The sequence below is a fragment of the Cherax quadricarinatus genome, chromosome 28 (assembly GCF_038502225.1).
Source record: "Cherax quadricarinatus isolate ZL_2023a chromosome 28, ASM3850222v1, whole genome shotgun sequence".
In the NCBI taxonomy this organism is placed as follows: domain Eukaryota; kingdom Metazoa; phylum Arthropoda; class Malacostraca; order Decapoda; family Parastacidae; genus Cherax; species Cherax quadricarinatus.
This window is the reverse complement of record NC_091319.1, coordinates 17,105,800-17,177,888: the sequence shown is the minus strand read 5'-3', so window position 1 is coordinate 17,177,888 and position 72,089 is coordinate 17,105,800. Positions and strand designations below refer to the sequence as shown.

The 72,089-nt window shown below is 41.2% G+C and overlaps 1 protein-coding gene across 1 annotated transcript; it reads left to right on the top strand.

The window, feature by feature from the left end:
• The first annotated feature begins 18,062 nt into the window (after positions 1–18,062).
• On the top strand, positions 18,063–49,227 carry ERp60 (disulfide-isomerase A3). The gene is made up of 9 exons (XM_070089437.1): positions 18,063–18,155; positions 34,503–34,623; positions 34,720–34,854; positions 37,808–38,015; positions 45,263–45,395; positions 45,497–45,657; positions 45,773–46,001; positions 48,178–48,306; positions 48,693–49,227. Exons 3-9 carry the CDS (start codon positions 34,737–34,739, stop codon positions 48,795–48,797), a joined length of 1,083 nt encoding a protein of 360 aa, XP_069945538.1. The 5' UTR covers positions 18,063–18,155; positions 34,503–34,623; positions 34,720–34,736; the 3' UTR covers positions 48,798–49,227.
• Positions 49,228–72,089: the final 22,862 nt, after the last annotated feature.

Below are 72,089 nucleotides of genomic sequence, written 5' to 3'. Positions count from 1 at the left end.
GGCTAGTGCTCTCACTAGTGTCTGTTGTTGTTCCTAATGTTCCAGATGGTGATAACGTCCTAGTTGACAGTGATTCCTGCAAGGTCAAGGGTTTATTTGTTGAACTTTCCTTACATGTTGTAAGAGACAGTAAGATCAATTTATTCCTTGCTAACACTCCGGGTCACAGTGTTCGTCTCAGAGCAAATACCAACCTCGTTGACCTAGTTCACTATCCTTGCCCTGTTCAAGTACAGGATGACGTGCCACCTGACCAGTGGGTCGGTGCTATTTCAACAGTGGAGACCTCATCCACTCTGCTAGATCAATCTATCCCACCAGTTGAGGAGAAAGACTTAGCTACCACTGATTTCCCAGATGACGTTTGCTTGTTGACGCTGTTGAACAAACGTCGTACAGCCATTGCCTTACCAGGTGAGAAGATGGGTATAACGAACTTATTGTCCCATCGTATTCCACTTGAACCTGGTACCAGACCTATTTATATACCTGCGTACAGAATGCCTCATTCCCAAGTTGCTGTCGCAGAGGAACTGATCAGTCAAATGCTCAATGATGTAGTTATTGCACATAGCAATTCACCCTGGAATGCGCCCTTGATTCTAGTGCCTAAGTAGGACGGCACTTGGCGCCCGGTGATTGACTTTAGGAAGTTAAATGCGAAAACCATTCCAGATCGCTTCCCACTTCCTGTACTAGGTGACCTTTTACGCAATATCGGAGATAACAAAGTCTTCTTAACCCTGGACTTGTTACAAGGGTTTTGGCAAGTCCCTCTTCACGAGGACAGCCAAGAGTTAACTGCATTCTCCACTCCCACAGGTCATTATCACTTCCTCCATATGGCGTTTGGATTACGATCGTCTCCAATCACGTTCTCTAGACTCATGACCAACATCTTTAGAGGTCTTATAGGTAAAGCACTTATGGTGTACTTAGACGACGTAATCGTCATGTCCGAAGACGTGGACACACACCTGAAAAGACTTGATATAGTACTTGGCAAGCTTGAAGAAGCCAATTTAAAGATCAAACTGTCCAAATGTCAATTTTTCAGATCAGAAATTAAGTTTCTTGGTCACGTAGTCACTCCTAGAGGGGTTACGACTGATCAAAGTAAAGTAACTGCAGTACTAAATTTTCCAACTCCCAAAATTGCTGATGCTGAAAGATCCTTTGTGGGCTTAGCAGGTTTTTATAGATCTTTCATTGTCAATTTTTCTTCCATAGCTGCTCCGCTAACTGAATTGCTTAAGAAAGATGCTCCTTTTGTTTGGACCTTCCGTCAAGAAAGAACATTCCAAACTCTAAAAGAAAAGTTAACATCTGCTCCAATTTTGAAATTCCCAGATTTTTCTAAGCCCTTCTATCTGACAACTGATGCTAGTTCAATTGGCATAGGTGCCGTACTAGCTCAGAAGACTGATGGCAAGTACAACGCAGTTGCATTTGCTAGCAGTCCTTACGAAGGCTGAACGTAATTATACAGTAACGGAGCAAGTAGCTTTAGCAATAGTATGGTCTTTAAAGCACTTCCGAGACATTATTTACCAGTACCCTGTTCATGTCTTGACAGACCATGCACCACTGATACCTTTATTCCAGAACAAACAGCCTACTGGAAGGTTAGCCAGATGGACCTTGACTATCCAAGAGTTCAATCCCACTTTTGAACATTTACCTGGCAAGTCGAATGTAGTCGCAGATGCTTTATCGCGACACATTAGTGTAGTTAATGCAGATCCTCCATTTACTGTCGAGGATGTCAAAAATGCCCAAAGAACAGATCCCATGTGGTCTGGTGTGATTCGATTCCTGCTCCAGGAAGATCTTATTCTTACTGTGAAGCCACCAGCACCCATTAGTGACTTTGTAATGAGCCAAGAATTACTGTATCGAACAGCAGAGTTGGGTACTCCAAGCAGAAGAGTTTACCAGTTAGTAATTCCACAGTCACTAGTGAACGTAGCTCTACAGCTAGTTCATGATGCACCAGGTGTTGCACACCCTGGTATGGATCGTTCTGTGAAACAAGCCAGAATGAAATACTTTTCGCCACGTATGGCAACTGACATTTCCGAGTATGTTAAGAAATGTAGTGTCTGTATGCAACATAAAGGAAATGTCAATGGTCCTAATCCAATCCAAATGTACCCAACCACTAGCGAACCGTGGGAAAGAGTTGCCCTTGACTTGTTAACCAATTTTAAATGTTCCCTCCAAGGCAACAAACATCTGTGTGTTATGGTAGACCATTTCACCAGATATTGAGAGTTAGTTCCTATTGCAGATAAGACTGCAGAGACAGTAGCTAAAGCGTTTAAAGAACGCATTATCTGCAGGCATACCACCCCAAAGTCCTTAGTAACAGATAATGGAGGTGAATTCTGTAATGAGATTCTTGAAAATTTGTGTACTTTATACAAGATCTCTAAATCCACCATTGTTCCTCATCATCCTGCCAGCAATGGGTTAGCCGAACGAACCAATAAGAAAGTACAGTGGACCCCCGGTTAACGATATTTTTTCACTCCAGAAGTATGTTCAGGTGCCAGTACTGACCGAATTTGTTCCCATAAGAAATATTGTGAAGTAGATTAGTCCATTTCAGACCCCAAACATACACGTACAAACGCACTTACATAAATACACTTACATAATTGGTCGCATTCGGAGGTAATCGTTATGCGGGGGTCCACTGTACTTGATGTCCTGAGAGCCACTCTCAACCCCAATAGTGAAACTTGGGATGAAGTCATACCAGATGTTCAGTGTGCCATAAATTCTGCTTACAATGCTTCCATAGGTGATACTCCACATTATGCATTGTATGGTGTAGACAAGCACTTACCCTATGAGTTGTTATATTCCACTCCGAAACCTAATTACAACCCTGATGATTTCATAGCAACTCGTACCAGCATAGCTCAGTGTTTTTAGAAGAATCCGTGAAACACTTCACAAATCAACAGCAGAATTTACTAGAGTAACTAATAGCCATGCTAAGCCATCAAAAGTAAAAGTAGGTTCGAGTAATGCTGACAAATTTCAACAAAACATCCGAAATGCCTAAGCTCGATCAAAAGTTTGTCGGACCTTATCGAGTTGTAGAACATATCTCTGGTAATAAGTATAAGGTTAGAGAAATTAGTACTGGTAAGTACAAAGAATCGCATTTAGATCATATGAAATTAGTATGCGATGTTGATGATATTGCTACCCAGACTAATGTGACAGATGCTGAAAATCCTCTTGACTCTGTACCCTCTACCTCAAATACTCAGTCAGATAACCAACCTGAATGTCGTTACTCCTTGCGTACTCGACAAGTAATGAGAAACCCACAAGTATCTTTTGTAGATACTCGTTCAGATCTCCCTCGGTCAAGGCATGTGTTAGCCATTGCAGAGGAATTCGATCCTCCCAGAGATGATAACCATTCTGCATACGTAAACCTCACCCTCGCAGAATTGGGTTTAAATGTACATAGTCTGTATAACTAGATGTCTGAGATGAAGTAAATTGTCAACTGTTATTAACTGATTAGTTTTTTCAGAATTTTTTTTTTTGTATTCACGTTCCCTCCGTATTCTGAGAATTGACAGTAATAGTCTGAGTGCACCAGATGCCTTTGCTGTTAATTTCACCTTGTATATATATATTTATTCTTCCTCAGAATCCGTAGAGTGCATGAATACAGATCGATCGATCAATTCCATCCATATTGTACAATGATTTGATCTTATAGTTGGTAATGCATTACGTTAAGTGATTACATTAACACCCATTATGTAAAACTCATTTTGTTAACATCCATTATGATACCATCCATTAGTTCTAAGTTATATATGAATTTATTGTATAGAATCAGCCCAGAACCGCCTGCCTGTTCAGCCTATAGATAGTAGTGTATGTCGAGACGACATACGTAACATGACCGAGCTGTCAACATAGTTGCTGATCTGTTATATAGCATAGCATATAGTATCATCCATGTGCTTTAGATAGGAGATCCCTTTTAGGCCTGTGACTGTTGTGTGATGTCACGGGATGCGCATGTGCACGTTCGTACCTCTGCCCCGGTCTCAGACGGCGTGTAGGCCTCGACGGGCGTAGACAGGCAGAGGCTGGGCTCCACGTTCATCATCACAGTCTGACAATATATATGTTACCATCCAACAAGTGTCTACCTTCAACCCTCGATATCTCCATTAAGAACCCCTACGATATATATACTCATAAATTCTAGCGGCTTCAAATCAAGCAGGAGAAAGCTGGTAGGCCCACATGTGAGAGAATGGGTCTGTGTGGTCAGTGTGCACCATATAAAAAAATCCTGGAGCACGCAGTGCATAATGAGAAAAAAAATTTTTTTTTTTTTTTAAATTAAAATGCCGACTTTGTGGTCTATTTTCGTATAGTATTTATGGTTGTATTCTCGTTTTCTTGGTCTCATTTGATAGAATGGAAAACATATTATAGAAATAGAGGTGATTTTGATTGATTTTACTATAAAAAGAACCTAGAAATAGAGCTCAAAGTAGGGGAAATGTTTGATTTTTGCCTATGTTCAAAAGTAAACAAATGATGCCATTGTCCAATAATTGTCCAACTAGCCATTCTAATATGCAGTCATGAATGGGTTGATGTTATTTATACAATTATTACAGTATTGCAGTAGTCTGCATAATAGTAAGTCTTCTATTTTTTGTTTGAATAAAAATTCAAAATAGAAAGCAAGAGTAATATCAGAGGGGCCTGGAGACATGACTGATGAGCAAAGAAAATGTTATTTTAGAGCCAGGAATGTCGGCATTGTTCATTCTGGACCTTATTTTGAAATTGTCATATTTTCTAGTTTTCGTGAAATTGGCCAAATTGCAAATTTCTGACCACATTATTAGGTAGTTGAAATTGGTAAATGGGCAGTTTCTTGTACTCAATCGATAGAAAAAATGGAGTTCTAAAGAAATAGCTCCTCTTCAAGGGGGGCTCCTTGGCGTGGTGAAGAGGCTCTTGGTCTGAGGAATTAGCCCTGTCGGTCTTCTTCCTCAGACCGAACCTAATTACCCCCCATTCTCCCCTCCCCTATCCCATCCTCCCCATCCTCCCCTTTTTCCATTCCTCCTCCTCCTCCTCACCCCTCCCTTTTGCCCTTCCTCTTTTTAGCCTTCGTGATTTCTCCCACAGGCGCGCTAGTTCCTAGGTGGGGGAAAGGACACCGGGGTCCATCCCATTCCGTTGAGGTTTCTTGGCGGTGGCGTAGTTTGCCGTGGAATCTGGATTGCCTAGGGATGTCCCGATCCCTCTCCGGTATCCCGGAGTAGCTTTGGGTGTCTTTTGGGCGACGGGTGTATCTCTGGAAGCCACCTTTCGGATTCCGGGGGTGGTGGCTGAAGGAGGTATGCTTTGTGGCGGATATCCGGCCGCCCTCTCTTTTGTCCACCGAGGTAGCTCGGCAGATGTGAGGTTGCTATCCCAGATTGCTGGTTTACTGGCATGAAGGGTAGGGTATGGCACGGGTTCCATGCTGCATCTGCGCTACTAGCGGTGTCGAGTCCTCTTGGGCGCGGAGGGAGATTTCTGGCCCTTTCATTCCTCCTAGGAACTATCCCTCCCCGGTCCCCCCTTTTTTTTTCTTTTTTTTATTTTTATTTTCTTTTCTTCTTTCTTTTTTTTTCTTAAAAACAAAAAGAAAGAAGTAACCTAACCATGGCAGCCCTAGTCCATGAACCTGGTACCCCCGGGCCCCTTCTTGATACCGCACCCCGTTCTGACCCCGCCTCGTCTTTGGACCACTCTTCAGACATTCCTCATGCCTCTGTACCTATTGCCGGTGCTGTTTCCTCACCCGCTTCAGGTACTGAGGCCTCGACTGACTCCTTCGATTTATCAGACCTTCGCTCTCCTCTGACTATGCTTCCGGCCTCTCCCTCTACGGTGCGGCAATTTTCAAATCGCCGACCCGTTCCACGTCGGACCAACTCTGGTCCCACGCCTAAACGTCAACGACAATTACCTGCTGATGATACTTCTCCACCTTCACCTTCTCGTTCTTCTCAGAAACGATCGACACGTCCTTCACTACCTTTCCACGCTCAGTTTCAGACTGAACAGTGGACTAAATTCTTCACTTTACGACCAACTTCCTCTACTGCCTATCTTTCTGACCATAGTATTGGCAAGGCACTCCTACGCCATGTTGGTAAAGATATTTCTTTTCATGCTCTTAAGAGCGGTACGCGCATCATTACCGTACAGAATGCTACCCAGGCTCGTGAGCTCTCTCGTCTTTCCCATATAGATACTGTTCCTGTCACCCTTGAAAAACATCATTCCCTCAATTCTTGTAGTGGTACCGTTATTCTGCCCCATACCATAGTTCAACAAAATTTCCAGACATGTGGCACCGACATTCTAGAACAGCTGGAACTCCAAGATCTCCCAATCCTCAAGGTAGACACTTACGTTCTTCCTGCCCGTGGGCGGAGACGATACCCTAGCAATGTGGCTCGTTTAACTTTTGACAGCCGAGAACTCCCATCCTCCGTTTATATAGCAGGACATCGGTTACAAGTTCGAAAGGTGATCCCTACACCACAACAGTGTAGAAATTGCTGGCGATTTGGCCATCCAGCGAAATATTGCAGATCTATCGCCGAATGCCCAGTCTGTGGTGCCGATGACCATTCTAATACGTCTTGCAATCGATCTCCCTCTTGCCTTAACTGTCATGAGGCTCACCCTTCGTACTCTCGCCGTTGTCAGGTCTATTTAAACGAGCGGGAAATCCGTTACCTCAAAGAGACAGAAGGTCTCCCTTATGCCATGGCAGTTTCTCATCTCCGCCTCCAAGGGAGACTCCCACGTGTTTCTTATTCCCGTGTTTCAAAACGTCCCCCCACTTCTGGTATCCCATCTTCTACACCCACCTCTGTGGTTACCTCTCCCATAATCACTCCTGTATCTAATCCTTTTGCTGTCCTCGGCTCAGACGTCCCTACTTCAACGCCTCAGTCTAATCTCGCTTCTTCGAGTTCTCTCTTACAAGCCTCAGTATCGACGAGACCTCGTACGACACCTCTTCCCAATCGTCCCTCTACTTCTCAAAAGTCAAAAAAAGGTCCGGTAACACCTCCTACCCATCTTCCACCTCCTCATTTTACCCTCCCTGTCTCTGTCCCTAGTTCTTCCCCTCTCACTGGCTCAGTTACAAGTGCAGAGGTTCACCCTCCTCCTCGTAATGTACCTTCCTCCCCTGTTCCCTCCCAAGTTTCTTCCTCTTCTGCCACCTCCCAGGTTCCTGTCTCTTCTGTCCCCTGCCACGCTTCTCCAGTTCCCTCCACCCTTTCGCCCCCCCCCTACCTTGGTACAGTCCAATACAGTTCCAATCTTTACTCATCCTCCCCCTACCATTCCCAATATTGTCTCCCATACGACATCTTTGAATTCCGAAACACTTGAAGCAATCTCTGAATATATTGCAGAGACCAAACCATCAATGGACACTGATCCACCTTCCGCTCTTTCTCTCTCCTCTGCTCCATCTGCGCAACTCCTTTCTTCACAGCGCACCGTTCCTTCGCTGCTTGAACATTTTCCACTGCCTCCGCATGTGGACTTTTCTAACCCTTCTAGTCCGTAGGAACCCTTACCTGCGGATTTCAAGTATCTTTATCATTGCCAATCATGGCCTTTTTACAGTGGAATATACGCGGCCTCAGGGGTAATCGGGGTGAGCTTCAGATGTTACTCTCCCAGTTTGCCCCTGTTGGTGTTTGCTTACAGGAACCAAAATTACACTCTGCTGTTATTTCTCACATCTCAGGCTATAATTTATTGTATTCTTCAGATCCTTTTCCTGATGGGACCTTTAATGAAAGTGCCCTTCTTCTCCGCACTGATATTCCGTACCATCAGCTATTTATTCATACTTCGCTGCATTACACAGCAGCCCGTATCCACTTACATAGGTGGTATACGCTCTGTTCTTTATATCTCTCTCCTTCTCGGGCATTATCTATTCCGGATTTTGCCTTCCTTGTTTCGTCATTACCGCCACCGATTCTGTTACTTGGTGATTTTAATGCCCACCATTTCCTCTGGGGAGGGTCTCACTGTGATTCCCGTGGAATTCAGTTAGAGGCTTTTCTTGCCACCCACCCCCTCCATGTTTTAAATACAGGTACTCACACCCATTTTGATCCTCGGACTCATACTCTCTCTTGCATAGATCTCTCAGTTTGCTCTTCCTCCGCCGCATTAGACTTTACTTGGTCTGTTCTCCCGGACTTACATGACAGTGATCATTTCCCAATCATTCTTACTTCCCCTTCATATTCGCCACCTCTTCGCACCCCACGCTGGCAATTTAATCGGGCAAATTGGAACCTTTACTCACACCTGACTGTTTTTAAAGAGGTTCCTTCTTCGTCCTCCATCGATGAGCTTTTACACCTCTTCTCGTCCTCCGTTTTCACCGCAGCTTCTCATTCTATACCCCAAACTTCGGGCAGGCATTCTCAGAAATGCGTGCCTTGGTGGTCTCCTGCTTGTGCTCGTGCAGTACGTTTGAAACGCGCTGCATGGGGCAGGTACCGGTACAATAGAACCACAGAGCGACTCCTTGATTTTAAACAGAAGCGTGCGATCGCTCGCCGTGTCATCCGTGACGCTAAACGCACTTGCTGGCGAGATTATGTCTCCACCATCACCTCTGCTTCCTCTATGAGTGCAGTCTGGAAAAAAGTACGAAAACTGAGTGGTAAATATTCTCCTGACCCAGCTCCTGTTCTGCGGGTTGCCGGTGTTGATATAGCAAACCCACTAGATGTTGCCAATGAAATTGGCAATCATCTGGTCCGTATTTCTCAGGGACTCCATCTATGCCCCTCATTTCTTTCCTCAAAGTCTGCCAGAGAGTTAGCACCTTTGGACTTTTCTTCTCTCAGAGAAGAACAGTATAATGTGCCTTTTACACTTCAAGAACTGGAGGCAACACTCTCAGCTTGTCGATCATCGGCAGCTGGGCCCGACGACATTCATATTCGTATGCTACAACATTTACATCAGTCAGCCCTTGCAGTCCTATTACGCCTTTACAATCTTATTTGGTCACAAGGAGTTCTTCCACAGCTGTGGAAATCCGCCATTGTTCTCCCTTTCCGCAAACCAGGCACTACGGGACATGAAACCTCCCACTATCGTCCCATTGCTCTTACCAGTGCAGTTTGCAAAGTAATGGAACGTCTAGTAAATAGACGTTTAGTGTGGTATTTAGAGACACACAACAGTCTCTCCACTCGTCAATATGGCTTTCGTAAGGGACGTTCTACCATAGACCCCTTACTGCGCTTGGATACGTATGTTCGTAATGCCTTTGCGAATAACCACTCAGTTATTGCCATATTTTTTGACCTTGAGAAGGCATATGACACAACTTGGAGGTATAATATTTTAGCCCAAGCCCACTCCTTAGGCCTTCGAGGCAATCTACCATCCTTCCTTAAGAACTTTTTAACTGACAGGCATTTCCGTGTTCGGGTTAATAATGTGCTCTCCCCGGACTTTGTCCAAGCTGAAGGTGTCCCCCAGGGATGTGTTCTGAGCACAACACTTTTTCTCCTTGCTATTAATGATTTGGCCTCTAGTCTTCCATCAAATATTTGGTCATCACTCTATGTTGATGACTTCGCTATTGCCTGTGCAGGCGCTGACTGTCACCTCCTTACAGATTCTCTCCAGCATGCAGTCGACCGTGTTTCCAATTGGGCCACCACACATGGGTTTAAATTTTCCAGCACTAAAACCCACCAAATCACTTTCACTAGACGCTCTGTCATCTCTGATCATCCTTTGTACCTCTATGGCTCACGTATCCCTGAACGTGATACAGTCAAGTTTCTGGGCCTCCTCTTTGATCGTAGGTTATCCTGGAAACCTCACATTACCTCTCTGAAGGCAACTTGTCACAGCCGGCTGAACCTTCTTAAAACCCTTGCTCATCTTTCGTGGGGAGCTGATCGTCGAACCCTCCTTCACCTACATTCCACCCTTATTTTATCGAAACTTGATTATGGTGACCAGATCTATTCAGCGGCATCTCCTGCTACTCTCTCTAGCCTTAACCCCATTCATCACCAAGGATTACGTTTATGCCTTGGTGCTTTTCGCTCTTCCCCTGTCGAAAGCCTCTATGCAGAAGCGAACGTTCCATCCTTATCCGATCGCCGTGATGCCCATTGCCTGCGCTACTATGTACGCTCTCATGATCTCCGCAATCCTTCCATTTATAGAATGGTCACTGATATTAGTAGACATTCTTTATTTGTTCGCCGCCCCTGCTTACTCCTTCCCTTCTCTCTTCGCCTTCATTCGCTCTTGTCTTCTCTTCAACTACCACCTTTCTATGTACATGTAGCATCTCACTTTTCCCTACCCCCCTGGGAAGTTCCAGCTGTTCGAGTCTGTTCTTTCTCCCTCCCTTGCTCGAAAGCCCAACTGTCTACGGTCGCTTCCCGCTCTCTTTTTCTTGACCACTTTCACTCTCATTCTCATGCCATTGCTGTGTACACAGATGGCTCTAAGTCTTCTGACGGCGTAGGATTCGCAGCAGTGTTTCCGGACAGCGTCGTACAAGGGCATTTACTATCTTCAGCTAGTATTTTTACTGCTGAATTATATGCCATCCTTACAGCACTTATCCGTATTGCATCTATGCCTGTGTCATCATTTGTGGTTGTCTCAGACTCCCTTAGTGCTTTACAGGCTATACAAAAATTTGATACACCTCACCCCTTAGTCCTCCGTATCCAACTTTGGCTACGCCGCATCTTTACTAAGCATAAAGATATTGTTTTTTGTTGGGTCCCTGGTCATGTTGACGTACAGGGCAATGAACAGGCAGACACTGCTGCGCGGTCAGCAGTACATGACCTACCAGTTTCTTATAGAGGTATTCCATGTACGGACTATTTTGCTGTAATATCTTCCCACCTTCACACCCGTTGGCAACAACGTTGGTCTACTATGCTCGGCAACAAACTTCAGTCTATTAAACCGAGTATAGGTTACTGGCCGTCTTCTTATCACCAGTGTCGAGGTTGGGAGACTACTCTCTCCCGTCTTCGCATTGGCCATACTCGTCTTACTCATGGATATCTCATGGAGAGGCGTCTTGCTCCTCTCTGTGAGAATTGCCAAGCTCCATTATCAGTCAGCCACATTCTGTTGGACTGCCCACTTTATCAACGAGCACGCAGAATTTACCTCTGTCGTCGTCTTCGCCCCGCTGCTCTCTCTTTACCTTCCCTTCTCGCTGATGGACCCACCTTTCATCCGGACTCTCTCATTGACTTTTTGACAACGACTGACTTACTTCACAAATTCTGATACTTTCAGCCCTTTCTACTTGTATCTCTTGCTACCCTCTACCCCCGTACTATCCCCTGCCCCGCTGTTTTCTGTAACCTGCTGATCATCCCCCCTCCCTTCTGCCATCCAATTCCCTTGCTTCCTTCCCTACCCTGCAGCGCTGGATAGCCCTTGTGGCTTATTATAATAATAATAATAATAATAGCGCTTCTTTTTGATTATAATAATAATAATAATAATTCTCTAAGAAAAATGCGACACCAGGAGACACCTCAGGATTGGGGGTTGCGACAGTCAAAGAGTTAAAGGACTATGCCTTTAGCATACCTCAAGTGCCACAGAGTTAATTTGTTCTAGACATAGACTAAGCAACACAGATCCTACCCTATCTCCCCAGTTTATATCATTTAGGACTTGGTTTACTTGGTCCCACCTTATGATTTTGTTATTTAAGTTGAAATTGGTTAAGGCTCCCTCGTGATTGATCGTATTTTGTCTGTCTGGGGCTCTATTATGTTGTGATCCGAGTATTGTTTCATATCAGATCATCATGGTTAGTGAAGATGAGGTTCAGCATATTCTACAATCTCGTAGGCTTTATCATTTGCTGGTTTAAGGTGAATTTGGTGCAGAGATTTAAAAGCTTGTGTATGTGTGAGTTTTCATCTGAGCTGCCTCCTGGTGTTATCTGCTACCACATTATTTGCTATATTTCTCCATTTTAGGTGCCTTAGGTTGAAATCCCTCAGGAGCAAGATGTTGGGGGCAGGAGCTGGAAGATTTTCCAGACATTGGTCAATTTTCAAAAGCTGTTCCTGGAATTGTTGGGACATTGCATCTGGAGGCTTGTATACAGCCACAATGACCAGGTTTTGGTTCCTGATCTTTACTGCTAAAACTTCAACTACATCATTTGAGGCATTTAGTGGTTCTGAGCATACGAGCGAGTGTGATATACAGGCCAACCCCCCCCCCCCCTCCTTGATTGTTCACTGTCATATCTGTATAGGTTGTAACCTGGGATCCATATTTCATTGTCCAAATGATCCTTTGTGGGTCTGAAAACCGCAAACGTTGCATTAGGCTCCGTAAGCAGTCCATGGATGAAAGGTATTTTGCTATTCGTTGCTGGCATTAGACCCTGTATAGTATTTGCAAAGATGAATGTCGGATTGGTGGTATATGGGGGGGAGGGTCTCTTTTCCTGGCACTAATATCTGTTGTGGAGTGGAGGCCATTGATTCCACCCCAGAAATGATTGGAGTTGGCATACAATTTGTCACTTCCTGCCAGGTTTTTTTTCCTTCCTGGCACTAAAAAAAAAAAAAACCTCTGGAGTGGCTGTGGCTACTCAGGTTTTCCCATGGTCTGGATGTAATGTCTTTTTGTACCCTCTAGGTGGTGTGCCTGGCAGTATGTTATAGCACTCTTTCCTGAACTGAAGAGTGACACATTTCAGGGTGGAAAAGCTTACAGGAAGGGTGGTTGCATTTTCCTGTTGTAATATGGGCATGGCATTTTCTGGGGTGGTCAAAGTTGCACATCCCTTCTGTTTTTCCAGATATTCCATGCCTGCAGATACCAAGTGCATAGTATTTGCACAGACCTGGTTTCTGTTTGCCTTGGTTTTTTTACTATTTCCTACTGGTGCATGTTCTCCTGTCTCCTTTCTATCTTTAGCACTAATGCTAACAATGGAGCCTTCATCAGTTATTTCTGGTAATTTATCTTCACTATTTATTGGGACATTGCCTTGTTTACTATCTCCTGTGGTATTGCTAGTTTTTAACATTGGTTTTTGCATGTCCTTGTCTACACTTTTCCCCACTAGAGCTCCTGTCCCCCTCCAGGCCACTCTTGTTTTTCTCTATTCTTAGTTACTGTCTACCAGGACAGCATTTGTACCAGGGGCAATAGCATCATCTGGCCCAGATTTTTTATTTTCCAGACTGTTATAGAATGCTCTAATGTTTTTTTTATGAAGGCCGCTTTGATATCTTTTATTGAAATTGTGATTTTATTCCACAGTTTAGTCTCATTTGGGCATACCCAGAAGCACTTTCCTGGTTAAATATCTTGTAGATGATTCCTGAATACCTGCACAAGGGGTGTGGGTCCATTTCCCACAAATTGAATGTAATCCATGCAGTAGCCTGTTCGGTTGCAGACTACACAGGATTTCATATTATTTTATTTGTCGTTTTACTGTATATTCTACTAATAGCTTCCTTAAAGTGGAGATCTGTCTATTTGTCTTGTATCTATTTTATTTAGTCCAACGAATCCGTGTGAATCCGGTCCTTTGTTCACTTATTTCTTGGACGAATCCGGTTAGTGAATCGCTGTACTTTTTTTTTTTTTTTTTTTTTACTAATAACCACCTTAAAAGTAAATCTGTCTACTTGTATTGTATCTATTTGTTGTAGTTACTGTTTGGCTGTTTGATGAGGGTGCATCAAAAACCCCATCAGCTTAAGAATCCAGTCAGAGGATATCTTGTTTTCAACGAATCAGTTTGAATCCTGTCGTTGGTTCACTTATTTCTTAGATGAATCCGGACGAATCTAGATTAGGGGGTCACTTATTTTGGACGTATCCAGTCGGTGATTTTTGGACTAACTCGTGAAAAGACTACTGGAAAAATATCTAACAGAATAATGTGTTCAGTTAGATATACTAAAAAGTATAACTTGCTTGTTGGAGCAGCCGTGGCTTCTGAAGATGAAGATTAATAGAGGGATATTTGATTTCCGTTGTGTATATGGCGACTGTTGCTAACTATAAGTATAGTGTATTACCACAACTGTATACGTCACTCCATCACAATAAGTACCAGATTTGTTACTGGTTATTAGCTATGGCAGCACCAGAGGTTTCTGTATGATGTCACTACGTGGATGGTATCACTAAAATATAGGTCAGGTACACTGGCAGGTTAAGATTATTAATACGAGCTGACCTGCATGGTAGGGTCCTGGCGACTGTTGACAACTGTTTACCACATGGAACCTGCCTCCTTAGGCCTAAAGTAGCCTTAATTAATATTTTATAATACATGTATGTAAAGCACACATTGTAAGCATTGCAAGGAAATAAACATTTTCATTCTCAATGGAAGGGCCACTAGTGAAATAGCTGAGGTTGTCGGCAACTGCCAATGTTAATTGTGCCCAGATTGCTAACTTTAAGCCTGTGTAATTCTGAAAGGTTTCCATAAAGTTTTGTATTTGTGCCAACAGAAAATATTCTCTACCATTTCAGATTTTTCTTTTTTAGGTGCTGACAGTCTGCACTTAATTTTGGGGCTTCTAACATGGACAGGATTAAGTAACTCCTTTGCCTACTCAGTTCCCAGCCTTGTAGATTACAAATTTTTTCTTGTTCTTAAATCGCCATAATCTTAGTACTGTATTGAAAGTTTGTTATAATTTCCTTATGTAATTATGCATTTAACTTCAAATTGTTTTTCTAAGTATTAAGTTGTATAGTGGCTACCACAGTTCCTCTTTGATTTCTACTTGCTCCTTGTTCTCCACACTAGTTTCCATCAAATACAAATTTCATTTTGACCCCTAAGGGCTCATTAGGTTACCATAAAGATCAAATAGAAAATCATTTAAATGTGATTTTCCAGTCAAGTTTAAGCTATATACAGTGAGATTTCTCATTAAATTGTTTATTAGCCCTGCACACTGGCCTCAAAGGATAACCAGCAATAGCAGGGCTAACTATTTTGAAATGCTGGTACTGTAGTTAATCAGAATTGGGACTAAGTGCATAGTTTAGTAATTTTGTACAAAATGGTGGTAATTTTTAGTTGGTATATAATTGATTAATACAAAACTAAGATGCCTCCTCCACCTGCCCCAAATTCTCATTTATCTAAGAATTTTCTTAAATATTGAATAGAAGCCCTATAAATGTAGGCTCTTGATACCCAGATAGAATTTTTCATAAGAACATAAGAAAGAAGGAACGCTGCAACAGGCCTACTGGCCTATGCAAGGCAGCTCCAATTCTCCCACTGGCTTAAGCCAATGCCTTGACCTAGTGAGGTCAGACACATCACTTAGGAGCAGTGCATCTGACCTACTAGCACAAGCTAGTCAGGTCCAACTCACACCCACCCACTTTCACTAAATGTCATATTGCAATACTTGATTAATACTTTCTCAATTAGTGGTATACAGTGGACCCCCGGTATTCGATATTAATCCGTTCCTGAGAGCTCATCAAATACCGAAAATATCGAAAACTGAATCAATTTTCCTCCTAAGAAATAATGGAAATCAAATTAATCCGTGCAAGACACCCAAAAGTATGAAAAAAAAAAATTTTACTACATGAAATATTAAGTTTAATGCAAAAGAATAATTACAATAACAATAAAATAATTGACACTTACCTTTAATGAAGATCTGGTGATGATTGATGGGATGGGAGGAGGGGAGAGGTGTTAGTGTTTAGAAGGGGAATCCCCTTCCATTAGGACTTGAGGTAGCAAGTCCTTTTCTGGGGTTACTTCTCTTCTCTTCTTTTAATGCCACTAGGACCAGCTTGAGAGTCACTGGACTTCTGTCACACAACATAACTGGCAGCCTCACCATGCCTAATCACACTATGTATGCCACTACGATTCTTAAATCTTTCAAACCAACCTTTGCTGGCCTTAAATTCACTCGCATCACCACTAGTTGCAGGCAATTTCTTTACCAAATCGTCATGCAACTGCCTAGCCTTTTCACAAATGATCGCTTGAGAGATGCTATCTCCTGCTATCTGTTTTTCATTTATCCACACCAATAACAATCTCTCAACATTTTCTAACACTTGCAGTCACTGTTTCGTAATCACAGTTGCACCTTTTGCAAGAACAGCTTCCTTGATTGCCGTTTTCCTGGTCACTATAGTAGAGATGGTTGATTGGGGTTTATTATACAACCTAACCAGCTCCAACACGCGCACTTCACTTTCGTACTTTGCAATTATCTCTTTCTTCATTTCATAAGTCATTAGCGACTTTTTTCTCGAAGGGTTGGCACTAGAAGCTTTCTTGGGGCCCATGGTGACTTATTTTGCAGAAACAAGCACCAAACAGTGATAATATGGAATGTACCGAATGTATCCTTAGATGCGCGCACACTGGCTGGCTTGTAAACATTGGCACACACGGGGCAGTTCAGGCCACACGTGGACAGGTCTCATATGAATCGTATCGAATACCGGGTTTTCAATCGAATACCGAGGAAAATTTTTTGTAATATAATGCATCGAATACCGGATTTATCGAATACCGATGCCATCGAATACCAGGGGTCCACTGTATTTGGTGCTGCCACCATTACTTCTGGGTTAGTTGCCCAGCTGTAAATGGGTCCATAATTTAGAAGTCTCAGAATATACTGTATACATTAAAATAAATCATTTTGATATTTTTTACTCTGAAATTTTCTGGTGTGAAAAAATCCTTCCTTTCCCTTCTCTATCAGATATTCAAGACTTTAACCCTTTGAGAGTCGAGAGGTCCTCTCCCAAACTTGTTCTCAGGGTTGAAAATTTTTCAAAAAAAAAAAAAAAAAATCTTATGAAATGATAGAATATTTTTCCGATCATAATGACACCAAAAGTATGAAATTTGACGGAAAACTTGCAGAATTATGCTCTCGCGAAGTTAGCCGTCTCGAAGTGGCCGATTTCGCCTACTTTGAGCCCTATTTTCGGCCAGTTCCAATGTTGCAGTTGACTAAAACCATAGCTATTGCCCTAGTACTCCATTTGTTCTATCGACTGAGTACAAGAATCCGCCCATTTACCGATTTTAACTACCCAATAAAGTGGTCAGAAATTAGCAGTTTGGGCAATTTCACACAAATTTCAAAAAGATGCCAATTTTGAAATAGGGTCCAGAATAAACAAGACACATTCATGGCACTAAAATAACATTTTATCTGTTCATTAGTCACATCTCTATGCCCCTCTTACATTGCTTTCCATTTTGAATTTTTATTCTCTCAGAAAATAGAAGGTTTTCTGTTATATATACTACTGCATAATTGTAAAAACAGTATAAATGGTATCAGTGCACTTGTGAAATAATATTAGACTTGCCAGTTGACATGTATTGGACGTGTGGCTTGATTTGTTTACTCTAGAACATCGACGAAAATCGATCATTTTCACTAGTTTGAGCTCAATTTCAAGGTACTTATCATGAAACCAATCAAAATCATCTCTATTTCTGTAATGTATCTTCCATTCTATCAAATGAGACCAAGGAAACAAGAATACAACCATAAATACCATACGAAAATACACTAGAAAATCGCTGTTTTAAACCAAAAACTGTAATTTTTTTCTCATTATGCACAGCGTGCTTAGATTTTTTTTATACTGCGCACACAGACCACACACACCCATTCTTTCATATGTTGGCCTGCCAGCTTTCTTCCACCAGATTTGCAGGCGCTAGAATTTAGGTGTACAAGTACGTGACCGACCCTGGCTGCAATGACGTACTTGTACGTGACCGACCCTCAAAGGGTTAATTAATGGGAAGTTTCTAACTCGCCTGTTTCATTGAAGTAAATTCTGGCCCTAAGGTATTTCATTGGTGGGTGGGGGATAATAATCCTGCAGCACATCATTTTGTACTACATTTAACTTTGAAAGTTATAGTTAATTTTTTTTAATACAGGTGTGGCCATTGTAAACGGTTGAAACCAGAATTTGAAAAGGCAGCTTCTTCTCTGAAGACTAATGATCCACCTGTGATATTAGCAAAGGTAAGAGTCAGATTCTTAGAAGCTAATATGCATACTAGTCTCACATTTTGGCATTACATGCCTTAGTTATCTTTATAAATGCATTTTAAAGCTTTTAGTAGACACCTTGCAGGATACTACAAATGTTAGTTTGTAATTCAGTAAATTATCAATGTTAGCAAAAGTTATTTTAAAGCTAGTTAAATATGGTCTTGGTAGCTTTTCAGATGTGGTAGTACAGCGCCTCCTCACTTAGTGACGTACTTGTTTACCAACGACTTGGACTTAAAATGTGTGCTCTGACCAGTATGCATACCTAAATAATGTACAGTGGAACTTCTACTTGGGAGTTTAATCCGTTCCATGACCTTGCTCGCAACTGGATTTGCTTGTTTGCAGGGTCAGTTTTTCTCATTTAAATTAACTGAAATGCAATTAATCCATTCCAGTGGAATTCTGTACTTAATAATTTCGCTAATATAAATTTTATGGCTTGTTTATCGATCTCACTTGATCTAATATGACATAATAAACAATATAAATAACACAGAAACCTGATGTATACTCTAAAATGAATAAAATGTAATTCATGTAGTGGTATGGGCGGTGTTGGCGGTGGACGACAGTTTGTCTGGAGACCAGACAAAATACTACTTTAATAATTTCGCTAATTTCATCTATACGGCTTTTTTATCTATCACAGTTTGTCTAATATGACATAACAAACAATATAAATAACATAGAAACCTGATGTATACTCTAGAATGAATAAAATGTCATGTGTGTGTGGCAGGGGCTGACAAGAGTTTGTCTGGAGACAGGGCAAAATGCTCCTTGAATATTTTGCTATCATCAACTACTGCTTATTTATCTATCACAGTTCATCTAATATGACATAACAAACGATATAAATAACATAGAAACCTGATATATACTCTAGAATGAATAAATTGTCATTATGTAACATTTGGAGGCGGCCACAACTGCTCCCTCTTTGTTGTGGTAAACACTGCCATCTTGTGGCGGCCTTTTGAAGTCGTCTATTATAATTATTATGTATTAGTACATTATTATTTTATATGTATTATTATACATATTGTATTACAGTGGACCCTCGACCAACAATATTAATCCGTTCCTGAGAGCTCATCGTTATTCGAAATTATCGTTAGTTAATTTTCCCCATAAGAAATAATGGAAATCAAATTTATCCGTTCCTGACACCCCAAAGTATTGAAAAAAAAATTTTACCACATGAAATATTAATTTTAATACACACAAACTGAAGACGTGTACAATTACATGACACTTACCTTTATTGAAGATCTGGTGATGATTGATGGGATGGGAGGAGGGGAGTGTGTGGATGGTGTTAGTGTTTAGAAGGGGAATCCCCTTCCATTAGGACTTGAGGTGTCAAGTCCTTTTCTGGAGTTACTTCCCTTCTTTTAATGCCACTAGGACCAGCTTGAGTCACTGGACCTCTGTCGCACAACATATCTGTCCATAGATCTCTGTACCTCCCGTTCCTTTACGATTTATCTAAAATGGGCCACAACATTGTCATTGTAATAGTCACCAGCATGGCTTGCAATAGCTGTGTTAGGGTGATTTTCATCCATAAAGGTTTGCAGTTCAACCCACTTTGCACACATTTCCTTAATCTTTGAAGTAGGCACAATGGATTCCACAACTGGCATAGGCATCTCAGGGCTAGCCCCAAACCCTTCAAAATCTTTCTTAATTTCCATACTAATTCTCACCCCTTTTTATCACAGGGATGGCACTAGAAGCTTTCTTGGGGCCCATGGTGACTTTGCAGGTGCAATCGCTAAAAACGCTGTGATAATATGAAATATTCCAATTGTATGTTTGGATGTGACCGCGGTGGCTGGCTTGTAAACACTGCACAGGCCACACATGGACGTGTCTCAAATGGAACGAATCGCGTTGGTAGAGTTTTTTAGCACTAGTCGAGGCAAAATTTTTGCGTCAAAATGTATCGGTAGTCGGATTTAACGTTATACGATGCCATCGTTGGTCGAGGGTCCACTGTATATTATTATACTATTATTATTATACGTATTATTATTATTATTACTACTATTATTATTACTATTATTATTATTGCAATATAAATAATTTGTAATTTTTATTCACATAAAAAAAATATAAGATTTACTGTTATGCTTTATTGCAATAATTGTATGTCAACCCATTCACTACTGCATATTGGAATGGACATTTGTTTACTCTTGAACTTAGTCGAGCAAACGAGCATTTCTCCCTCGTTGAGCTCGATTTCAAGGTACTTTTAGTCGTGAAAGCAATCAAAATCATACTATTTCTGTTGTATATCTTCCATTCTATCAAATGAGGCCAAAAAAATGAGAATACAACCATAAAAACCACACGAAAATACCACTAAGGGGTGGCTAATTGCTGAAGTGAACCCCATTATTTATGCTCCGATTTCTTTCATTTTTGGTGTACGTTAAGAAGCATCTTTCCATCATACATTGCCCAAGTTTCAATAAGATAGTCCTACAAACAAATTATACAATTCCCTAGATTCGAGAGCAAGAGCCCCTCGCCAGCATCACCTTGAGGTCTGCTTGCTTATGGAAATTTTCCTCGCATATGGAAGCAAAAAATCAACCCATCGACTGCTCGTATTTGGAAAAACTTGCATGTGGATGCGCTCGCAAGTAGAGATTCCACTGTATATTAGAGCTGATTTCCTCTATTCTGTTTACTGCTATATACAGTACACTACTGTATACACATTTAAAAATATAAATGTTATAAATGTTGCAAAGATATTAAAACAATATCAAAGATAGACACAAACCCACTACCATTGTAGTATTCTCCTCACTTAACGAATTTGTTTAAGGACGTGGTCTTAGGAGCAGAACTCCATCACCGAGGAGAGGCTGTACTGTTTTCTTGATATATTGTTGTGCAAGATTTCTCTCGCTTCCACACTTAGCTCGGGTAATGAAAGTTCAGGAGTAGCACAAATTTAGTTTTCTTCAGAGTACTTGCCTCTCTAGAACCCAGCTGTTGCTGTGCCAACAAAGTTATCCTGGGATTCTTGCCATGCAGATTCATTCACTAAAATTTCAGTACTACCCACAAATTAAATGGCCACTTAGTGTCTCATTTTTATGCTTCTGAATTTTCAAGTTATCTTGTTGTATTGTATAACATTTGAGGACAGAATTCTTTGTTGGTGACTAGTAATTGCTTAGTGGACAATGCATGTTGGATTGGAAGTGTATTTGGTACAAGTACAATAGGGCCTCACAGGGCAGGTTAGGTTCCAGGCTACCACCTTGAAACAGAAATCACCTTAAGCAGAATGCCATTTTTTTCACTTATAAATGCCAGACAAGTTTATACTAACTTGTATTAAGCTAGTAATAGAACTAGGCATTAAAAAATAAAAAGTAAAATACACACACAGTACACCCATTACATACCTTAAAATATTTGTAGTCATAATGTAGGGTGAGAAGCAAGTCGTATTTATTTGTAGGAAGCTAGGTGTGGGAAATATGGTAGCCAGCCAGGGCAGCCCACCCAACACCACCCAACCCACACATAATGTAAACAGACACGTTTACTTTTGGTTGATACACATTCATTCCCATGTCTGAATCTTGCACCCTAATACAGACACTTGACATTGTGTTAAAGTTGTCTCCACGTTGATGCAGTAGAATAGAGGAACACTCCCATTCTCATGTAATGCCATTTCTGGGAGAAATGACTGAGTGAAGGCATACAAAAGTAATAATTTTCTAGTTATCCCCAGTAATGTTAGTGTACACACAATATTATTGGGTGTATTTGTTTATATGTTATGTACCATGTTTATTATATAATTTTGAAAAAAATATAGATGGATTAATGGAAATGTCTATATTAACATAATATACAACACTTAATGCTCCCAAGAGATTATTAATAATATAGCATCAAGAGTAGAGACTGGGTGATTTTAATGTGTACCTGGAGGTTATTCTGGGGATCAACGCCCCCGCGGCCCGGTCCATGACCAGGCCTCCCGATGGATCAGGGCCTGATCAACTAGGCTGTTACTGCTGGCCGCACGCAGTCCAACGTACGAGCCACAGCCCGGCTGATCCGGCACTGACTTTAGGTATCTGTCCAGCTCTCTTGAAGGCAGCCAGGGGCTTATTGGCAATTCCCCTAATGCTTGATGGGAGGCTGTTGAACAGTTTTGGGCCCTGGACACTTATGGTGTTTTCCCTTAGTGTACCAATGGCGCCCCTACTTTTTATTGGGGGCATTTTGCATCGCCTGCCCAGTCTTTTACTTTCATAGGGAGTGATTTCTGTGTGCAGATTTGGGACCATTCCTTCCAAGATTTTCCAAGTGTAGATTATGATGCATCTCTCCCTCCTGCGTTCCAATGTGTACAAGTCAAGTGCTTCCAAGCGTTGCCAGTAGTTAAGGTGCTTGACAGAACTTATACGTGCAGTAAAGGATCTCTGTACACTCTCGATCTGCAATTTCACCTGCTTTGAATGGAGATGTTAATGTGCAGCAGTATTCCAGCCTAGAGAGAACAAGTGATTTGAAAAGGATCATCATTGGCTTGGCATCTCTCATTTTGAAAGTTCTCATTATTCATTCTATCATTTTCTTTGCACGTGCGATTGTGGCACTGTTGTGATCCTTGAAAGTGAGATCCTCAGACATTACTACTCCCAGGTCCCTTGCATTATTTTTCCGCTCTATTGTATGGCCGGAGTCAGTAGTATACTCTGTTCTAGTTATTATCTCCTCCAGTTTTCCATAACGGAGCATTTGGAATTTGTCCTCATTGAACATCATATTGTTTACCGTTGCCCACTGGAAAACTGTTTATATCTTCTTGGAGGTTAACCGCGTCCTCAGCAGATGACAGCCTCATGCAGATCCTAGTATCATCCGCAAAGGATGATACGGTGCTGTGGTGTATGTCTGTCTGTCTGATATGAGGATGAGGAATAAGATGGGGGCGAGTACTGTGCCTTGTGGAACAGAGCTCTTCACTATGGCAGCCTCCGATTTAACTCTGTTGACCACTACTCTTTGTGTTCGATTTGTTAGGAAGTTGAAGATCCATCTCCCCACTTTCCTAGTTATTCCTTTAGCACGTATTTTATGGGCTATTATGCCATGATCGCATTTGTCAAATGCTTTTGCAAAGTCTGTGTATATTACATCTGCATTCTGATTTTCTTCCAGTGCATCCAAGGCCATGTCATAGTGATCCAGTAGTTGAGAGGCAGGAGCGACCTGCCTTGAACCCATGTTGCCCTGGATTGTACAGATTTTGGGAATCCAGGTGATTTGCAATCCTGCTTCTTAGCACTCTTTCAAAGATTTTTATGATGTGGGACGTCAGAGCTATTGGTCTATAGTTCTTAGCTAATGCTTTGCTGCCACCTTTATGAAGTGGGGCTATATCCGTTGTTTTAAGTGACTGAAATTTCACCCATGTCCAAGCTCCTCCTCCATAGTGTACTTAGGGCACGCGAGAGGGGTTTCTTGCAGTTCTTAATGAAAACAGAGTTCCACGAGTCTGGGCCCGGGGCTGAGTGCATAGGCATGTTGTCAATGGCTTTTTCGAAATCTATCGGAGTTAGGATAATGTCGGAAATCTGGCATACATTTATGGAGTTTTGAGGCTCATTCATGAAGAAATCATTTGGGTAGTCGATCCTCAGACCGATTAGTGGTTCACTAAACAGTCTTACTGAGATTTCAATATTTCACTCATTTCCTTGTTGTCATCTGTGTAAGTCCCATCCTGTCTGAGTAAGGGCCTGATACTAGATGTGGTATTTGCCTTGTTTTTGGCATATGAAAAGAAATATTTTGAATTTCTTTCAATTTCACTAATAGCTTTAAGCTCCTCCTGCCTCTCCTGGTTCCTGCAAGTCATTTAGCTTAAGTTCGATAGTTTCCACTTCCCTGGTCAGCGCCTCCTTTCGTGTATCAGATATTCTAGCACTCCTGAGGAGCTCGGTGACTCTTCGTCGTCTTCTGTAGAGGGAGTGTCTTTCTCCAGTTTACTCCTGCTCTTCTTTCGTAGGGGAATATGCCTAGAACATGCTTCTGCTACCAGGAAGTTGATCCTTTCAAGGCACTGGTTTGGATCCATGTCATTTAAGACATCTTCCCAACATGTTTCGTTTAGGACATGGTTTACCTGGTCCCAGTTGATGTTCTTGTTGTTGAAGTTGTATTTTGTGAAGACACCTTCACAGGTACATGCATTCTGCTGATCAGGACCCCTATGCATGTACGTCTGGACTTCGATTAGGTTGTGATCGGAATTAGTTGTTTTTGATCATATGTCTCTTATCAGGTCCTCATTATTTGTGAAGATAAGGTCAAGTGTGTTTCCTAGTCTTGTTGGCTCCACTATCTGCTGGCTTAAGGTGCATTTTTCGCAGAGACTTGGTAGCCCATGTGTGTGTGACCTTTCATCTGCGCTACCTCCGGGGATTGTTTCAGCTATAACATTATTTGCTACATTCTTCCATTTTGTATGCCTTAGGTTGAAATCACCAAGCAGTAAGATGTTTGGGGATGGAGCTGGAAGGTTTTCCAAACAGTAATCAATTTTCAGTAGCTGTTCCTTGAACTGTTGAGATTGCATCTGGTGGCTTGTATACAACCACAATGACTAGGTTTTGGTTCTCGATCTTTATTGATAGAACTTCAACTGTGCATGCCAGCACAGTGTGTAAGTATATTTAGGTACAGGTACACACACACGTACAATAATTATCAGCGTACGTACAGTGGAACCTTGACTGACGAATTTAATCTGTTCCAGGAGCTAATTCGTAACTCAATTTACTCGTGTATCAAATTAATTTTCCTCATTTAAATTAATTGAAAAGCCATTAATTTGTTCCTGCATTCTGGAAAGATGAGAAAAAATACTTGAATATGACGCTATTATCAACTGTACGGCTTATTTATCTATCACAAGTCATCTAATATGACCTAATAAACAATATAATTAGCACATAAACATGATACATGTATATACTGTAGAATGAATAAAATAGGCCATAATAGTGGCAGCGGCAGTATCATGTGGGGGTTTCGAACACGTGGATAGGGTAAAGTAAATACTCACGTAGGCTGGAAGTACGTATATTACGGATAATGTGGGTAGCGCCCAAACAGCCGTGACCTGCCTCCTTGCTCACTCTCGTATAACTGACCGCCCACAGTACCCATATGTGGGGGTCTTTGAAATACTGCTGAGGTCAGCGGCAATATGAATACAGACAGTGACTCAGGCAGAGACGGTTGGTAGTGAGTCATCTACTGGTACGCTGGTTACTGGTAACTGGTTACTACTACTGAGAGCTCGGCGACGCTAACGTATGTCGTCCCGACATACAACTAATACAAACTAGAGATGGCAGGTGTACGGCTTGGGCTGATTCTGTACAATGTCAAAGTACACAACAGTTGAACATTATAACATACATAAGTAGAACATTGGAATGGAAGCTTACGTAACTGAAACTGTAATGCAATACAAGGTATAATATAGCACAACTCATCGAATGATAGTCATTGAATGAAACTCATTGAATGAAACTCATTGAATGAAACTCATTGAATGAAACTCATTGAATGAAACTCATTGAATGAAACTCATTGAATGAAACTCATTGAATGAAACTCATTGAATGAAACTCATTGAATGAAACTCATTGAATGAAACTCATTGAATGAAACTCATTGAATGAAACTCATTGAATGAAACTCATTGAATGAAACTCATTGAATGAAACTCATTGAATGAAACTCATTGAATGAAACTCATTGAATGAAACTCATTGAATGAAACTCATTGAATGAAACTCATTGAATGAAACTCATTGAATGAAACTCATTGAATGAAACTCATTGAATGAAACTCATTGAATGAAACTCATTGAATGAAACTCATTGAATGAAACTCATTGAATGAAACTCATTGAATGAAACTCATTGAATGAAACTCATTGAATGAAACTCATTGAATGAAACTCATTGAATGAAACTCATTGAATGAAACTCATTGAATGAAACTCATTGAATGAAACTCATTGAATGAAACTCATTGAATGAAACTCATTGAATGAAACTCATTGAATGAAACTCATTGAATGAAACTCATTGAATGAAACTCATTGAATGAAACTCATTGAATGAAACTCATTGAATGAAACTCATTGAATGAAACTCATTGAATGAAACTCATTGAATGAAACTCATTGAATGAAACTCATTGAATGAAACTCATTGAATGAAACTCATTGAATGAAACTCATTGAATGAAACTCATTGAATGAAACTCATTGAATGAAACTCATTGAATGAAACTCATTGAATGAAACTCATTGAATGAAACTCATTGAATGAAACTCATTGAATGAAACTCATTGAATGAAACTCATTGAATGAAACTCATTGAATGAAACTCATTGAATGAAACTCATTGAATGAAACTCATTGAATGAAACTCATTGAATGAAACTCATTGAATGAAACTCATTGAATGAAACTCATTGAATGAAACTCATTGAATGAAACTCATTGAATGAAACTCATTGAATGAAACTCATTGAATGAAACTCATTGAATGAAACTCATTGAATGAAACTCATTGAATGAAACTCATTGAATGAAACTCATTGAATGAAACTCATTGAATGAAACTCATTGAATGAAACTCATTGAATGAAACTCATTGAATGAAACTCATTGAATGAAACTCATTGAATGAAACTCATTGAATGAAACTCATTGAATGAAACTCATTGAATGAAACTCATTGAATGAAACTCATTGAATGAAACTCATTGAATGAAACTCATTGAATGAAACTCATTGAATGAAACTCATTGAATGAAACTCATTGAATGAAACTCATTGAATGAAACTCATTGAATGAAACTCATTGAATGAAACTCATTGAATGAAACTCATTGAATGAAACTCATTGAATGAAACTCATTGAATGAAACTCATTGAATGAAACTCATTGAATGAAACTCATTGAATGAAACTCATTGAATGAAACTCATTGAATGAAACTCATTGAATGAAACTCATTGAATGAAACTCATTGAATGAAACTCATTGAATGAAACTCATTGAATGAAACTCATTGAATGAAACTCATTGAATGAAACTCATTGAATGAAACTCATTGAATGAAACTCATTGAATGAAACTCATTGAATGAAACTCATTGAATGAAACTCATTGAATGAAACTCATTGAATGAAACTCATTGAATGAAACTCATTGAATGAAACTCATTGAATGAAACTCATTGAATGAAACTCATTGAATGAAACTCATTGAATGAAACTCATTGAATGAAACTCATTGAATGAAACTCATTGAATGAAACTCATTGAATGAAACTCATTGAATGAAACTCATTGAATGAAACTCATTGAATGAAACTCATTGAATGAAACTCATTGAATGAAACTCATTGAATGAAACTCATTGAATGAAACTCATTGAATGAAACTCATTGAATGAAACTCATTGAATGAAACTCATTGAATGAAACTCATTGAATGAAACTCATTGAATGAAACTCATTGAATGAAACTCATTGAATGAAACTCATTGAATGAAACTCATTGAATGAAACTCATTGAATGAAACTCATTGAATGAAACTCATTGAATGAAACTCATTGAATGAAACTCATTGAATGAAACTCATTGAATGAAACTCATTGAATGAAACTCATTGAATGAAACTCATTGAATGAAACTCATTGAATGAAACTCATTGAATGAAACTCATTGAATGAAACTCATTGAATGAAACTCATTGAATGAAACTCATTGAATGAAACTCATTGAATGAAACTCATTGAATGAAACTCATTGAATGAAACTCATTGAATGAAACTCATTGAATGAAACTCATTGAATGAAACTCATTGAATGAAACTCATTGAATGAAACTCATTGAATGAAACTCATTGAATGAAACTCATTGAATGAAACTCATTGAATGAAACTCATTGAATGAAACTCATTGAATGAAACTCATTGAATGAAACTCATTGAATGAAACTCATTGAATGAAACTCATTGAATGAAACTCATTGAATGAAACTCATTGAATGAAACTCATTGAATGAAACTCATTGAATGAAACTCATTGAATGAAACTCATTGAATGAAACTCATTGAATGAAACTCATTGAATGAAACTCATTGAATGAAACTCATTGAATGAAACTCATTGAATGAAACTCATTGAATGAAACTCATTGAATGAAACTCATTGAATGAAACTCATTGAATGAAACTCATTGAATGAAACTCATTGAATGAAACTCATTGAATGAAACTCATTGAATGAAACTCATTGAATGAAACTCATTGAATGAAACTCATTGAATGAAACTCATTGAATGAAACTCATTGAATGAAACTCATTGAATGAAACTCATTGAATGAAACTCATTGAATGAAACTCATTGAATGAAACTCATTGAATGAAACTCATTGAATGAAACTCATTGAATGAAACTCATTGAATGAAACTCATTGAATGAAACTCATTGAATGAAACTCATTGAATGAAACTCATTGAATGAAACTCATTGAATGAAACTCATTGAATGAAACTCATTGAATGAAACTCATTGAATGAAACTCATTGAATGAAACTCATTGAATGAAACTCATTGAATGAAACTCATTGAATGAAACTCATTGAATGAAACTCATTGAATGAAACTCATTGAATGAAACTCATTGAATGAAACTCATTGAATGAAACTCATTGAATGAAACTCATTGAATGAAACTCATTGAATGAAACTCATTGAATGAAACTCATTGAATGAAACTCAACGAATGAAACTCATTGAATGAAACTCATTGAATGAAACTCAACGAATGAAACTCATTGAATGAAACTCAACGAATGAAACTCAACGTTAAGATTACACAAAAGAAGTGATAAAAAAAAATTTGATCGATCGATCTGTATTCATGTGATCTACGGATTCTGAGGAAGAATATATACAAAGAAAGAAGTGTTTAACAGAAAGGCAGATTTGGTGCACTCAAATCTAGACTGTTAACTCTCAGAATGCAGAGAGAACATGAACACAAAAAAAAAATTCTTGAATACTGATAAGTTGATACTGTAATTATTCTTCTATACAGGTTATTTACATTTAACCCCAACTCTGCTAGGGTAAGATTGACATATGCAGAATGGGTGTCATCTCTGGGAGGATCAAACTCTGTTGCATTGGCTAACTCATGCTGTATTTGAGGCAAATCTGAATTAGAAGTTACAAATGATACTTGAGGATTTCTCAATACCTGTCGTGTACGTAGGGAATAACGACATTCAGGTTGATCGTCTGACTGAGTATCAGAGGAAGAGAGTACAGGATCAGGAAGATTGTCAGTCTGTCACATTAGTCTGGGTTGGAACATCATCATCATCACATACTAACTTCATGTGATCTAAATGCGATTCTTTATACTGACCAGTACTAATTTCTCTAACCTTATACTTATTACCAGTGATATGTTCAACTACTCGATAAGGACCAACAAACTTTTGATCAACCTTTGGCATTGCAGACGTTTTGTTAAAGTTAATCAGCATAACTCTTGAACCTACTTTGATTTTGGATGGCTTTGCTCGAGTGTTTGCGACTCTTGTAAATTCTGCTGTTGATTTATGAAGTGTTTCACGGATTCTTCTAAAAACACTTTGAGCTAAGCTGGTACGAGTTGCTATGAAATCATCAGGGTTGTAATTTGGTTTCGGATTAGAATATAACAACTCATAAGGCAAACGTTTATCTACACCATACAATGCATAATGTGGAGTGTCGCCTATAGAAACATTGTAAGCAGAATTTATAGCACACTGCACATCAGGTATAACTTCATCCCAAGTTTCACTGTTGGGATTGATAGTGGCTCTCAAGACATAAAGTACTTTCTTATTGGTTCGTTCCGCTAACCCATTGCTGGCAGGATGATGAGGAACAATGGTGGATTTAGAGATCTTGTACAAGGTGCACAAATTTTCAAGAATCTCATTACAGAATTCACCTCCATTATCTGTTACTAGGGACTTAGGGGTGGTATGCCTGCAGATAATGCGTTCTTTAAACGTTTTAGCTACTGTCTCGGCAGTCTTATCTGCAATAGGAACTAACTCACAATATCTGCTGATAAATGGTGGCACCGGTGTGAGCATGGATTTAAGCTTTTTTAAGGGTATTTCAAGACGTTAGAAGACTGTTTGTGAGTAGCCGGCGGGTCAAAAGGTGAACCGTCTCACCCACTCCAGCTACTCACTCCCCTCACAACCTCCACGCTCCAGCCTGCAAGCCTGTTGCAGAAGTTTTTCAAGCTTCCTGGCTTAGTTCGTGTGCTAATTGCTTCAATCTCCGAGGGGTTGACCCGGATTTTGCAATTAAGCCAGTCAGTAAGCCAGACTGTGGAAGTGAACGCCAGTCAGCCTGCCATCCAGCCTGTCTCCTGTCATCCACCTGCTCCTCCGTGCTGTGTGCATCATTACCCGTCTTCCAGTCAGCCATTCTCGTGGGTTAAGCCAGTCAGCCAACCCAGCTTCTAACCCAGCTGAGAGAGAGAAGTAAGCCACGCAAGTTCCTCTGGAAGTTCCTCTGAAGTATTGTTTCATATATCGCTTTGTGCTCCCAGTTGGATGCTAAGAGTGGTCTTCACCATCCCTGTGGCATAGTGGCTTATCAGCCACCTTCGTGGGTAGTGAGTGGAGTGCACGCCAGAGCGCCAGCGAGTCACCACCTCACCCACAGCTATACACTCTCCCTTCACTCACCCACCACCAGCCACCCACCTCATCTACCTGTGGTTGTTTGCACCCTTGTACCGGGTCCTAGAACTGTTTTGGCTCACGTAATTGGTCAAGATTGTAGCTGAGCGCCAACGATAAAGCCAGTTATGCGAGTTCACCGAGAAAGCGCATTTCTTCCGACAACAGTGAGTGTAGGAGGCGTCAGTCATCACCAGTCTCTTTGGAGGCGTGGGTTCGAATCCCACCGCTGCCACCATTTATCATGTGGGGTTTCGAACACGTGGATAGGGTAAAGTAAATACTCACGTAGGCTGGAAGTACGTATATTACGGATAATGTGGGTAGCGCCCAAACAGCTGCGACCTGCCTCCTTGCTCACTCTCGTATAACTGACCGCCCACAGTACCCATATGTGGGGTCTTTGAAATACTGCCGAGGTCAGCGGCAATATGAATACAGACAGTGACTCAGGCAGAGACGGTTGGTAGTGAGTCATCTACTGGTACACTGGTTACTGGTAACTGGTTACTACTACTGAGAGCAGAAGCGTCTGCCATTTCCGTCCCAATTTGACTATAGTACTATCTTCCCATGTTCTTACTGTAAGAGAAAACTGAGTATTTTTGAGGTTAACTGCAGTAGATCATAGGACCCATGTTTAGAAAAAAGAAATTTGGCAAACTGTCTAAAAAAAAAAAAAAAAAAATGCAAACAAGCACGAGAGAACAGGGATGTAAACACGTTTACTGCTTACCAGCTGTACCAACTAGCAGAAGCAATCTGAATTATTATTACATACGTATTATGCATTATTATTATTATTATTAATTTACGGAACTGCAGCTCTATCGTTATTATAATACAGTAGACCGCCACTGAAGAATTCCTGCACAATTTTATGTAACACGTCGTATAATTAATTTAACATGGTTCAGTTTGTGGCAAGAAAAAAAAACGCTCAAGCAGCTGCCTTGTTGAGCAGCTGGGGAGCCATCCTCTACCACTCCTGGACCCCCATCCCCCCCCTCACCATTCCAGCATTCATAATTCATACATGTCCAGTCTTTCTCTGCTACAAGGCAGCTGCGTTTGTCAATTGTTATGATATTTTAATTACTATATCTTGTATCTGCCAAGCAGTCATGACACCCAGTAGCCATAATAGTGTTGCTGAAAGTGGCGCGAAGAGGTATAAGCACTTATGTATTAACAAAGATGTTAGACAAGAGAACCTGTAACCGTAACTGAAGTGTTACTTGTACACAGAAAGAGGTTAACGTGAGTTTGTGTGACTTGACTGACTTGCTGAGTGACACCCAAATCTGCATGACAGTGTCTTCCATTGCAGACACTGCAAGGCTCCAGGTGGACATCAACCAAATCTTTCAGTGGGCTGCAGAAAACAATGTGAAGTTCAACGATGAGAAATTTCAATTACTCAGATATGGCAAACACGAGGAAATTAAATCTTCATCAGAGTACAAAACAAATTCTGGCCACAAAATAGAGCGAAACACCAATGTCAAAGACCTGGGAGTGATCATGTCGGAGGATCTCACTTTCAAGGACCATAACATTGTATCAATCGCATCTGCTAGAAAAATGACAGGATGGATAATGAGAACCTTCAAAACTAGGATGCCAAGCCCATGATGACACTCTTCAGGTCACTTGTTCTATCTAGGCTGGAATATTGCTGCACACTAACAGCACCTTTCAAGGCAGGTGAAATTGCTGACCTAGAAAATGTACAGAGAACCTTCACGGCGCGCATAACGGAGATAAAACACCTCAGTTACTGGGAGCGCTTGAGGTTCCTGAACCTGTATTCCCTGGAACGCAGGCGGGAGAGATACATGATTATATACACCTGGAAAATCCTAGAGGGACTAGTACCAAACTTGCACACGAAAATCACTCGCTACGAAAGCAAAAAACTAAAGTCAGTTCCTAACCAGCCGGGCTGTGGCTCGTACGTTGGTTTGCGTGCAGCCAACAGTAACAGCCTGGTTGATCAGACTCTGATCCACCAGGAGGCCTGGTCACAGACCAGGCCGCTGGGGCTTTGACCCCCGGAACTCTCTCCAGGTAAACTTGCCGAGTGACTTGACTGGCTTGCCGAGTGACTTGACCCGACCCGCTGGGCGACTTGACCCGACCCGCTGGGCGACTTGGCCCGACCCGCTGGGCGACTTGGCCCGACCCGCTGGGCGACTTGGCCCGACCCGCTGGGCGACTTGGCCCGACCCGCTGGGCGACTTGGCCCGACCCGCTGGGCGACTTGGCCCGACCCGCTGGGCGACTTGGCCCGACCCGCTGGGCGACTTGGCCCGACCCGCTGGGCGACTTGGCCCGACCCGCTGGGCGACTTGGCCCGACCCGCTGGGCGACTTGGCCCGACCCGCTGGGCGACTTGGCCCGACCCGCTGGGCGACTTGGCCCGACCCGCTGGGCGACTTGGCCCGACCCGCTGGGCGACTTGGCCCGACCCGCTGGGCGACTTGGCCCGACCCGCTGGGCGACTTTGCCCGACCCGCTGGGCGACTTGACCAATATATTATTATTGCTGAGATAAAAAGAATGATTTCCATGGAATTAAAGCATGAAATTGTTAAACGAGCGAGGTGTCCAGGTTTTGGGTTGAGGGGGAAGAGGGAGGGGAGGAGCTGGCTCGTAACTCAGAACAAAAAATCGACCCAGGGATGGCTGGTATCTCAAAAAACTCATGAGTTGGGACACTCGTAAGTCAAGGTTCCGCTGTACCTATGAAATAGGCAATAACTTTAAAACACTTGAAATTTTGGAAAGTTTCCAGACAGAGAAATGTGCTCAGAGAATGTAAACAAACCGGGTGAGGCATGCCATACAAGAAAGACGTGTTGCTGTATAGCAAGTTTTGGTCGTAATTTGAAATTGCGTTTTTAGAACACCGTAAGGCAAAACTGTAAAGCGGGGCCCTACTGTATAGTTAATTTTATTTGTATATTTGAACCAACATAAAATGTGGTTTCCTGAAAATTGGTTCTGCTTTAATTGGCATAGCTAGAGCTTATAAGTGTAGGAAAAATGTTAATCATGAAATCTACAAGCGACATGGACTCGGTAATGGAACTGCATCGTTAAGTGAGGAGAGTCTGTACTGTACTGTAGTCTTCGCAAATGTTTTGATGCGCAAGTATATTGTAGGGAAATATATGAATTTTTTAATTTTTATATCTTGAAATTTATTACTAGTTACTATACATCTAAACAGGAATTTAACTACATATTTGTGCCAGTGTTACTTTTATATTATAAATATTTCACATGGATAGCAGTTGGAATTAACCTGTTAAAAAGTATTGCCATACTTCTGTAGTAATTCTCCAGTAACATACTAAATGGTAAGAATTTGTAATAAACATTTACTGCATTAGACATTTTTCTTGCTATTTTTCTTTGCTGTCCTTAATTTTTTAATATGCCTGAAATCTAAATTTTCCTTAGGTGGACTGTACTGAAGATGGAAAGGATACCTGTGGAAAGTATGGAGTTTCAGGATACCCAACCTTAAAAATTTTTAAGGGTGGAGACCTTTCCTCTGACTATAATGGACCTAGAGAAGCTAGTAAGTATAATTTTATTTACATTTCTGTAATATCTTTGACATTAATTTTTTTTATTCAACTTAAAAGCAAAATCTAAAAATATTTCAAATTTCCAGATGGCATTGTCAAATACATGAGGTCACAGGTTGGCCCAGCATCGAAGGAGCTTACGTCTGTTGAAATGGCAGAGGCTTTCCTTGCTGCTCCTGATGTTAGTGTTGTATATTTTGGAGGAGATTCCAAACTGAAAGGCAAGTACCTATTAAAATTTGTTGCACGCTTGGTGGAGTGTGTGTGCAAAAAGATGTAATGAAATGCCAATTAAGTGGATTTGGTAGTCCCCCTTCTGATAAGTCCTAATAAGATTTTGAGTTCTAGGCATTTTTGAGAGGAAGGAGCAAATAGCATGACTTATGAAAATGGGGTAGACTGAAGGAGGCTTACGGGTCATCCCATGAGGGGTTGGAAGGAGCGGCTAAACGGTTTAGTGCCAGGGGCTTCAGCACTCTGCAGACCGTTACTGGAGAGAAAAGTAGTTTTTATGGCTTTGATATCTTGATGTGAGCAAGGTAACATTTGTGTAGGCATTAGATAAAGCCAGTTAGACTGGTGGAAAGTAATTTTTCAGAGATGACTAGATTGTCAAGCATTACTAGCTTGTTTGGAAAATTTTTGATTTCTATCGCTATGAACAGTGCTGCAGTGGTGACAGGAAATGAGCAGCTTTCTTGTACACTATAAATGAATGTTAGCCTTGTTTCCCATGTTTTTTAGTGAATGGTTTGTTTCCTCTGGAGAATTTGCTATCAATAGCTAGATAATCAGAGGTACACCCTAACATGGGTGTAATCAGTAGGGATTTTATTAGGAAGGTTTGATTATAGATGTACTTATTAACCTTTTGACTGTTGCAAGCCCATTTCTGAAACTGTCATTTTATGTTGCAAAATTTTTGGACAAAGAAAAATTCTTGTGAAATGATAGAGAATCTTTTCCCAATGGTAATGACACCAAAAGTACGAAATTTGATTGAAAATTTGTGGAATTACGCTCCGCGAAGTTAGCAATCTTGGTGATATATACGCATTGGCGATTTCGCCGACTTTGAGCCCTATTTTCAGCCAATTCCATTGTTCCAGTCGACCAAACTTGTAGCTATTTCTTTAGAACTCAATTTTTTCTATCAATTGAGTACAAGAAACCGCCCATTTACCGATTTCAGCTACCCAATAAAGTGGTCAGAAATTGGTAATTTGGCCAGTTTCATGCAAATTAAAAAAGATGCCAATTTCAAAATAGGGTCCAGAATAAACGATGCAGACATTCTTGGCACTAAAATAACATATCCTCAGTTAAATAGTCACCTCTCCAGGCCCCTCTTATATTACATTTGTTTTCTATTTTGATTTTTTATTTACACAAAAAATAGAAGATTTACTGTTATGCAGACTACTGCATTATTTTAAAAATGGTATAAATAATATCTGTGCACTAGTGAAAGAATGTTAGACTCCTCAGTTGACGTGTATTGGGCATGTGGTGTGATTTGCTTACTCTTGAACATTGGTAAAAATTGAGCATTTCTGCTACTTTGAACTCAATACCAAGGTTGTTTTCATTATGAAACCGAAATCATCTCTATTTCTGCAATATGTTTTCAATTCTATCAAATGAAACCAAGAAAATGAGAATACAACCATAACTACTATACGAAAATACACCACAAAGTCGGCGTTTTAATCCAGAAATACGGAGTTTTTTTCTCGTTTTGCACTGCGTGCTGCAGGATTTTTTTTATACAGTGCACACTGACCACACAGACCCATTCTCTCGCATGTTCGTCCACCAGCTTTCTCCTGCTTGATTTGAAGCCTCTAGAATTGAGTGTATATACGTCCGAAACACTGGCTCGTGAGACGTATATATACAGCCGAAACAGTCAAAGGGTTAATCATTGAGTGAGAGGTTTCTTGAGTTTAGTAATTTTTGTGAATTTACTTGGTTTTTTAAGTTCTTGTATGCCTGAAAGTTTTGGGTGCTAAGCTCAATCTTACCTTATTTTCAGTTATGCTTTGTCAATGGCTGAGAGTATGCTGTTGATTAGCCTTGCTATTTAGTTAATCTTTTCTATTTTAAAGAGCTGCTTATTGTTGAGGCTTTGATTATATATTTTTTTTTTTTTTTTTTTTTGAAAGAGACACTAGTGTCGTATGGGGTTCGGTAGGAGAATGATGGATAAGGTAAACTCACTTGTTGGATGGTAACGATATATATTGTCAGACTGTGGTAAGGAAGGGATGGGCCCAGCCTGCCATGTTACTGCCTGGATGTCTATACGCCGAGTAAGAGCGAGGCAGCTTGTCTCGCTGCCTCAAGCTGTACCCCGTGACGTCATACAGTCACAGGCCTAGGGAGCTTCTATATAAAGCACATGGATGGTACTATGATACTCAGCTAATCTATATAACACATATAAGGGGATCAGCAACTATGCTGACACTAGTTTTGAGTGTTAAATTCTGCCAGTGTTACTGATGGCTATGCTATGACTATTCATTGATAATTGAGCCTCACTGTAATTTCATTAAAGTGGTAATGTTTTTGGTGATAAGGAAGGTTTGGGTAATCAGTTTTGTACTTGTCAAGATGGAGCAAAGTGAAGATACATTTCTCTAATTCTGACAGGTTTGGTTATTGAGTGTATTAATTAAAATTTTTAATTTTTAGTTTAGGAAATCAGGTGATTGAATGAGGTTATTAATTTCCAGCACTTGAGTGGGTTTTAGTCATTGCTGCCATCAGTTATTTTGGTAAATGTTTGCTGTTTATAGTTTCCCCAATAAATAGTTTCTGGTAATGGTTTGAACATTTTTAAAACCAGCTTTATTCCAGGCAGTTTTGTATTAGAAAATTGACAGAAATCGGAATTGTGTAATGTAATTCTGGTAATGAAAATGTCACCATTAACAGTTCTTGCACTTCAGGATGTAGCAAATTTTTGTACATATTTTCTTATAAACTTTCTTATGAAGTAACTACTGTTTTAATTACTCCAGAAGAATTTAAAATCATTCCCTGTAACTCTCTAAACATGTAAATGTAGTGCTACAGTGAGCCTACACACCAAAGTTTTGATAAGCTGTATGACTGGATAGATTAATTTTAAGCTAACCATAAAGTCTTAATTCTGATTTCTTATTCCAGAGGCATTCCTCAAGGCTGCAGATAAACTACGTGAAACAGTCCGTTTCGCTCACTCTGTAAAAGCCGAAGTTAATGAAAAGTATGGGCATAATAATGTCATGGTGCTATTCCGACCAAAGCACTTGCAGAACAAGTTTGAACCTGCTTCAGTTGTTTATGATGGACCTAATGACAAATCTAAAATGGAGTCTTTTGTGAAGGAAAACTTGTAAGCATTGTGTTTGTATTTGCTACATTTGGGAGAAGCAGTTTGTCAACTTGCTTAAAATATTAGTGTGGTAGAGAAGTTTCTTAGCAAATATTGATGTGCATAATGAAATTTGGTTGTTCCATGTCCATGTTTGTAACTTCAGTGACAATCATTTTAGTTTAAATGTTAGTATGCCATGTAACTTGTCTAGTTTGTGGTCTCGTAAAGGGTGCATTGTAGAACAACTTGTGTAGTTGAAAGTAATGGCTTGGTCAACATTGAACACTTCTATAACTTTCTTCAGTGTCTAATATTGCTGGCAGTAACTCATTTGTATCCAGTTTACTTTTGTGGCAAGAAAATAAGCTTCTATTAAATAGTAAGAAATGAAATTCACACTGGACCTTAAAATGTATGGATAATGGCATTGAATGGAAAAGCCACTTCATGTAAAAGGAAATTTACTGTAAATGTAATATTGAACTGCAGATTAAACAGCAGTAATTGCTGTTAATTTTAGTTATAATGCCCAACTTTAATTTCCGTAGTTTAATTTGTCAAGTTGTTCCCCTTTATTCCTCTTTGTCAAACCAATTGCCCATTTATCTAGACATGATCACTTTAATTACTTTACACTGTACTGCAGCTGGGTTGTGCTTCAATATGATTTGTCCTGTACCACTCTTTTAATTGCCTGTCATATTAGTTTTATTTCCCACGTGATCATCATCACTTTGTAAATACAGCGGAATCTCTACTTACGAGTTTAATCCGTTCCATGACCTTGCTCACAACTGGATTTGCTAGTTTGCAGAGTCAGTTTTCCTCATTTAAATTGAAATGTAATTAATTCGTTCCGGTGGAATTCCAGGCACGAGAAAATACTTCAATAATTTCCCTAATATCAACTCGACAGCTTATTTATGTATCAATTCATGTAGTATGACCTAATAAACAATATTAATAACATAGAAACATGATATATACACTAGAATGAATAAAGTACATGTCATTAGGTATGTGGCTAGTGATGGTGACAGCAGCCATTGTTGGGGTTTATAGGGCCACCACAGCGGCCATTCCTGCTTCTGACTACATATGTAGAGCCTAGGATAACCCAAAAAAGTCAGTGACATATAAGTGCTACACTCTTAAGGCTTCACTTAATTGCTACACTCTTAATGCTACACTTAGCCACTGCTACCTCATGTTGTCTGCCACTGCTGCCTCATGATGTCTGCCACTGTTGCTTCATGTTGTCTGCCATTGCAGCTTCATGTCTGCCACTGCTACCTCATGTCAACCACTAATGTCGCCAAAGAATCGAACATTTCTGCTATTTTGAGCTCAACTTCAAGTTACTTTTCATCATGAAACCAATTAAAATCATATTTAGTTTTGTAGTATATCTTCCATTCTATCACATGAGACAAAATAAAACGAAAATACAACTATAAAAACCATACAAAAATGTACCGCTAAGGGGAGGCTAATGGCTGAGAAGTTAACTCCGTTATTTACGGTCCGATTTCTTTCATTTTTGGTGTACGTTAAGAAGCATCTTTTCATCATACATTGCCCAAGTTTCAATAAGATAGTCCAACAAACAACTGAGATCCAATTCCCTAGATAAAGAGCAAGAGCCCCCTCACCAGGGTCAATTAACCTCCCTTGAGGCCCACTCGCATCTGGAAATTTTGCTCGCGTCTGGAAGCAAAAAATCGACCGAGCAGCTGCTCGTATCTGGAAAAACTCGCACATGGACGCACTCGTAAGTAGAGGTTCCACTGTATTGTGCATGTATTATACAGAAGGGTGTGGGGGCAGAGGAAGATGAGCTTTGTTCTGCCTTGTTGCTCTAAAAACTTAGTTTATCCTCTACTTATGAACAGCACAAAATCTGAAATTGCTCTTTTTAAACTGGGAGTGATGTTTTGCTTTGCAGATTGCAACATACAGTATATTCTCAAATCATAGCTTATAAAGTTTCCTCCCCATTGCCGTTTTACAAATTAGACTAGTTTGTTTGAGTGCAGTCTGCTCATAGAATAAAATGCTAATCCATGCTGTGCATTAAGAAAAGCTACTACAATTAGTGATTCAGATGACTGTAGAGCAACATTAGTATCATTGGCTCCAGTTGCAGCTAAAAATTTGACAGTTGTATGGGCAGTGCTGTATATTCTACTGAAATGTGTAGCTTGCCCCTGTCTAATTTGTAAACCCATCTTCCACTGAAAAAACGGGTAATTGTAATTGACTGGTGATGGGAATGAATGACTCCCAATAGTGTTATGGAGGAAACTGCTCACTCTGCAGTCAACGGGGAAAAAAGTATTGCAAAGACAAGGTTCGTATGTAAGATGTTGCATTCTGCATTTGGGTTTCATGGCCTACCACAGTTTGAAACCCATGTAATATTTAAATGCTTCGGTTGGGAGACGACTGACTTGTTAAAACAGTGTGTGGGGGGGGGGGTCATTTAGAGAGAAGGGATCACAGTAGAATGACATGGAAAGCATCTAAATCTATAGGGGAAGGAAGGCTGGGGAGGGGTCGTTCTCGAATGCAAACAAACCAGATGAACGCGTCTGGTTTTCATAAAGTCCTACAAGTTGCCTGGCTGCCACAGGTCCTACAAGTTGCCTGGCTGCCACAGGTCCTACAAGTTGCCTGGCTGCCACAGGTCCTACAAGTTGCCTGGCTGTCACAGGTCCTAAAAGTTGCCTGGCTGCCACAGGTCCTACAAGTTGCCTGGCTGCCACAGGTCCTACAAGTTGCCTGGCTGCCACAGGTCCTACAAGTTGCCCAGCTGCCACAGGTCCTACAAGTTGCCCGGCTGCCACAGGTCCTACAAGTTGCCCGGCTGCCACAGGTCCTACAAGTTGCCTGGCTGCCACAGGTCCTACAAGTTGCCCGGCTGCCACAGGTCCTACAAGTTGCCCGGCTGCCACAGGTCCTACAAGTTGCCCGGCTGCCACAGGTCCTACAAGTTGCGCGGCTGCCCCAGGTCCTACAAGTTGCCCGGCTGCCACAGTTGCTTCTAGTTGCCCGGCTGCCTCAGTTCCTTCTTGTTGCCCGGCTGCCACAGGTCCTACAAGTTGCCCGGCTGCCACAGGTCCTACAAGTTGCCCGGCTGCCACAGGTCCTACAAGTTGCCCGGCTGCCACAGGTCCTACAAGTTGCCCGGCTGCCACAGGTCCTACAAGTTGCCCGGCTGCCACAGGTCCTACAAGTTGCCCGGCTGCCACAGGTCCTACAAGTTGCCCGGCTGCCACAGGTCCTACAAGTTGCCCGGCTGCCACAGGTCCTACAAGTTGCCCGGCTGCCACAGGTCCTACAAGTTGCCCGGCTGCCACAGGTCCTACAAGTTGCCCGGCTGCCACAGGTCCTACAAGTTGCCCGGCTGCCACAGGTCCTACAAGTTGCCCGGCTGCCACAGGTCCTACAAGTTGCCCGGCTGCCACAGGTCCTACAAGTTGCCCGGCTGCCACAGGTCCTACAAGTTGCCCGGCTGCCACAGGTCCTACAAGTTGCCCGGCTGCCACAGGTCCTACAAGTTGCCCGGCTGCCACAGGTCCTACAAGTTGCCCGGCTGCCACAGGTCCTACAAGTTGCCCGGCTGCCACAGGTCCTACAAGTTGCCCGGCTGCCACAGGTCCTACAAGTTGCCCGGCTGCCACAGGTCCTACAAGTTGCCCGGCTGCCACAGGTCCTACAAGTTGCCCGGCTGCCACAGGTCCTACAAGTTGCCCGGCTGGCTGCCACAGGTCCTACAAGTTGCCCGGCTGCCACAGGTCCTACAAGTTGCCCGGCTGCCACAGGTCCTACAAGTTGCCCGGCTGCCACAGGTCCTACAAGTTGCCCGGCTGCCACAGGTCCTACAAGTTGCCCGGCTGCCACAGGTCCTACAAGTTGCCCGGCTGCCACAGGTCCTACAAGTTGCCCGGCTGCCACAGGTCCTACAAGTTGCCCGGCTGCCACAGGTCCTACAAGTTGCCCGGCTGCCACAGGTCCTACAAGTTGCCCGGCTGCCACAGGTCCTACAAGTTGCCCGGCTGCCACAGGTCCTACAAGTTGCCCGGCTGCCACAGGTCCTACAAGTTGCCCGGCTGCCACAGGTCCTACAAGTTGCCCGGCTGCCACAGGTCCTACAAGTTGCCCGGCTGCCACAGGTCCTACAAGTTGCCCGGCTGCCACAGGTCCTACAAGTTGCCCGGCTGCCACAGGTCCTACAAGTTGCCCGGCTGCCACAGGTCCTACAAGTTGCCCGGCTGCCACAGGTCCTACAAGTTGCCCGGCTGCCACAGGTCCTACAATTTGCCTGGCTGCTGCATCTCGTGTTTAATTTATTCTACTGTGGGGTGTATTAAGATGGATTAAGCAAATTGTCTATAATAACATTTTATACGATATTTAATGCTCCTTAGTGATTTTTATTGTTATTATTAATGTGACATCTTCAAGACTATTAAGACACTCTTAGTGATTTTAACCCTTTCAGGGTCCGTCCCGTAGATCTACGGCTTTACGTTCAGGGTCCAAACCGTAGATCTACGCCATGAGCTCAGCTCACTCTGATAAACTGTGAGTGGTACATTTGGGCCTAGATATGAGAGAATACATCTATGTGGTATGTGTGCACCACATAAAACAGATCCTGCAGCACACTGTGTATAATGAGAGAAAAAAAATGAAATCGTGATTTTTCGATTAAAACAGCAACTTTGCAGTGTTTTTCGTATGTTTTTTATAGTTGTATTTGCTATTTCTTGGTCTCATTTGATAGAATGGAAGACATATTACAGAAATAGAGATGATTTTGATTGGTTTTAGCATTGGAAATGGCTTGAAACTGAGCTCAAAGTAGCGGAAATGTTAAATTTTTGCCGATATTCAAGAGTAAATAAACGACCTCACACATCTAATACACGTCAGCTGGTGGGTCTAATATACATTCACAAATATGGTGATGATATTTATACAATTATTACAGTATTGCATAAGAGTAAATCTTCTATTTTTTGGTGTGAATAAAAATTCATTATGTGAATAAAAAATCAAAATGGAATTTATTTGTAAAGCCTCAAAACATAACTAATGAACAGAGGAAATGTTAGTTTAGTGCCAGGAATGCCTACATTGTTCATTCTGTACCCTATTTTGAAATTGGAATATTTTGAACTTTGTGTTAAATTGGCCAAATTAACAATTTCCGATCACTTTATTTTGTAGTTGAAACAGTTGACTTGGCGATTTCTTGTGCTCAATCGATTGAATAGAAGTAATACTAGTGAAATTGCTAAGAATTTGGTTGATTGGAATAATGTAATTGGCCTAAAATGGGAGTCAGTCGGCAAAATCGCCGATTCGTAAATATCGCTGACACATCAAAATTCGCGAGAGCATAATTTCGTCAATTTTCCACCAAATTTCGTACTTTTTGTTTTATTACCTTCACAAAAAGATTCTCTACGATTTCATAAGAAAAAATAATTTTTTTTTTTTTTAAATTCTTGGACACTGGTGCGTGACTCCAGATTTGGGCCTTGGACCCTGAAAGGGTTAATGTGTACCTGCATGCCAGCACAGTGCATAAGTATACTTAGGTACAGGTACACATATGTATAATTATCATTTAAAATAATAATGTAGGTATGTAGTCAGCCTGGGCTACATACCTACACCTACCTACATAGCTACACGATATTTAATGTAGCCCAGGAACATATTACCACCATTGACATATCATGTTCACCGAGTTTAATCGTTTCTAACAATTACCTTTAGATGCCATCATAAACAAAGGGAAAAGTAATGAATAATTCAAGTCAAGAATTGTAAACAAGTTTTATGTATTAACCCTTAAACGGTCCAAACGTATATATACGTTCACTCGCGTAGTGCCCCAAATTTTTTTAGAAAAAAATCTTTTTTTAAAAGGGAAAAAAGAGCATATGGTACCCAGGCATCCCAAATTATTTTAATATGGCACACAGTGAGTGCGCACACCCATTCTCTCATGTCTAGGTGACTCAGGCTTATCATGGCAATGTTGAATGAATGACAAAGAAAACTTGTGCGTAGCGCCCCAAACGTATATATAAGTTTTCTTTGTCATTCATTCAACATTGCCATGATAAGCCTGAGTCACCTAGACATGAGAGAATGGGTGTGCGCACTCACTGTGTGCCATATTAAAATAATTTGGGATGCCTGGGTACCATATGCTCTTTTTTCCCTTTTAAAAAAAGATTTTTTTCTAAAAAAATTTGGGGCGCTACGCGAGTGAACGTATATATACGTTTGGACCGTTTAAGGGTTAAGGAGTGATGTAATGTTTTCCCTCCGCCCATCTACCACACCTCCATAGTACATAAACGATGTTTGTGTGTTATGTAACGTGTTTCTTGTATAATTTTGAAGAAAATATCATAGATGGATTAATGAAAATGTCTATATTAACGTAAAATAAGACATTAGTGATTACTATTACATAGAGATGTGCTCATGGAGAATGTAAACAAACCGGGTGGCCTGCGCCATATTTGAAAGACCACTTGCCATATAGAAAGTTTTGGTCATAATTTGAGATCGCTGTTTTAGCAGAATGCCATAAGGCGAAATGCCGAAAAGCGGGGCCCTGCTGTACTTAAGGTGGGTGGCACAGTGCAGTACCTGCACTTCCCACCTTGAGGAGGGCAGTGGAATATTTAAGTTGGATCATTTGAATTTTGTCTTGTTACTTATAAGATAATATTTTTTCTTGGGTAGGTGGTAAGTTGGTACACAGCATCCATCCATGAAGGTAATAGTTCTGTAAAGTTAGTGAAATGGAAACTGGTTAAATAGTTTGTACTGGTTGACTTCTGTATCTCATGAATATTTATGACTGGTAATTTTTCAGTGATGGTGAAAGTGTTGAATGATTAAAGTTTTTTTTCTTTTGGGTTCTTGTTTTTGGGTCGCCCTGCCTCAGTAGGAAGTGGCCAATGTATTTAAAAAAAAATTTTTAATTTATTTTAAATTCAGTATGTGCACTTGTTTTCTGTGCTTCTTGATAGTTCATCTTGTAATATTTACATTTAACCTAGGTTTGGTCTGAGATCAAGCTGTGAAGAAATTCCCTAGAATTGCTAACAGATAACCCTAGTATAGTGGAGGATAGCCACTTTAGCAATAACAACAAAAAAATCTTTCTAGTTCAGATAAACTTTTTCATTAATTACAGAAAATTGAGTTAAGTGAATGTTCAACTTTCACAGCCATGGTTTGGTGGGTCACCGTACTCAAGATACTGCCTCAGACTTCGTTAATCCTCTTGTGGTTGCATATTACAATGTTGATTATGTGAAGAATGCCAAGGGAACTAACTACTGGCGTAACCGCATTCTGAAGGTAGGATATTGGGGTTTTAGTTCTTTAGCTTGTTAATGCTGTACTTTAACTATTTTAATAGTTTTATTATTGTAATTTAAAATTAATTCTTCTGCTTACAGGTAGCACAGAACTTCGATGATTTTAACTTTGCTGTGTCTAATAAGGATGATTTCCAACACGAATTAAATGAATTTGGCCTTGATTTTGTTTCTGGAGATAAGCCTGTGATTTGTGCCAGAAATGCAAAGTCTCAAAAATTTGTCATGAAAGAAGAATTCTCGTGAGTATTTTTACTGCCTTGTAGTTTATGGTAATTCAATAGATTGCAACAGTGGCGGGTAGTGCCGTACAGTCAACTTGTTGGTTGAAAATTTCTGATCAAATTCTCTTGACAGAATGGAAACTTTTGAAGCCTTCCTCAACAAACTTAAAGCTGATGAACTAGAACCTTACTTGAAGTCAGAAGATATTCCTGTACAAGATGGCCCAGTCACTGTTGCAGTTGGCAAGAACTTTGATGAAGTTGTAACAAATTCTGAGAAGGATGTGCTGATTGAGTTTTATGCACCTTGGTGTGGACATTGCAAGAAGTTGGCACCCACGTATGATGAACTTGGTGAAGCGGTATGTTAGTTGCATTTAAGTTGCTTGTAATCAGTATTTGCATTATAAATTTGTTGGTTGATAAAATGTAATGGACTTGCCTGAAGATAATTTCAGTGTCCCTGCTTTTGTGACCCAGTCCCAACCTTTTAAATATGATACCTTTATGGTGGGGAATAGAAAAATTATAACCTTGTTACTGAATTTACATTGGGAATGGCTGAATGAGGGCAATTCATCACCTTATCTGGTGGGAGACAGCTGGTGTTGAATACTTACATTCCAGCTCTTCTTTCATGTTTATCAGACGATTAAACAAATTACTTTTGTTAGCACATCAATATGTAAATTCCATTGAATGAAATAAATGCACTGGCATTCATACTCGCCTCACCCAAGACCAAAATCTCTTGTTCTTGTCAACCCTTTCACTCTCGTATGAAAGTCTTTGACACCAGTGATGCTCATGTAGATATAAGTTGAAAGAACAGCATCCTCAAATGTGCTGTGAGGTAAATTTTGGCCTAGATATGATAGAATGGGTGTGGAGCAAGTGTGCAGAGTATAAAAATCCTACCTAATGCAGTGCATGATGAGGAAAACCAAACCTCTGATCTTTTGCTTAAAATAGCAACTGAGGCGATTTCTAGGGCGGTTTTCATATTTTATTGGTTCCTGGGTATCATTCGGTAGAATAGAGGAAGTACTGGTGAAAGATGGTTTTGTTCAGTTGCAGGACTAAAAGTAGCTTGAAATAGGACTCAAAAGTATTGAAAGTATTAATTTTAGCAATTTTCTGAGAAAGGGTAGACTCTTAATCAGTAAAACAAAGCATAGTAGTGAAGTAGCTATGAATTTGGTTGAATTGAGCAGTGGAATTGGCTTAGAAAGACTGTTGGTGAAATTGCTGCTGTATAAATGGCACTTGGACTACCAATTTTGTGCGTGCATGATTCTGCAAATTTCTTAATTTCACATTTTCAGTGTCATATACTTCGGATATTTACCATTTAAGGAGAGCTTTTAAATTGTTAGTCAGCATGTCTGATTTCAGGGATCATGACAGTGAAAGGGTTAATAGCCCTAGGTAAATAATTCTCACTCTTAGTAAATTACTAAACATGCAGTCTTCATCCATTTCCCCCATACGTAGGGTTTGGTCTTTCCTTGGTCACATCTTTCAGCTCTTGTACTGGCATAAAGAACTTGCTCTAAAACACTTTTTACCTTGGTGACTTGAAGGGCCATTTATGTCCTGGAAGTGGCAGACCCAGCAGGGGCCTCTTGATGAAGCGGGAATAATTACTTGGAAATGAATCTCTTGATTTGTCTCGTGCATCACCTGTAGACCTGTAGTGCTGTTTGTGGTGTGTAGCTGACGAGCACTGTCTGCCCATGGTTTAGGCCATTTCCACTTTCATCCCTACTAGCACCAGTGTGCCTGTAATTTAACTTAATGTCATTTGACTTTATTTTAAAGAATTCTTAAAATTCTTATAAATTTTGATAATATAGGGATTTACCTGTTTTGCTTGTGCTGTCATAATTTCATTGAAATTGGCAACTCAGTTTGACAAACTTTTAAAAAATGCTTTGCTGACTGCTCTTGCTATGTTATAGCCATCCCAGTATTACTGCATTGATCCTTGTAAATCTTTCAACGTACCAGCCGTATCCCACTGAGGTGGGGTGGCCCAAAAGGAAAAAAAACAAAAGTTTTGCTTTTTAAATTTAGTAATGTATACAGGAGAAGGGGTTATCCTTGTAAATATCTAGCATTAATCTTATCCCTGGCTTTTCTTTTTCTGTAGCTTTTTGCATTAGTGATGTCAAACTTCAGGGCACTTGCTTTCTAATGCCTTTACCTGATATCCATTTTCAGGGTTGTCAATAAAAGGTGGTTAAACCTCTAAATGAGAGTTTATTAGCATTTTTATCACATTGGCCATTTACCATCAAGATGGATTAGTGCTAAATATAGTAATACCTGTGGACTTTTTCTTGGTGTTATGGAATCATTTTTTTTTTAACAAGTCGGCCGTCTCCCACTGGGGCAGGGTGACCCAAAAAGATAAAATCCCCAAAAAGAAAATACTTTCATCATCATTCAACACTTTCACCTCACTCACACATATTCCTATAGATTAAATTAAACATGGTAATAATGAAAGTAACTAAGGAAAGTTCTTAATTGCAGATGAAAAATGAAGATGTAGACATTGTGAAGATGGATGCCACGGCTAATGATGTTCCATCTTCATTTAATGTGAGAGGATTCCCAACACTATACTGGAAACCAAAAGGACAAGACCCTGTTCCATATAATGTAAGTCAAAAGTTCAAAGCATTTTGTATAGATGCAAACTAAGTTGCGGTGAAAGACTTGTGCAGGGAAAGGCCTCAAATACATTTTCTTCAACTGTTCGGCTTAGTGTCATATTTCCCAGCTTAAGTTGTGTTCTAGCTATTTTAGTTTTGTTTATGCTTCCAGTAGCTTTTTGATGTGCTAGTAGTTAAGATTAGTTTTTAGGAAGCATTTACCCATGTCACATCTGGAAAATAGAAGTACAGTAGTAAGGTTTGATAAGATTTTGTTCCTTGTATCAAGAGCATAATGACCTTCATCCTAGATGGTAATAGTTACTGATGATTAATATGTCATAACAGAAAGATGTATAAATATTTGGGAATTTTTTTTTTTTTTTCTTCCAGGGTGGCCGGGAACTGGACGAATTCATAAAATATATTGCCAAAGAAGCTACAAATGAGCTCAAGGGTTGGGACAGGAAAGGAAATGCAAAGAAGAGTGAACTGTGAGATCTGTGGAATCCAGTTTACTGGCAGAGGCTTTTAGTGCTTCTGGAAGTGAAGATTGTTAATAGGTGCGGATTATTTTCTAAACTACATATATCTAAACTATGTAGAAAATTCATTGGAGTGCTCTTCAGAAAAGGTATTACATGCTTCTCTACTTTTAATGACTGATCAGTATTTATAGACTGAAGATGAAAGGAGAATCACACCAGTGACGATTCAGTGCCTGTATGTGGTGTGATTGCTGGATAAATGTTAGTGTAATCATATAAATTTGTTGAGTGTTTGTTAAAAGTATTTTAGTTATTTGGATGCTATGCACAGAATCATACTGCATTGTTTTTCTTACAATCATTCCTGCTCTTGTTTTGAACATGAGTGCACAAGTTTCTGAAAATATGGTTTGAGTTTACTTAATAAATTTTCTAATATAGTTGACTTTTTATTTCCTAGGAAAGCTTCACTATCTTTACTTTGTGTATTTAAAAGATTTATTTGGTAAGTTTATCAATGAATCTGCAGTAACCTGGTTTACTGCTTGGCTACACAAGATACCTATTGTGTAATGGTTTATGCAAAACTAATATTAGTTTGAAAGTTGCTTTTAAGAATTTTAAATAACTGCTTTAGAATGGAATTATCCTGTGATTTTTATTGGCAATTGGTGCAAATTTTATTGATGGAGGCTGGCTGAAATATGAAGTATAAAGGCTATAGCAATAGAGAAAAGCAGTGGAAGATAGTTTCATTTCCAACTAAGTGGGTTACCCACCTAATAATGTGCAGATGGCTGGACACATTCTGCAGTTAAAGGCATTATTCTTGGGCATTTGGAATTTTCAGTAACATTCCAGTACTAAATATGCTTCTTTCCTCCACCCCGACGTTACCACCTTAGCATGATGGTAAGGTGATTTGTACCTGGGTTAGGAGCCTCTTCTCTGGTAGGGATGAAATTCTTCTCTCAGGGTGCCCTAATAAAAACCCATAAATTTTTGTTTTAAATTTGCTGTGACTTGTGGCTGATATAGAATGTAATTGGTAAATTAGCAGCTACCTACTTTGTTACTGATTAATGTTTGAGGGAATTTGTCAGTACAATAGCAAATAATAGTATTAATTTGATATTTTAAGAAAATGGGTGGTTTAAAGAGCTGAAAAACCAAATGGCAATAGTGCTTTGTAAATAAACTGAACTGACTTTTCTCTCGAGAAAACTGGCATTGATCCTTTAATGCCCACTGGTGTATAAAGCCAACAGTTGGGTTTTCTGCCACTGTTACATATTTAAACTGGCACCTAGGGGTGTGCTTGTCTAGGGGCATATAAAATATTAGGAAAAAATGCCACCCTAGGACCAGAAAGGTAAATACACTAAAAGCACTAAATAGCTGGGCAATACATTTCAGGAAGGACATGCTTTGATAAAAATATACACTATAATAGTAACATGTGCACACAACTCTACATTTCACATCTCTCAAACTCGTGAATACATTCACTAGGTACTTAAAATTTGGCCATATTTTATTTAAAATCAAAACCAAGTGCTAAAGGCATACAGGTCATTAGGCCACAGTATACAATATTAATGAAACCTGTAGATTGCCATTCCTTGTGGGCTTCCAACCTGCCAGCAAAAAAAAAAAAAAAGTAACCATTTCTGCACGTCCAATAATCACACAGGCCCCACATAAAACCAGGGCCAAACTTAAGATTACAAAAAAAAATATTTCCTGAAAAGACATGGCTTAAAACTTGCCCAAAATACCACCCCCATACTTAACCAAACACCACCACCACCTTGTTCCAACAACTGCCAGACTAATCAAGCTGACCCCCCACAGCTCTCCCAGTGTTCACGTCTAATAAGTGTCCCACTGGCTGTCCATTTGCCATTCAATTCTCAACTTGTGTCCACTTAAGCACGGACCTTCATTACACTAGAAACAGTTACAAATTCATTACAACAATGCAGTAACCTGCATAACCACCCACATCATCCTTGCTGGTCACAAGAGACTTACGTTAGACTATTCACCTTGTGGAGAGGTGCCACTACGAGAATTAACATTAGCTACAGTGCTCGTCATAAAAGCTGGTGCACCCTCAAACCATGATCACAAACTAGCATAGAAATTTGTGGTGTACCTAGCAGTGATTTAGTATTTTGTAAGTCATCCCTCATGTATTTGGATTCTTCAGTCATCTAGGAAGAGATTTGCATAAATTTTTGAGGGTTTCTTGAGTTAAATTCTTCACTCGGGTGGTAACCTCCTGCCTTGGGAGTGAGCTGATGTCCTTCCCTTGTAGATCTATTATCACGTCCCAGATATTCTCGATCGGGTTAGTCTGGAAATTTTCTGGCCAGTCATTGAAGGATACTCTAGTCAAGAAGCCACTGAAAAACTGGTTTAGCAGTGTAGCAGGGAGCATTCGTGCCTGAAAATCTTTGCACCATGCTGAGTGAAAGATTCAGGCAAATTATTATAGAGGAATTCAAAGTACGATAGCTGTACTAGTTCATAGGTTGGTATTTAGGCATCACAGCCAACACTGTTAGCACTAAAGCCAGGACCATAAGTTTGGAGTTTTGTAGTATCACAGATGTAACATAGGTACAGGGGGTTGGTACATGGGCAGAGTTAGTGAAAATGACTCTATCACTTGAACACCTACCACTATTCCTTGGTCCATTTTTGATATTTGCAAACTAGACACTTTCTCTGCACAGTGGCTCAAAAATTGGTTTCTGGAAAAGTCGATAACTGGTGTAATAGAGCCCCATCATGTCTTAAAACTTCTGATACATGTGAAGCAGTCCTGGAGTCTTTTAGTCTACCATGCACTGTGTCAAACCCCCTATTTGGAATTCTGGTAATGTTCCTACTGCTGTCGAGTTTATGAAACTGCACTCGCATGTCGCACAGGACTTATGGATACTCCAGAGAAACTACCACCACTGCTCTGCAGGCACAGATGGGTCACACACAGTCCACCATATCTTGTAGCTTGTCCTGTCAGCAGACAGCAAGTCACTTCCAATGTTTACACTGTCCTAACACCCAAACTGACTTTCTCGCTGAAAATCTCACCTTGGGTGTAAAATCTTTGACACTGACTTTTTGCACAAGCCATAGCTGCCACCACGAGCCACTAGTCTCGTGTACCCTTACCCCACATTTGCTCCTATATTTCTCATTACTACCCTTGCACATTACAACTTGCAGCACTGTATGACCCATGTCGGTTTAGCACAAATTTTTATTATGGTACAACTCTTATATGTTTAGCACTTACCTATGAATATAATCCACTTTCCCTAGATAATACCATATACATAATCTTCCTAATGAACCAGCCTCACAACGTTGGTTTTGCCAAGTTTTGTGTAACTTCACCAGTTATGAAGTTTCTTCCTGCAGTCTCATGAGTATGTACAGCCTCTCCTCACTTAGCGACATACTCATTTACAAACAACTCATACTTGTGATAGGCTCTTTGACCTGTATGCATACCTAAATGTATATTAGAGCTGATTTTTTTCTATTCCGTTTATTACAGTATGTAATACAATACAGCCTCCCCTCGCTTAATGACGGAGTTCTGTTCCTAAGACCACGTCGGTAAAGGAATTTAGTCACTAACGGCCGATAACGAGAAGCCAAAAAACCGGTTGATAAGCAGAACAGCTGATAACAGAGGGTCCACTGTATTTCTTTACATTGTTTTTATACAATATTTCTTACATATGAAACTAGTGCAGTTAGCCTCGCTCTCATTTTCTCTTATGAAAGCATGGGAAGATAGAGCAGGAGAGGGAATGGACACTGCCGCCATCACTCGCCGTATTATGGCCTATTTTATTCATTCTAGAGTATGTCATGTTTCTAGGTTAATTATATTGTTTATGTACTATCAGATGAATTGTGGTAGGTAAATAAGCCAGAGAGTTGATGTTAGCGTAATATTGAAGTACAGTGGAACCCCGAGTTTCGTACACCCTGACTGCTTTGTTCGGCTCAGTTTTGTACTGACTTTTGTACTGTGCCCCGTGTTTAATACCGTGTACCAGACCTGTCCGCCTGCCCGTGTCCCCCACGCAGGTGTCGTGAGCCAATCTGGCTTTGTTTATGCTTGAGTGAACACTAACCTGCACGCTCATCCAAACATTTCACTAATAATTCATTGTGTTTGGTGCTTGTTTATAAATTGTGATTGTGAAATAAGCTACTGTAGGCCCAAAGAAGCTTCCTAGTGGCACCCCTGTGGTAAAGAAAGTGAGAAACACCATAGAAGTGAAGGAGATGGTGCGAAAATACGAGTGGTGTGCGAATTGTGGAGTTTGCCAGGATGTATGGCAAAAGCAAATCAGCAGTTGCTTCTATCCTGCCTGTTGTGGAAGGTATTGTGGCATTGGGGAAGTCCATGGGGTTAGTGGCGAGGATGTGGAAGAGTTGGTGGACGACCACAGGAAAGCTAACCACTGAAGAGCTGTAAGAGCTTCATCTAGAACAGCATCAGACCACAGCTGAGGAACTTGCTTCAGCGGAGAAGAGGGAGTGGATGAGGTGCCTTCTTTATAGATTAAGGAGATTTGTGCAATGTGGAATAGGGTGCAGACATTTGCTGAAAAATATCACCCTGAGCAAGCTGAAACAAGCCATCTCTGTAACAAGTTCAGTGACAGAACCATGTCCCATTTTAGGGAAATCTTAGAGGCACCAGAGACAGAGGACCATGGACAGTTATTTGGCGAGACGGGTCCAGTGACTCAAGCTGGTCCTAGTGGCATTAAAAGACAAAGAAGGGAAGTAACCCCAGATAAGGACTTGTTACCTAAAGTCTTTATGGAAGGGGATTCCCCTTCCAAACACTAAGCCCTCTCTCACTCCTCCCAATCTTCCAGATGCTAACAACAGTCTTCAATAAAGGGAAGTAATAATGTTACTTTAAATGTTTATTTTTCTATTACTAATTTAAGTACTATTTATGTTTGTTGTGTGTATGTAAAACTATAATTAATCTATAAATTAATCTAATATTTTTGGGTATCTGGAATGAATTAATTGGATTTACATAATTTCTTACGGGAAATATTGCTTTAACTTTACGTTTTGACTAGTACTAGCTCCTGGAATGGATTAAGTACAAAACTCAAGGTACCACTGTATTTTTGTCCTGCCTCCCGAGAGCAGGAATTCCACTGGAATGGATTAATGGCATTTCAATTAATTCAAATGAGGAAAACTGACTTGGCATATGAGCAGATCGGGATACGAGCAAGGTCACTGAATGGATTAAACTCGTAAGCCGAGGTTCCACTGTATTTTAAATGTTTATACAGTAGTCTACTGTATATTGTAATAAACAAAGTAGAGGAAATCGGTTCTAATTTATACTGTGCATACTGGTCAGAGCCTGTCATAAGTCTGAGTTGTTGGTAAACGAGTGCATCACTAAGTGAGGTGAGGCTGTACTATATAAGCATTTAAAAATAAACCAGAAATGTTATAAATGGTGCAAAGGTGACATTAAAACAGTATCAAAGATGGTTTACACAAACCTACTACCATTATAGTATGCTCCTCACTTAGCAATGAATTCATTTACTGATGTCTTAGGAACAGAACTCTAAGTGAGAAGAGGCTGTATTCTCATAATTCTGACATCATCCATAAATAAGGGCATGTAAGAATTAATTTGTGTACTCTCGCATTTAAACTCTGCATTGTATGACACTTGTAAGTTTAGCGCTGCTTTTTTATTATAATCTCATTTATACTAAACAGCATAGGCCCAATATTTTGTGGAAGTCTAATATTTACTCCTGTCCTGGTGGTTCATCCCTTTAATTTCCTGTTACATTTATCCTGTTATCCTAGCTTGCTTTGCAAATTGTAAAATAACCATCTATGGCACTGAGAGTCTACACAATCTAGGTATGTGCTATCCTGTCCTGTCTGACTTCTATTAATTTATTAAATCAAAAGTATGTAAGGCATGACCTTAAACTTTTTTAATCCATGTGGGTTTTCTGAAAGCAATTTATATCTTTTAAAGATGTTCAGAGAGTCTCATTTTTAATAACCATTTGCACCTTACACTCATTAGGTAGCGATCTGTAGTTCTGGTTTCTTGCCTTGAGTCTTGGACATACATGTATTGGTATGGTATTTTGCTTATATTCATCATTTGTTTACTGTGCCATTGTCTGCCCTTTAAAGGGTGCCTTGATGCAGATGGGCTCTTCCTCCAAGGAATTGGAGCTGTGCTCCTTTCTTTGATAAAGTTACATTTTTTTTTCCCCTGGTGCTGTATGACTCTTATGAGCCTGATGCTTTTCCATGAATGTACTAATGTGCTACCTCCCTCACTCATAATTATTGTTGAAGATCTAAATGGCTTGCACAGTAGTCTCTCCTCACTTAACGATGGAGTTCCGTTCTTAAGACCTCGTCGGTAAACAAATTCGTCGGTAAGTGAGGAGCATACTATAATGGTGTAGTGGGTTTGTCCACTATCTTCGATATTGTTTTAATGTCACCTTTGCACTATTTATAGCATTTCTGGTATATTTTTAAATGTTTATACAGTAGTGTACTGTATATTGTAATAAGCAGAATAGAGGAAATCAGCTCTGACATATATTATTTAGGTACGAATACTGGTCAAAGAGCCCGTCATAAGTCAGTGTCGTTGATAAACGAGTACGTCACTAAATGAGGAGAGGCTGCATATAATTTCCTCTAATGATTTGTGGCGGTATTACATCGTCTGATCTTTGTTGAAAGTGTGAAGTTCCATCAGTGGAGAGAGATGTATGGGCAATTCTAACACTTTCTGCCACTTGATAATTTGCAGTAAAATAGATGTCAAGGCATCACTGATGTGAGACTAAAGAAAAAAAGTTTTGCTTGTTGAGTTTTCTGCTCAGGGGTATGGAACCTTCGCAGAGCTGCTGAAAGGGGTCAGTATTTCTGAAGTACGAAAGAAAGCACTGGTCGGAGAAATAGCAAATATCAAACCTAAGCTTAAGGAATCCTACGAGAAACAAGGAACTCAGAAAGAACTTAAAGCCTTAATTGAAATTGAGAGAAACCCCAAATACTTCTTTTCTTGTGCAAAAGTTTAGGGCCAAAGCAACATACAGTATTGGACCCCTGCTCAGACGAGATGAGATTTACACACATGATGGCAAAGAAATGATTGAGATACTGAAGTCCCAGTATGACTTTTTATGACCGAGACTCAAAATTTGGTTAATTAAAAAATCTCTAATATCATCATAACTACAAGACTTTGAAAAGGCAATAAATGATATGCCCATGCACTCTTCCCCGGGCCCAGACTCTTAGAACTTGGTGTTCATCAAGAACTGCAAGAAGCTCCTTTCACATGCCTTTAGCATTCTGTGGAGAGGGAGCATGGATATGGGTCACCCCAGAGTCGCTAAAAACAACAGACATATCCCCACTCCACAAAGGTGGCAGTAAAGCAATTGCAAAGAATTAGTCCAATAGCACTAATGTCACATCATAAAAATCTTTGAAAGGGTTTTAAGAAAAAAGATTGCCACTCACTCGTAGGTTTAGCACTTCATTTTTTTTATAAGAATAATTAGATGCTCATAAGTTACACAACCCAGAGCAGCATGGGTTTAGAGCAGGTTGCTCCTGCCTGCCCCAACTACTGGACCACTATAGCAGTCTTGGATGCTATAGAGGACAGACACAATGCAGATGTAGTATACACAAACTTTGCTAAAGCCTTCGACAAGTGTGATCATAGTGTAATAGCATACAAAATGCATAATAAAGGAGTAACAGGAGACGTTGGTAGATGGATCTATAACTTCCTAACAAATAGAACAGTAATAGTAAACAGAATAAAGTCAAGCGGCTACAATGACAAGCTCTGTTCCACAAGGTACAGTACTTTCTCCCATCCTTTTCCTCATCCTCATATCTGATATAGGCAGAGATGTAAGCCACAGCGACTTATCCTCCTTTGCTGATGATACCAGAATTTGCATGACGGTGCTATTCATTGAGGACAATAGAAATCTCCAAGTAGACATTAACCAAGGCTCTAAATGGGCCCTTAGTGCTTAGTTTTGATCATTTAAATGGGCCTACCCTCAAGACGTTCCTCCTCTTCAAGGGGGGCTCCTTGGCGTGGTGAAGAGGCTCTTGGTCTGAGGAATTAGCCCTGTCGGTCTTCTTCCTCAGACCGAACCTAATTACCCCCCATTCTCCCCTCCCCTATCCCATCCTCCCCATCCTCCCCTTTTTCCATTCCTCCTCCTCCTCCTCACCCCTCCCTTTTGCCCTTCCTCTTTTTAGCCTTCGTGATTTCTCCCACAGGCGCGCTAGTTCCTAGGTAGGGGAAAGGACACCGGGGTCGATCCCATTCCGTTGAGGTTTCTTGGCGGTGGCGTAGTTTGCCGTGGAATCTGGATTGCCTAGGGATGTCCCGATCCCTCTCCGGTATCCCGGAGTAGCTTTGGGTGTCTTTTGGGCGACGGGTGTATCTCTGGAAGCCACCTTTCGGATTCCGGGGGTGGTGGCTGAAGGAGGTATGCTTTGTGGCGGATATCCGGCCGCCCTCTCTTTTGTCCACCGAGGTAGCTCGGCAGATGTGAGGTTGCTATCCCGGATTGCTGGTTTACTGGCATGAAGGGTAGGGTATGGCACGGGTTCCATGCTGCATCTGCGCTACTAGCGGTGTCGAGTCCTCTTGGGCGCGGAGGGAGATTTCCGGCCCTTTCATTCCTCCTGGGAACTATTCCTCCCCGCTCCCCCCTTTTTTTATTCTTTTTTTTTGTTTTTATTTTCTTTTCTTCTTTCTTTTTTTTTCTTAAAAACAAAAAGCAAAGGAGTAACCTAACCATGGCAGCCCTAGTCCATGAAACCACTACCCCCGGGCCCCTTCTTGATACCGCACCCCATTCTGACCCTGCCTTGTGTTTAGACCACTCTTCGGACACTCCTGATGCCCCTGTACCTCTTGCTGGTGCTGTTTCCTCACCCGCTTCAGGTACCGGGGCTTTGACTGACTCCTTCGATTTGTCTGAACTCCGCTCTCCTTTGACTATGCTTCCGGCTTCTCCCTCTACGGTACGGCAATTTTCGAATCGCCCACCCATTTCATGCCGGACCAACTCCGGTCCTACTCCTAAACGCCAACGTCAATCTCCTGATGATGCTCCGTCGTTACCTTCCCATTCTACTCGGAAACGACCGACACGTCAAGCACTCCCTCTCCACGCTCAGTTTCGGACCACACAATGGACTAAATTCTTTACTTTAAGACCAACTTCTTCTTCTGCCTACCTTTCTGACCATAGTATTGCCAAAGCGCTCCTGCGTCATGTTGGCAGAGATATTTCATTTCACGCTCTCAAGAGCGGTACGCGCATCGTCACTGTCCAGAATGCTACCCAAGCTCATGATCTTTCTCTCCTTTCGAATATCGATACTACTCCTATCACTATTGAAAAACATCTTTCTCTCAATTCTTGTAGTGGTACTGTCATTCTGCCCCATACCATAGTCCAACAGAATTTCCAGTCATGTGGCAATGACATTTTTGAACAGCTGGAACTCCAGGATCTCCCAATCCTCAAAGTAGACACTTATGTCCTTCCTGCCCGGGGGCGGAGACGTTACCCTTGCAATGTGGCTCGTTTAACTTTTGACAGCCGAGAACTCCCGTCCTCTGTATATGTCGCGGGACATCGGTTACAAGTTCGAAAGGTGATACCTACACCGCAACAATGTAGAAATTGCTGGCATTTTGGTCACCCAGCGAAATATTGCAGATCTATGGCCGAATGCCCAGTCTGTGGTGCCGACAACCATTCTAATACATCTTGCAGTCAACCTCCATCTTGCCTTAATTGTAATGAAGCTCACCCTTCGTACTCCCGCCGTTGCCAGGTCTACTTAAATGAACGTGAAATCCGTTGCCTCAAAGAGGCAGAAGGTCTCCCTTATGCTATGGCAGTTACTCATCTCCGCCTCCAAGGGAGACTACCCCGTGTTTCTTATTCTCGTGTTTCCAAACATCCCCCCACTTCTGGGGTCCCATCTTCTGCAGCCTCCTCTGTTGTTACCCCTCCCATAGCCATTACGGCATCTAATCCTTTTGCTGTCCTTGGCTCTGACGTCCCGACTACAACTCAGTCTGTTCTCACATCTTCGCGTCCTTCCTCACAAGCCCCAGTATCGACAAGACCTCGTACGACACCTAATACCAATCGCCCCTCTACTCAGAAGTCCAAAAAATCCACATTGCTCAAATCTTCTTTGCCCCTTCCTTCCCTTCTTCCACCTCCACACGTTACCTTTCCAGTCTCTGTACCTAGTTCTTCCCCTCTCTCTGGCTCTATTACAAGTGTGGAGATTCACCCTCCTCCTCGTACTATGCCTTCCACCCCCGTCCCCTCCCAAGTTTCTCCCTCTTCTGTCACCTCCCAGGTTTCTACCTCTTCTGTCCCCCCCCACACTTCATCTCCAGTCCCTTACACTTTTCCCTCCCCCTCTACTTTGGTACAGTCCATTACTGTCCCAATCTTTACTCACCCTCCTCCTCCTATCTCCAATATGGTTTCCCATACATCTTTGAATTCAGAAACACTTGAAGCCATTTCAGAATATATTGCAGAGACTAAACCTTCAATGGACACTGATTCACTTCCTGTTCCTTCTCTTCCCTCTCCTCCATCTTCACAACCCCATTCTTCGCAACGCTCCGTTCCTTCGCTACTTGAACATCTTCCAATGCCACCACACGTTGACTTTTCTAACCCCTCTAGTCCGTAGGTGCCTTTACCTACAGATTCCTGATATTTCCTTCATCGCCAGTCATGGCCTATTTACAGTGGAATATCCGCGGCCTCAGGGGTAATCGGGGTGAGCTTCAGATGTTGCTTTCCAGGTTTTCCCCTGTTGGTGCTTGCTTACAAGAACCAAAATTACACTCGGCTGTTTTCCAACCTATCTCAGGCTATAATTTATTGTATTCTTCGGATCCTTTCTCAGATGGGACCTTTAATGAAAGTGCCCTTCTTCTACGCAATGATATTCCGTACTGTCAACTATTTGTCCATACCTCGCTGCATTACACTGCAGCCCGTATCCACTTGAATAAGTGGTTTACAATATGTTCTTTATATCTCTCTCCTTCTCGAGCATTTTCTATCCCAGACTTTGCCTTTCTTGTTTCATCCTTACCACCACCACTTCTGTTACTTGGTGATTTTAATGCCCACCATTTCCTCTGGGGGGGGTCTCATTGTGACTCACGTGGCATTCAGTTGGAGGCTTTTCTTGCCTCTCACCCCCTCCATGTTTTAAATACGGGTACTCCCACCCATTTTGATCCTCGTACTCATACTCTCTCTTGCATCGATCTATCAGTCTGCTCTTCCTCCACTGCACTAGACTTCACCTGGTCTGTTCTACCAGACTTACATGACAGCGATCATTTTCCGATCATTCTTACTTCTCCTTCCTATTCACCACCTTCCCGTAGCCCTCGCTGGCAATTTGATCGGGCAAATTGGGATCTTTACTCACACCTCACTGCTTTTAGTGAGGTTCCTTCTTCATCCTCCATTGATGAGCTCCTACACATCTTCTCGACATCAGTTTATACCGCAGCTTCTCATTCTATACCCCAAACCTCAGGCAGGCATTCTCAGAAGTGCGTGCCTTGGTGGTCTCCTGCTTGTGCTCGTGCAGTACGTTTGAAACGTGCTGCATGGGGCAGGTACCGGTACAATAGAACCGCTGAGAGACTTGTTGATTTTAAGCAGAAGCGTGCGATCGCTCGCCGTGTCATCCGTGAAGCTAAACGCACTTGTTGGCGAGACTATGTTTCCACCATCACCTCTGCTTCTTCTATGAGTGCAGTCTGGAAAAAAGTGAGGAAATTGAGTGGTAAATACTCTCCTGACCCGGCTCCTGTTCTACGGGTCACTGGTGTTGATATAGCAAACCCTCTCGACGTTGCCATTGAACTTGGCACACATCTGGTCCGTATTTCCCGAGGGCTCCATCTATGCCCCTCGTTTCTTTCCTCAAAGTCTGCCAGAGAGTTAGTACCCTTGGACTTTTCTTCTCTCGGAGAAGAACAGTATAATGTGCCTTTTACACTTCAAGAACTGGAGGCAACGCTCTCAGCTTGCCGATCATCGGCAGCTGGGCCTGATGACATTCATATTCGTATGTTACAACATTTACATCGGTCAGCCCTTGTAGTCCTCTTACACCTCTTCAATCTTATTTGGGCACAAGGAGTTCTTCCCCAGCTGTGGAAATCTGCCATTGTTCTCCCTTTCCGCAAACCGGGTACTACAGGACATGATGCCTCCCACTATCGCCCCATCGCTCTTACAAGTGCAGTTTGCAAAGTGATGGAACGCCTCGTAAATCGACGTTTAATGTGGTATTTAGAGACTCACAACAGTCTCTCCGCTAGTCAATATGGCTTTCGTAAGGGTCGTTCTACCATAGACCCCTTACTACGCTTGGATACGTATGTTCGTAATGCCTTTGCGAATAATCACTCAGTTATTGCCATATTTTTTGACCTTGAGAAGGCATATGACACAACTTGGAGGTATAATATTTTGGCCCAGGCCCATTCCTTAGGCCTCCGAGGCAATCTACCATCCTTCCTTAAGAACTTTTTAACTGACAGACATTTCCGTGTTCGAGTCAATAATGTTCTTTCCCCGGACTTCGTCCAAGCTGAAGGTGTCCCTCAGGGATGTGTTCTAAGCACAACACTTTTTCTCCTTGCTATAAATGATTTGGCCTCTGTTCTTCCACCCAATATTTGGTCATCACTCTATGTTGATGACTTCGCTATTGCTTGTGCAGGCGCTGACTGTCACCTTATTGCAGTTTCTCTCCAGCATGCGGTCGACCGTGTTTCCACTTGGGCCACCACACATGGGTTTAAATTTTCAAGTACCAAAACTCACCAAATTACTTTCACTAGACGCTCTGTTATCTCCGATCATCCTTTGTATCTCTATGGCTCCCCTATCCCCGAACGTGATACAGTCAGGTTTCTAGGCCTTCTCTTTGACCGTCGGTTAACCTGGAAACCTCACATTACCTCTCTGAAGGCAACTTGTCACAGCCGGCTAAACCTTCTTAAAACCCTTGCTCATCTTTCCTGGGGAGCTGATCGTCGAACTCTGCTTCGCCTACATTCAGCCCTCGTTTTATCGAAACTCGATTATGGTGACCAGATTTATTCCGCGGCCTCTCCTGCTACTCTCTCTAGCCTTAACTCTATCCATCACCAAGGCTTACGTTTGTGCCTTGGTGCTTTTCGCTCTTCCCCTGTTGAGAGCCTCTATACAGAAGCAAATGTTCCATCCTTGTCTGATCGCCGTGATGCCCATTGCCTTCGTTACTATGTACGCTCTCACGATCTACACAATCCTTCCATTTATAGAATGGTCACCGATATTAGTAGACATTCTTTATTCGTTCGCCGCCCCTGTTTGCTCCGTCCCTTTTCTATTCGCCTACTTTCACTCTTGTCTTCCCTTCAGTTACCACCTTTATATGTTCATGTAGCATCTCACTTTTCCCTACCCCCCTGGGAAGTTCCAGCTGTTCGGGTCTGTTCTTTCTCACTCCCTTGCTCGAAAGCTCAACTGCCTACGGTGGCTTCCCGCTCTCTTTTTCTTGATCACTTCCACTCTCATTCTCATGCCACCGCTGTGTACACAGATGGCTCTAAGTCTTCAGACGGCGTCGGATTCGCAGCAGTGTTTCCGGACAGCGTCGTACGAGGGCATTTACTATCTTCAGCTAGCATTTTTACTGCTGAACTGTATGCCATTCTTGCAGCACTTATTCGTATCGCATCTATGCCTGTGTCATCATTTGTAGTAGTCTCAGACTCCCTTAGTGCTCTACAGGCTATACGAAAATTTGATACATCTCATCCCCTAGTTCTCCGTATCCAACTTTGGCTACGCCGTATCTCTACCAAACATAAAGATATTGTTTTTTGTTGGGTCCCTGGTCATGTCGACGTACAGGGCAATGAACAGGCAGACACTGCTGCGCGGTCAGCAGTATATGACCTACCAATTTCCTATCGAGGTGTTCCATTTCTGGACTATTTTGCTGCAATAGCTACCCACCTTCGCACCCGTTGGCAACAACGTTGGTCAACTCTGCTCGGTAACAAACTTCATTCTATTAAACCGAGCATAGGTTACTGGCCGTCTTCTTGTCATCAGTGCCGAGGTTGGGAGACCACTCTCTCCCGCCTTCGCATTGGCCACACTCGTCTTACTCATGGGTATCTCATGGAGAGGCACCCTGTTCCTCTCTGTGAGCAGTGTCAAGTTCCAGTATCGATTAGCCACATTCTGTTAGACTGCCCTCTCTATCAACGAGCACGCAGAATTTACCTCCAACGTCGTCTTCGTTCTCCTACTCTCTCTTTACCTTCCCTTCTTGCTGATGGACCCTCCTTTAATCCTGACTCTCTCATTGACTTCTTGACAACGACTGATTTACTCCACAAACTCTGATGATACTTTTCGCACTCCCCTCAGCCCTTTCTGGTTCAGTCTCTTGCTGCCCTTTACCCTTTTACCATCCACTGCCCCGCTGTTATCCGTAACCTGTTGCTCATCCATCTCCCTTTTGCCACCTGATGCCCTCGCTTCCTTCCTGCCCTGCAGCGCTGTATAGTCCTTGTGGCTTAGCGCTTCTTTTTGATTATAATAATAATAATCAAGACGTTCCTTGATGCTGGTGAGGGACTCATGCTCTAGGGAATTGGATGTGTGATCCACTTCCCTGAATTGAGCCTGAATGCCTTTCACAGGCACTATAATCTCTACGGGTTTAGCATTCCCCATGAAAAGTTGAATGGGCCTCACCCCTCAAGGAAGGTTCCTTGATGTAGGTGAGGGGCTCTTGATTTAGGGAATTGGATTTGTGCTCCAGTTCCCCGAATTAAGCTTGAATGCCTTCCACATCCCCCCCCCCCCCAGGCGCTGTATAATCCTCTGGGTTTAGCGCTTCCCCCTTGATTATAATAATAATGAATGGGCCTCAGAAAATGTGAAGTTCAATAAAGACAAATTTCAATTACTCCAGTATGGAAAGCTCGAGGAAATAACTGGATCGGAGTACAGAACAAATTCCAAATTCCAACCACACAATAGACCGGAAAACTGATGTGAAGGACCTGGAAGTGATAATGTCAGAGAATCTCACTTTCAAAGATAACAATGTCTCTACTGCATCTAGGAAAATAATAGGATGGATAATGAGAACCTTCAAAACTAGGGATGCCAAGCCATTGATGATTCTTTTAAAATAGCTTGTTCTCTCTAGACTGGAATATTTCTGTACACTAACGGCCCCTTTCAAGGCAGGCAAAATTGCAGACCTGGAGAATATACAGAGGACTTTCACTCCACAAATAAGTACAATAAAGCACCTAAAATACTGGGAATGATTGAAATCCCTTGACCTGTACTGCTTAGCGCTTCTTTTTGATTATAATAATAATAATAATTGACCTGTACTCCTTGGAATTCAGGCGAGAAAGATACATGATAATATACACTTGGAAAATCGTAGAGGGACTAGTCCCATGGAAATCACTCCCTACTAAAGCAAAAGACTGGGCAGGAGGTGCAATATCCCGCCCCCCAGTGAAAAGCAGGGGCGCCATAACCACGCTATGAGACAACACACTAAGTGTCAGGAGCCACTGTTCAACTGCCTTCCAGCATACATAATGAGGATTAACAGTAGACCCCTAGCTGTCTTCAAGGAGCTGGATAGGCACCTAAAGTCAGTTCGCGACCAACTGGGCTGTGGTTCCTACGTTAGTTTGCATGCGGCCAGCAGTAATAGCCTGGTTGATCAAGCTCTGATCCACCATGAGGCCTGGTTCATGAGTCATTGACCCATGAAACTCTATGTATACTCCAGGTATACGTTGCAATCTCATGCAGAATTTAGTGTTTATGGTTTGATTTCAGTGCTGTATGACATGGGTTTAGCACTTAATTTTTATTGTTGTAATAATATGGCCTAATTGAGCTTAGTAAAGCTGCCGTGGGCCTGTAACACACTACTGCATAAAGCAAAGGACAGCTATATATTTATTTTAGTGTATTCATAAGAATAATTTCGATACGCCCTAAACCACTTAACCACCAATGTCACATACATCAGGTGTCCAGCAGCACTGAACATGGCACTCCTAATGCGGACACCCAGTGCAGTTTGTTATTTGCTAAGAACCACTTGTTGGTGGATGCATTAATATGTAAACTGTTTGTGTAACTGGTATTTCAAACGAGAGGAGAACGAAATTAGTCCTTAGCCTGCCATAGCCACAGTGTGTCCGCATCAGAGTGACATGTCCAGTGCTGCTAGACACCTGACGTATATGACATTGGTGGTTAAGTGGTTTAGGGTGTCTCGGAATTTTGACGGGCTGCGAGGGTGGCGTGTTCAAGTATCGATGGGTCATTTCCCGGCCAGTGCGGTTTGCTATTTGGTAAGAACCACGTGTTCGTGGACATCCAATTTCTTTATTATTAACAATTCGGATGTAGCATCATCAAAACCTAAAATTTCAGTAAGGGTAATACAATATTTATAATATAATAAATTTTAATTAAAATTTGAATCTGAAATACAGTTGAAAGTAATAAAAATATAGTATACTCACACAACTTGAACTTGTAGTTAACATATATAAGAGACTAACCGATAATAATCATATCTTGATTATAATGAGTGGTTGGTGCAATTATTTAATAAATGTATGGAAGAGGGTAAGGTACCTAGGGATTGGCAGAGAGCATGCATAGTTCCTTTGTATAAAGGCAAAGGGGATAAAAGAGAGTGCAAAAATTATAGGGGGATAAGTCTGCTGAGTATACCTGGTAAAGTGTATGGTAGAATTATTATTGAAAGAATTAAGAGTAAGACGGAGAATAGGATAGCAGATGAACAAGGAGGCTTTAGGAAAGGTAGGGGGTGTGTGGACCAGGTGTTTACAGTGAAACATATAAGTGAACAGTATTTAGATAAGGTTAAAGAGGTCTTTGTGGCATTTATGGATTTGGAAAAGGCGTATGACAGGGTGGATAGGGGGGCAATGTGGCAGATGTTGCAAGTGTATGGTGTAGGAGGTAGGTTACTGAAAGCAGTGAAGAGTTTTTACGAAGATAGTGAGGCTCAAGTTAGAGTATGTAGGAAAGAGGGAAATTATTTCCCAGTAAAAGTAGGCCTTAGACAAGGATGTGTGATGTCACCGTGGTTGTTTAATACATTTATAGATGGGGTTGTAAGAGAAGTAAATGCGAGGGTCTTGACAAGAGGCGTGGAGTTAAAAGATAAAGAATCACACACAAAGTGGGAGTTGTCACAGCTGCTCTTTGCTGATGACACTGTGCTCTTGTGAGATTCTGAAGAGAAGTTGCAGAGATTGGTGGATGAATTTGGTAGGGTGTGCAAAAGAAGAAAATTAAAGGTGAATACAGGAAAGAGTAAGGTTATGAGGATAAAAAGATTAGGTGATGAAAGATTGAATATCAGATTGGAGGGAGAGAGTATGGAGGAGGTGAATGTATTCAGATATTTGGGAGTGGACGTGCCAGCGGATGGGTCTATGAAAGATGAGGTGAATCATAGAATTGATGAGGGAAAAAGAGTGAGTGGTGCACTTAGGAGTCTGTGGAGACAAAGAACTTTGTCCTTGGAGGCAAAGAGGGGAATGTATGAGAGTATAGTTTTACCAACGCTCTTATATGGGTGTGAAGCATGGGTGATGAATGTTGCAGCGAGGAGAAGGCTGGAGGCAGTGGAGATGTCATGTCTGAGGGCAATGTGTGGTGTGAATATAATGCAGAGAATTCGTAGTTTGGAAGTTAGGAGGAGGTGTGGGATTACCAAAACTGTTGTCCAGAGGGCTGAGGAGGGGTTGTTGAGGTGGTTCGGACATGTGGAGAGAATGGAGCGAAACAGAATAACTTCAAGAGTGTATCAGTCTGTAGTGGAAGGAAGGCGGGGTAGGGGTCGGCCTAGGAAATGTTGGAGGGAGGGGGTAAAGGAGGTTTTGTGTGCGAGGGGCTTGGACTTCCAGCAGGCATGCGTGAGCGTGTTTGATAGGAGTGAATGGAGACAAATGGTTTTTAATACTTGACGTGCTGTTGGAGTGTGAGCAAAGTAACATTTATGAAGGGGTTCAGGGAAACCGGCAGGCCGGACTTGAGTCCTGGAGATGGGAAGTACAGTGCCTGCACTCTGAAGGAGGGGTGTTAATGTTGCAGTTTAAAAACTGTAGTGTAAAGCACCCTTCTGGCAAGACAGTGATGGAGTGAATGATGGTGAAAGTTTTTCTTTTTCGGGCCACCCTGCCTTGGTGGGAATCGGCCAGTGTGATAATAAAAAATAAAAAAAAATGATAGGTCAATTGTGTCCCAGGATGCGACGATCGATACCATGCCTAACCCTTCTAGGGTAGGGTAGGTGCCTGAGCCCGAGCCTTTAGCTCATAAGACTGTCATTCCCATTAGCCCCCTTGGGGCGGGGATGGCAGACCAGAGAGGCCTAGCTTGTGGCTAGGCCTGGGGACAGTTGGTCCCAAAGATGAGGAGGTGCTTGTGCCTCCTCCCATGGGAGACTTAGGTCTCAGACACTCCCTAAAGAGGGAGCCAAGGCCGGGCCACCACTTGGACAAGGCCCGGGCCGGGAGAATACCGGCTAATCTTTAACTAACTAACTAACAGGATGCGACCCAAACCAGTCGACTAGCACCCAAGTACTCATTTTACTGATAGGTGAGTGGCTTAGCGCTTCTTTTTGATTATAATAATAATAATACTGACAGGTGAACACTGGACACCAGGTGTCTTAAAGGAAACACGTCCTAATGTTTCCACTCGTATTTGGGATGGATCCCCGGACTCTGTGTGTGAGCTGAGTGAATTAGAGATCTAGTTATGGCGTAATTAAATTTTATAATGGATAAAGTAAACAAATGATAATGTTATGTCATGTCCCTACTGTTAGTTGCAATATATTGGTAGTTCCTGGCGAAACTTCCAAATCAGAATATATGAACATAAAAGTGCCTTACAGATCTGGTTTTCCTTTAAGGACCTCTATGGGAATAAGTCAAGGACCCCATTAATAATAAACAAGCCCAATGTTTTCACCCTTTGCCGGGAATCGAACCCGGACCCTCACTGTGTGAAGCGAGAGCTTTTATCCTAGGTAAATTACCTGGGTAATCTACACATGTGGCGTTATGTATGATAATTTATGGAACTGTATTTATATGTACTTATACATACTTTAATAAACTTACTTATTACTTACACCCATCTCACTGAAATTAAGGAACATTTACTTTCTTCAAATTACCCTTTAAACTCCAGTGATTTTAAAATCTTGAATAACTGTTTAATTCATTGGATTTTAGATTGCTTGATTCTTTATATATATACAGAACTTAAAGCCAGAACTTAATAACAATGAAAAATAAATTCAACTCTTCATTGTTAATAACCTTCTTTAGTCTACCTCTGAAGATATGTTTAGGGGAAACTTTTATATATAGAAGTAACAAACATCAAAACTTAGTAAACTAGGAGAAATAAACTAAAAATTTTACTGTTAGTAATATATATGAGTAATTTTTCTTATAAAATTTTGTTCATGATTAGAGAATAAGATTCTGCTTTGTATTTTTTTTGAGGAATTTTACATAATATAAATCTTTATTTACCTTTTCAATTATAAAATTTAATTAGGCTTTTTTTTTTTTTTTTTTAAAGAATATTGATCGACACCATGCTTAACCGTTTTAGGGTAGGGTAGATGCCTGAGCCCGAGCCTTTAGCTCATAAGACTGTCATTCCCATTTGCTCCCTTGGGGCGGGGATGGCAGACCAGAGAGGCCTAGCTTGTGGCTAGGCCTGGGGACAGTTGGTCCCAAAGATGAGGAGGTACTTGTGCCTCCTCCCATGGGAGACTTAGGTCTCAGACACTCCCTAAAGAGGGAGCCAAGGCCGGGCCACCACTTGGAAAAGGCCCGGGCCGGGAGAATACCGGCTAATCTTTAACTAACTAATTAAAGAATACCGGCATTGATACCATGTCTAACCCTTCTAGGGTAGGGTAGGTGCCTGAGTCCGAGCCTTTAGCTCATAAGATTGTCATTCCCATTATTCCCCTTGTTGCGGGGATGGCAGAACAAACAGGCGCCACCACTTGGAAAAGGCCCGGGCCGGGAGAATACCGGCTAATCTTTAATAATAAGAAGAATACCGGCCAATTAAAAAAAAAAGGACATTACTAAGACAGGGAGCCAAGGTTAGGTCACCATCTGGAAAAGACCATATCTGGGAAACTGAACTGAGGACTCACAGGTAAGGCCCCCTAGGGGCAAATGGGGACAGGATGAAGAAGATAGTCATGGAGAGGAAAAAAAATCTTAAGAAGGAGGAAAAGTGTCAGGACTATACCCAACTGCTAATCAATGAAAACAATATTCAGCATTATCTCTCTCGTGAGCATATCAACTCGCAATGACTGGACACAGCTCAGGCACATGTTACTGCAAAAGGCGACGCAAACGCACGTCGCAGACTCGCAAGCACTTTAGCTCAAAACGCACAAGACACAGCTCTATGACAATGACACTTTTAAGTTGTTGGAATATTTAGGCTAATTAAGTCAGGTAGTTTATTTGTATTGTGGTGGAGGTGCCGGGTCGTACAACGTTTGAAAAAGATTTACATCATTGTAAGGACGTCTGAGAGTATCTGCTAAGTATGTAGTCCAGTGGTCATGATATGCTTCAAGTCTGTCAAGTTGTTTGTCACTGAGTGTCTTCCAGTATACGTTCAAAGCTGGTGTGTTTGTCGTGAGGTGGAGAGATTCACTGGTAGCAAATTCGTCCCACCTCACTCCCAACACCCAACGTAATGCTCGATTCTGGATGCGTTGGAATTTTAGTGCGTTTGTCTTGGCGGTTAACGTCAGAGCGAGTGGAGAGTAAGAGAGTAGAGGTCGAATGAGTGCTTTGTATAGATGTAGTTTTGTCTTGGGACTGGCTCCTCTCAGCTTATATAACCTTGAGAGTGCAATTCCCGCCTGTGCAGTCTTAGCAGTAATGTGAGATTTTAGGTTCAGTGTGTTGTCGAGGGTAACACCAAGGACAACTGTTGAGAAGGAGCGTGGGATGTGGGTACGGGAGGTGCTTGCTTTGAGTTCGACAGGAGTCGGGACATCGCGCCTTCTATGGAAGTAAGTGATCTTTGACTTATTTGGGTTGGTTTTAATGCGCCATAATAATTCCCAGGCGGTAATCCTGTCGACCTCTCTTTGTGTTCTGCGTGCAAGGAGACGAATGTTTTCATGTGTTGTGAGTTGAGTGATGTCTGCGTAAGAAAGGGTAAGTGTGTTTGGGCAAAGAGGTTTAGGTAAATCATTCGTGTAGAGCATATATAGGGTGGGAGATAGGACAGAGCCTTGGGGTACACCCGCTTTTAATGTGAAATAATCAGAATAATGATCTCTGAACCGTATACGCATCGTTCGGCCATCTAAAAAGTGACATAATAATTTCATCATATTTACAGTTAATTCAAAGGACGTGCAAAGTTTATATTTTAATCCTTCATGCCAGTGTCAAAAGCTTTCTCTACATCTTTGGCGACAAGGGTGGAGGTACAGTTCTGGGCCTTATTGATACGTACATAATTCAGGATTATATTCAAAACGTCTTGGGTAGAACGTTGTTGTCGGAAACCGAATTGTCTTTCAGTAAGCAAGTTATTTGTCTCTAGGTGAGTCCTGAGTCGCATATTTACAAGTCGTTCAAAGGTCTTACCCAAAATTTCAAGGAGGCTAATAGGTCTATAGTTCTTGGGGTCAGTCAAGTCTTTTCCAGGTTTTGGTATGAGGCATGCAGTAGCAGATTTAAGGAATGGAGGGAAATAGCCAGATGCTAGGGAATATCTGGGAGAGTACCGGCGAATCAAAAACAACGTTTGGGTTTTTTTTTTTTTTTTGTCTATAGGGAAAGGTTGTGTAAGTGTACTTTTCTATTACTTTGTTTTGCTTCGTATTTGAATTTAAGTGTTACTCTTATTGTAATTTTAGATTCTGATTATAGATATTACACACGAAACTTTAACCCGTAAACTGTCCAAGCAGATTACGTTCACATGTGTAGTGCTCCAAAAGTAGATCTACGTTTTTTTACATATGTTCAAATATAACAAAAAAGTAAATTAAAGTTTTTTTACACATTTTCAAATGTAGAAAAAAAAGATCAATTTTTTTTACATTCAAATGTTGAAAAAACGTATATATACGTTTGGACCGTTTACGAGTTAATAATAAAGAATTTGGATGTCCACGAACAAGTGGTTCTTACCAAATAACAAACTGCACTGGCCGGGAATCGAACCCTCGATATTTTAACACGCCACCCTAGTTAGACGGTCAAAATTCCGAGACGTCCTAAACCACTTAATCATCGTGTGTCCAGCAGCACTGGACATGTCAATCCTGATGCGGATGCAAGACAAGCTAAGGGCTAATTTCATTCTCGTTTGGAATACCAGTTGCCCAAGCAGTTTACATATTAATGCAGCCACGAGCAAGTGGTTCTTAGCAAATAAACTGCACTGGGTGTCTGCATCAGGAGTGCCATGTCCAGTACTGCTGGACACCTGATGGTTAAGTGGTTTAGGGCGTCTCGGAATTTTGACGGGCTACTAGGGTGGCGTGTTAAAGTATCTAGCAAAGGGCTACTAACCCCTTCTCCTGTATAAATTACTAGACTTAAACAGACAAAGTTTCGTTTTTTCTTTTTAGGTCACCCTGCCACGGTGGAATATGGCCGGTTTGTTGAAATATATCTATATGACCCCATGGGCTTAGCGCTTCTCTATGATTATAGCTATATAATTATATATAAATGTGCAACAATTGGGTAGCTTTATTGTTGAAACGTTTCGCTAACATAGTAGGCTTCTTCAGTTAAATACAGACAATGAACTGTAGAGTGTAAAGATGATGTAATTAGTCCATCAACCTTGAATAGTTTGAGGGGGTCTTCAACCCCCCACCTACACCCCTATCAAGCCTCCTTCCATGGCCTTGTTACTAATTAATATTTGTATTGAGTGTCTTATATATGATATATATATATATATATATATATATATATATATATATATATATATATATATATGACATAATT

What these genes read in the sequence shown, in the direction of transcription:
- ERp60 (XM_070089437.1), top strand. Translation starts at nt 34,737, where the DNA reads ATGAGGTCACAGGTTGGCCCAGCATCGAAGGAGCTTACGTCTGTTGAA. An exon ending in ATGATGAACTTGGTGAAGCG is followed by an intron (nt 46,002 to 48,177) that starts GTATGTTAGTTG and finishes TCTTAATTGCAG; the next exon opens with ATGAAAAATGAAGATGTAGA. An exon ending in AAGACCCTGTTCCATATAAT is followed by an intron (nt 48,307 to 48,692) that starts GTAAGTCAAAAG and finishes TTTTTCTTCCAG; the next exon opens with GGTGGCCGGGAACTGGACGA.